Source organism: Malurus melanocephalus, unplaced genomic scaffold (assembly GCF_030028575.1).
Source record: "Malurus melanocephalus ecotype Western Australia unplaced genomic scaffold, MMel_1.1 scaffold_12, whole genome shotgun sequence".
Lineage (NCBI taxonomy): Eukaryota > Metazoa > Chordata > Aves > Passeriformes > Maluridae > Malurus > Malurus melanocephalus.
In genome coordinates, this window is record NW_026623244.1 from 4,402,025 (window position 1) to 4,474,113 (window position 72,089).

A 72,089-nucleotide genomic window follows, 5' to 3' on the forward strand; every position below is an offset into this window, starting at 1 on the left:
ACTATTTTATTTCTAAGAATTTCACTGTTCATATTTGTTCTTACAGTAATCGACCAAATTGTCCTGAAGACAATAGGAGAATGCATCCCTCAGAGGAATTTAATAGAGGAAAAAACAGATTTGCACCATACTCTTCACGAACAATGCACCCATCTTCATGCATGCGCCAAGAAGATGGCTCAATGGACTATGAAAGAAAGCCTTTTCAATGTGAAACTACCCAAAACATGGAACAAAGTAAACGATTACCAGTTGTAACAGTTGATTACAATTAYGGTCTGCCACTAGATTGTGGACCTGAAGAGGAMGAGAGATCACATTATGATTTACCACCAAGAGACCACTACAGCTGGAACTGAATAAAAAGGACAATGTTTGCTCAGCTTACAATTACTTTTGCCCATTTTATTTTGTATGTGGACCAATTTGTTTTTTAAGCAGATCAATTAAATGAAATGTTGGTACATAGTAGCACCAACAGCTCCAACTGTAGCTTTCAGTAGTAGAGAACAGGTCTCTRTTGTAAAATTAGCTTCTACTGATGTTTGGTTCTTGAAATTTATTAGGCTGTATTTGTTAAGTGTAGCTGGAGGCAATGTCTCTGTACACATGGAATTAAAGTAGTCCTTCCTTTTAGTGAAACTGGAACCCTGAACCTTAAAACAAACAAYTTTCCGAGTGATTGTGGTTGGTTTTTGTTTTACAGTTCTTTGAAATTTATGAGACTTCCAGATGTGTAATAAAACTGCACTATCAGGTAAACTAGCACTGAAATTATAGGGAAAATACTTAGAAATGAATGAAGCAAAATTATGTCCAGTTAACAGAAGTTTAAATTATTGCTAACAATCATTGCAGCATTGCAATTTACTTCCATATTATCTGTACCATCCACTGAACTGACTTAGTTTCATTCTTTTTCATAGCAGAATTTTTCCCAGATTGCTAAGAACATGTAAGCAAGTGGAGTKTGAATATTCTAAGTGTCAAAACTTGCTTTTCAGTAATTGGAATATCTCATTCTCATTGTATATTTTTTCCTGATCCTATAGGTTATCTATGTTTCACAATAGCCCACTGCAGGTAAATTTCATCAATTTCTCAGCAACAAATCCCAAGGAAGGTAGGTCATGTATGTCACCTCACCTGTCTCGACTGGCCAAGGGCACTGGTGCCTATATATTTGCACSTCCTTGTTTGTCAGTCATATCTGTCTTACTCCCCAATTCTGGTTTTTASCAGTTTTTTCTTACAGCAGAGCAATGTAATCAGAATAATAGCTTCTTCAGGTGAGCTCCTTTTAAGAGTCATGTGTTGAACAGTTTCCTCTGAATGGTCTGTGGCCTTCACAGAGGTTTTGCACAAACCAGCAGCTGCACAGTAGCACCAACAGCTCCTACTGAAGATAAAGAAATCATTTCATAGGATGGAAAACAGTATTACTATAATACTTGGGTAAATTAAAATACCTACAGTTTTTATTATTATTACATTTTGATAAAGTAATACTTTAAAAGGCATCACAATAAATAAGCATAAAGGTAGATCATTATATTAAAATAAACAATTGAATTTAAGACACTGTCTCAAAAGCAAAGCTGTAAAGCATCAAGCAAGAGAGCAACAGTGTATATGTATACACCAGAAAACTGGGGACAAAAAGTGTTCATAGCCAAAATCAACTAAGTTTTTTTGCCTTTTACTGGCAACATAAAACCCAGATTTCTGAATTCTTGGTTCTGTACTAAATAAGAAGTCGATTTGAAAAATTTGGAGAATCTTGTAACTCCTGTTATTTTGTAACACATGCAAACAGTTCCCCTAGTCAAAGGACTCTGGATATAAATTCATACTGCAAATGCTTCATTGCCTGTGTAACTGGTAGAACAACTTTGGCTTTGTTCATTGTACAGAGTAAATAGTTTTCTCATTTTCACAGCAGCTTTGTATTTCCCATTAAATTGTATTTGCCATTAAATCTGATGGTGAGCTCCATTCATGTGGTCTTAGGAATGAAGCTCTGTCTATATAAACTGGTTGTGGAACTGAMCGCTAAGTGTTAAGAAAAGGCATTTGTTCCCTCACTAACCTTTTTTTTTTAATGAGCTGTAAGATGAGAATCTTTATCTAGACTTCTTTATTTGAAAGCAAGAAAGATCTGCAACATGAACTATTGTAGTGCTAGATCCTTTTAAAAATCAACAAAAAAACACCCTTCCTGGTATTCTCCAGCAGACCTGGAGAATTACAGACTGATACTACAACTATTTGCTTTGAGTTTTTTTATACTATGTATGCAGTATTCATAAAGTGAATAAAGAGCAGCAAACATTCGCCCTTTGTATTTTTGTTTTGGGGTTTGTTTTTTAGGATTGCAGTGATCCTGCAGTCAATCCTTTGTTACTTCAGAGTGGAGAGCTGAAAAGCTGGKGCACTGGGAAGCTCAGTGAATAAAAAATGTGGCATAAGGTGTTAGGATCAGCAGTAGCTCTTACCAGCCCTTGTCGGTTCCTGCCGGACCCTTTGAGGATTCAGATGCAAACAATCAGGTGTGTAATTCCTGTTACGGAACAAAATAAACGTCACTTTACTACTTACGTTGAATTTCACTTTTCAGGGAATATTGTTAGACATGATGTTTCCACAAGTTTTAAAAGGAATATATTGAAATAGACATMATTTTGTTTGTATGTTTATTTATTTATTTATAATTTAGGATAAGGCTTTTCACCCTATTGTTTCTACTCAAATTAGGCAGAGCTAAGCTCACATAATACATTACAAGCTCCAGCTGACATTTATCTCAAATTCCACAGTTGACTCATCATTGTACATTCACATCTGTACTGTTTAATTGCTAATTAAATCCACATGGTGGAAAATGAAATTAATAAAATAAAATGTTTCTTGTTTTTTAATGGAATATTGTATTACAGCAGCACTCATAAATAAAACACAATACTATTCTGTATTTCACAGTTCTACAAAAAGGTCATAAAATCTTGCTGGTCTCTTTTGTGTGTGTTCTCAGCAAACCTAGAAACAGCTATTGTTGTATCACGGGTATAAAAAGCCAGTTAGTGCTGGTTTCCCACTGCTCTGGGTGTGAAGTATTGAAGAAAAATACAAGAATACAGAAAATCCAGATTTTGCACAAAATTATTTTACGAAATTGTAACAGTTCTAATATAAATAACATTGAACTCAACTCTSAGAAAATTTCTTTCTCTGTTGCTGTCCTGAATTCATATTTTCATTGGATTTTTACCAGATGGTGAAGTGTTGGTGCCAGCTTGCCCTGAGGTATGATCATCCTGAGTTAGGAARTGCTCAGGTGGTTCCTGGAAAACACTGAAAGTTCAGGTGAGCTGTGTGCAGAGGGCTGACACTAGGAAATGGATTGGKAAAAGGAGAGGTCAGCTTCAACAAAAAAACAGAACACAAGAATACAACTAAATCTATATGTAGAAATGTATGTACAGCCAATTTAGTTTTCTGTATGGAGAACAGTTATCTATCTAAAAAAAGGGCTAGAAAGGTTTGCATGTGACTATTTTTTCTCTCAGCTGAGGCAAAAGGTAAATGACCTACAAGGAGCCACAAGTATAATTTTCATCCTCTGTTTATTTGCCTACGAAGTAACTGCTAGCAAGCTGCAGGCTTGCTTTCTGCATGCGCAAATACAATCAGTGAAGTGTTCCACTTCAAATTTGGGGTGCACTGCTAAAACCAGTGTGCCAGGACCAGCAGTTCARTGCCCTGAGCAGTAGCTTCTGAAGATCAATTCTTTCTTAAAATGTCTTACGTGAAGCATCCAGAAATGCAGACACCCAAAGGTCATTTGTGGCTTAAGAACTTGCTCAGTGCTGGGGGAAGAAGAAAGGTGTCCCCATCTGGGGTTTAGCAAGGTGGTATGAATCTCTGGCCATTGTGAAGAGCAGTCAATTTAAAATGTGGATGCAAACAAAAAGCAACAGCTTCAATGCTGTCACCAACCACTGGAGCTTGTTTCCTCTCCAGGCTGACTCTTACTTGCTCCAGTTGTCAGCAGACCATCTCTTACTGGTTCCAGTGGACAGCAATTACCAGACCAGCAGTTCCCTTTCCTCTTCTCATGGGGAGCCAGAAAAACACATGACAAAAATTAACAAAAAGATGAGGAAGCAACTTGATTCTTTGTCCACCTGARGTGAGAAGACAAGGCAGGGGTTGTGGGGGAAGGACAGGAATAGAAATGTTTTAAAAATGAAGGAGGAGGGAAAGTGAATGTTTAAGTGTCAGGGGGAAAGAGTTATCAGTGTCAGGGAAGAAACATGCAAATGATGCATCTGTAAAAAGTTGGTGAAAAATTACTGGGTAAAATAAATAAAAAGAGGGCACATTCTGGAGAAGGAGTTCCTGGCAACTTCTTATCTGGGTCTTCTAAGCTGTGCCTGTGGCTGTGTGTGAGCTGATGTAAATAACAGTTATCAAAAAAATACAGGAGCACTCAGACCTCTAATCCTACAATGAACTCATGTGGGATCTTAAAACTAATTAATGCTTCCCTCTAAGCTTTAAATCTAGGCTATGTGTAGCATAATATCCTGAAGATACTCCCTGTAGAATCCAATGAGAATTTCAGACAATGAAGTAAGAAACTACTCCACAAACCTGTTCCACATTGAAAACAAGCTCAGTTTTTATTGGATATCAGGAATCCCATCAGTTGAGGAATCTGAGAATAAAATTCAATTTGTCATTTACAGGCACATACCTGTCTTATCTCACACTTTCAGGACAGCATCAAAACACACTGTAATGTTGCTATTACTGCACCCATCACACTAAACCTACAGTTATAAATTAGTTAAAGTGTAGCAAACATATCTGAAGAAACTGCCTCTATAAGTAGTACAAGAAGCAAGTCAATACAGTTACTCTGAAAGCAGTCATTTATTCCTTTATGAGGAACACTTAGGACTGAATGTTCCACAAAGGAAGATGAAAGAACCCTCAACATAGATAAACCTGATAAAGTTGTTACAGATGAGGATGTTCCCCATGTAGTTTTTCAAAGGGCCTCTTCTAACATAAACAGAAGTTTTTGTTTTCAGAGTTATGCTACCAAACAAAAGCCCATTAAAAATTAACTCTTTTAGGAGAAGGAAAGAGATTACAAACTATTGTTAATATCTGTTAATCACATCACAGGCCATCTTTGAGGTGCACAAATTAAATAAAAATATTAACTGGTATATCCAAATGCAAGAGCTGATTGATCCTCGCCTGCTCACTTCAGATGAAAAATGGGACCATCACATCCTGGTATCTACATCATGTAGATATTTAGTATATCGAATTTAGTAGTAATTCTGTATTACAGTGAAGGGTAAATTCTGATAGTCACATTACATGCTGAAAATCTTTCATAGGCCTAAAATATATTCTGAGAAACTGTATTTGCAAAATAAAAGAAAAACAGTAATTGCATTTTATCATTTAAATATAGGAGTTAAAATATATAGAAAGCAAAGGGTACGTTCACCAGACTTGTTTTTAAATCCAATTTAAACTCATTAACTGCTGCAGAACTTGTGATGATGGCCACAGATTAGCTTTCTTTTTTATCTTTGAAAAGCAACAGCTTTTGGAAAGAGCTGGACTGGATGTGAAACCTCTGGCCTTGTTTATTCAGCATTATAGTGTGTTTCTGAATCCTTATGTCCCTGATGACAGAGGTGCTTTTCTATTTATGCTCTTTGTATTCAGTTTGTGCACACTGGAATTATATGCGCTTTTTTTTTTTTTCAAACTGCACAGACTAATGTCCCTCTTGCATTAGCTCATGAAAAAATAAAGAACAATCAGACTACTGAAATTAAATAAAGAAAAAAAGCTCTTAAAACCACACAACTCTAGAAAATAAAGCAACTTAATACAAGGTCTCTAGTTGTTTCTCTTGTGTTATTTTCATATAGCATTTTTCCACAGGCCTACGTAGAAAGACCTGCACRTTTATAGGAAGAGTTTGACCTCATTATTTCCATTTCTCTTTGCCTCTAACTGGCTCCTTTGTGTCTGTTACCTTGATCCAAACAAGCCCAATTAGATACTTGACATGAGCTTTTCTCCCTTTCAGTTTTCTTTCTGGATATGAAATACTCAATTCATTTTTATGTATATATGTATATCTATGTATAAAAGTATGTATATGTGCATTTTAAACATAYATAGATATATAAATTTCTGTATATAAATGGACATCTCTGCTCTCCTAAATGTCAGTGAGAGAGCAGGTATAAGATGCAACTGTCTATGGGAGTTACTGCTGTCAATCCCTTAACACTTCAGAGTTAATTTACTGAATATAAATTTACTGAATGGAAATTTACATTAGTTAATTTCTTGACATAGAAAGTGGTATAGTTCCATGCACAGAGAGATCAAAAGAGGAAAGCTTTAAATGTAAACATAACAATTGGTTTGAAAAAAAGACCAACTGTATGAAATGGATAGATAATACCATTTCCTAAAAAACACGCCACAGGAACAATAAACTATCCAACCTATAAAATATTTATTTAACTTAAGATAGCATGGATAACCGGTAGACAAAACTAATAAACTTAGTTTTTATACATAAAAGATTTCCAAAGAATATCAGTAATTTAAGTCTTCATGTGTTATAAGATGGGGTGGAAAGTACAGCTGAGTTAAAAAATGGGAAGATCAGGACCATAGAACTAAATGCTAAAGAAATTTAAAGATCATRGCTAATAAAAACAAGGTGGTTGTACAAACTTGTTCAACAAGATTGATCAATTGTACAGAATATCTATTTAGAATGGAAATGGGGCAGAAGCAACACTTCTGAACAAGTCCATGCCATCTYGTGAGACAAAATCCCTGGGAGCAGAAAATCACAAAAGRGAATCACAAGTTTTCTCCCTCTATTTGTCATATCAGGAACCTCTCATTGAGGAAAATGGTCTCAAAATGAMAATGTTAAATATGATCAGAGGTAATGAAGTCTAATGAGATAATTACAGAGCCCTGGTGACATTGGGAATCTTTTAGATGTTGGTGATTTTCACTAATTAATGGTTATTGCGATCCTGTTTGGTGTTGAGAAATTGAAGCCCATCAAACTTTTTTCAGAAACGTTGCTGCTGTGTGTTGTGGGTGGCAATGCCTTTGCCCTGATTTGTCTCTCACAATCCATCATTTCATTGGTATCTCTGAGGTGTTTCTAAACTACGAGAGCCATCAGTCAGCACCCAGCCTCCACCACTTACTGTGAAGAACTTGAAAGGAAGGCCATGTACTAGTTGCTATTTTTAAGAGGCTTTCAAGAAAGTTGTACAGCTACAACCTCCTTGGGGTAAAAATAAGACAATAAATTAAAAGCCATGAAAGTTGGCATGGAAACTAGTGAAGCTTAGATGAAAAGAAAAAAAATACACCTTTAAATAAAAATTAAGCAGATTAGCAATAGGAAGTGTTATTTAGCAAGAAATAAGAGATTACTCAAGGAAAAAAATCCTTCAGCAATCATAACTCTGATTTTAATGACACTAGCAAAGAGGGGCCTAACCTACAGAGATAAAATGTCAAATAAAAACAAGGAAGATTAAATAATACTTGCAGAAGAATCAGTTAAATATACAAAAATAATTTTCAAGTTTAAATGTTAGAAATAATCTACAAGGTATCTAGTTAGTTTGCAGACCTCAGAACAGAAAGCATTAGGAAGTATGTTGCAAAGAACCTGCACAGTTTACCTGCCTAAGTTCATAATGTATAAACATATCTCAGAGAAATTTTTCTCCAGGTTATCAAAATAATGAAGTGATTAAGATACCAACAGAGAAGCTGTCTGAGCAAACTGCTAAGCAGGAGCATGCTTCTAAGACTAACTTATCTTCAGACAAGATTTCCAAGGGAATTTAGAAATCAAATAATGCAGACACTARAATACATGCAAACTTATTATGAAAATGTTATTTTTTTTTACCAGACTAGAAGGCATCAAATCTAATACCTACCACTACAGAGAGGCTGGTGTGATCCTGGGCAATACAAAATCTACAAATCTTAAAGACACAAAAACCTAACTGGAAGTAAGTCTTCTGAAAGACCAGAACATGTAAAAGATTATGTTATGTCAGGGCTAAGCAGGAGGGATTCCACCTGAAAAACTGTGCCTCTGTCATCTGCTATTTGCACAGCTGGAGCACTTGGAGGCTGCACTTTTTGCCTGGCAARAAGGCAGCCAAGAGGGGATTGGCAAGAGCTCTGGCAGCCAAGCTGCCGTTGCTGTCTATCTGCAGACCAAGCAATAAGAGTTCACAGGTGAACACAGCTGGCAGGAGGAAGAAAGCAAAATAAAATCAGTTGAGATGAATGCAGGAAGTACTGATTAAAACACACCAAATGGGTAAAACAACTCTGTTTTCCTTAATTTGTTGGAGAGAGTATACTGGAACTCAACAGATTTTCAGAGGGGATTCTTTTAAYAGAAGAAAAAGGAAGAAAATGGATCAAAAGAAAAAAAAATATGACTTACAGAGCAGCTGAACAGATGCATGGACAAAGAAGAATTGGTTTTCATAAAGTGTAGGGAAAGGACTGAGCAGAAGATACAGGTGAATAGTTAAGTAACTATGTGCTTTACATAAATGTCCCATCAAAATACAAAAATAAGTGAAAGTGTGAAACTTGAATGAGTTGTGTTTTGGTCCAGAATGCCTACTATAATAGATCATTCTTTCTGTGTTTTGCAGATTKTTTTGMTGGAAGGGCAGGTTATCATRATTTCAGCACGTACTCAGTGCATGCTCCCCCACCAATATTTTCCCTGAACTTATTTTTATCAGGTAGGAGCTGTTCAAGACAAGTTTTATTGCATGTTTGATGAGCCCTCTGCCTTGACTGCTATTAAAACAATGTACCAACTGTTTCTAAGGAACCTAGGAGGAAATAGGATGTTAGAATTGGAAATATCACCTGAGGATCATTTCAATAATGCCCACAGCAGRACAGGATGGCTGCTGATTCCTGGCTAAACAAACACGGAAACACTATCAGGGATGTTTGCTATACATCCATATCAACAGCATCAAACATACAAGAAAAATATCTCCACCCTCACTCTGCTCCTTGCTGCTCCCTACCCCAATTCCCTGCCATTCCTCCCCATCACATGGCTACGTGGAAGCATGTACACACATGACAGCATGTACACACATGACAGCATGTACACAGGCTGGGACCCAAGCTAGAGCACCTGCAACACAAGGGCATGGGATGACAGAGAGGAAGGTGTGTGTAGTTTTTGGAATACTTTAGTAAGAGGGTCTTGGCCTCTAACTAAACCCACTGCGCTTTTTATGTGTATTCTGCTCCAGAAGTTTTGAGCTATTGAAAGGAAGTTACTGCATCAGAGTCATGACAGGCAAAAGGCATTACCTGGGTCGTTTAGTGTAGCACTGTGACAAAAACCACCTCTACAGATGAAAAACAGGTCTATGGTTTGCTCTGGCCACACTCYGTGCTCAGAGACCTCAGGCTGACTCACATTGCCTGTGTTTGGGGTCACTTAAATGCCAGTTTCCAGTTGCCAGAGAGCTCCCACCAGAGGACAGGAAAAAAGACAGGAAAGYGGCAGCRAGGGCAAACTTTATGGAAGACTGTATAGGCTGGAACCTATAAGGATAAGGACAGATTGAAGCATTATATCCCAGTGTCTCGTTTATAGAACTGTCAAATGACAATGTTCATGTGAACAGCATTGGAATGTTTGYTTGGAATATGTGATAGTGGGGTAGAAATGAGTGAGCCCGTACACAGAGTTATCTCCCCAGGGAAAGGGAGATCAACTGTAAAGGCCGGGGCAAGCAGAAGTCCCTCKAAAAGGGTTGGGTATGAAACACACAATGGGCTTCAGAGGAAAACTTTTATCATACAGCGTTATGCAAATTAATGTGTTTACCCAAGTTTATGTCATCACAAGAAAAAAAAAATCCAGGTTTTTCTAACTTATCACATGAAAGATTACATACGTCAGCTAACTTTGTGTACCAGTCTGGGACCATTAATTTAAATTATTAGTCGAAGGCTAATTTCTTAATCTGGATCTGATGGAAGCTGATAGCGCGCACTTGGGAACCTGCTGTGCTTTCCCGGAACAAGGAGCACTGCCAGGCTGGATCCAAGGGATCTTTCGGCACCGCCCGGGGCCCGCCAGCGTAGGACGGGCGGCTGTCCCAGCCGGGGCCACAGCAGAGAGCGGGCAAAAACGCGACCCCTCACACAGACGCCGTCACCAGGCCGGAACAGGGGCACCCTAAATCCCCGGGGTGGCTGGTGATTGTTAATAAACCCTCCCTGTTACCACCCTCGTGTGTTAAAATCCGCCTTCGGTACCACTCCCGTGTGTTACACCCACCCCTCGCTSTGGGGGCTCCAGGGCTGCGCCCGCCCGCAAGGACGGTGGGCCCGCCCGAGACGGCCCGGCTGCGGCGCGAGGCACGCCGGGAGTTGTAGTCCCGCGGCCCGGCGCTTCGCGCCGCAGCACCGGGCATGGCCAATGGGCGGCGGACCTCGACAGGAGGGGGTTCCGCGAGGATCGGCCGCCCTCYCCCGCCGTGTTGGCGGGGCAGAAGTGCCATCACCCAGTGGACAMGCAAGGAAAGGCATTCACTCCCCGTTCTGGTGCCCCTCTTCTCCCCTCGGAGTGCGGGACTGGGGCGCTCTCCTACGAGTTCTCTCCCCCATCGGCGTGCAGATGGAATGCCCCAGCAGAGGCCGGCACCACCCCCAGCCGCCCCGGCGGGCTCCATGGCCGAACCTGCTCAGTGTGAGCGCTGCGTGCTCCCGCCCCCCTTGCTCTTAGAAGCGCTCCCGCCATTGGCTGCGGCTGGGCGCTCTTGCCAATCAGGAAGCGGCTCTCATGGAGGAAGGGAATAAATACAAGATGGCTGCTCATATAAAACCAGGCATTGGGCTTCGCCCCGGCGATGGGGGAATCGAGGCTTTAACCCGCGCTCCGAGGGTCCTTCGCCACTCCCGCCCGCGCCGCCGCCGCCCCGCCTGGGGGAGCGACACTCCGACCGCCGCCGGCCTCTGCCGCGCTCAGCCGCTGCCCGCGGATCGCCGGCGGGGCCGAGGCCGGGTGCGGCGCCCCAGGCCCGAGCGAGGCCCAGCGCCCTCCGCCCGGGCAGCACCCCGGCCCCCCCGTCCCGCCGCCCGCCGTCAGCCAGGCCCARCTCCGGGTGGCCATGGCCGTCTCCAGGTCGGTGGGAGCTGGGAGGAATGGGCGAAGGAGGGCCGGCAGCGGCCGCCGGGCGCTCCTGGCTCTCCGTGTGGCCTGGGTGCGGCGTGGGGGGAAGGAGGGGTGCTCGCTTTCCATCTCATTTTGCTCCAGGAGCCTGCAGAGGCCTCGCCGGGGCCGCCCCACTGGGGACTGGGGGTGGCTGTATGCTCCGGCGCCTGGGTTTGCTTCCTGGCCTGGGGTGACTCCCGAGCCCCCTCCCTTCTTCGGGCCGCAGGGGCTCTGCCTGGGGCGTCTCGGGCTTCTTCCTGAATTCGACACCTTCGTTTTCTTGGCCGGTCCTTCCCAGGGWGGTTAAACAGCTAGGGAGTAGGAAATTATGATACTGAGTCTCAAAAACTGGCGAGAAACCGTTTTTGCYTTTCAGAGCCCTTAGTTGTAAAGTAACCAAAATAAAACAGGCTTTAATGGAGAAAAGTGATCAGCGTATTCTGGCTCTGCCTCAAAATGTTGGGCAGTATCTGCTTGCACACATGTGCTCTGGGGTGTGCCAGTGTTTAAAGCATTCCCAGATAGAGAGGTGTGTCTTAACAGAGCTGTTTTCTAAAAAATGCTGAGCACGAATTTCTGCCTTTTTTCTTTTTTTTTTTTGTGTGTGTGTGTAATGGGTTACGTTAAGCTTCCTAACAGGATAGTTGAAAGGAAACTATAAATCCAAATTAAGCTTGTGATAGATTAGCTCGAAGTCACGTGTTAGTAGTATCTCTACTTCCAAAGGGCTATCACAAAAGTGAATTCTCTTTTCAGTAGCTGTAYGTGAATAAGTTTATAATTCTGTGTAAAAAAGTAAAGGTGTGCACGTTTATAATGGAAATCCATTCTTCATAAAATTTATGGCAGCAGTGCWCCTTTTAATACTTCCAGTAGCCGGTGTTTTATTTTAAGCTTTGTAATTTCTATAAAGTATCACTTTGTTTTGTTCTACTTTTTTTAAAAAAAACTTTTATAACCTTTAAGAAACTTTTAATATATTTTTTTGTATTTTTTTTCTTATCYCCAAATCTGTCCAGAAGAGTATGAAAATAGTAAAGATTGCTGTAACAAGATTACTGTGTACATTAAAATAAATCATCATGTAAAATAGAGGAGTCGTCTAATTACGTTAGGTCTGGTCAGTCTGCTTAACCAACTTTGCTAATGTATGTACGTCTGATATGGGGGCTAACTGGAATATCAAGATAAAGCTTTTCAGCTGTGTGCTGAGGCTGTGTCTGCTRTAGAGGSTGCTTTCCATTTCAATTACCAAGGTTGCTTTGGAAAGCAGCAATACAAAGATTTAGTTAACACCTTTTGGGAACTGAAGGGAAAACTAGATACGGTGCATTCTGTGATTCAGTGTGAAGGATTAAAAAAGTTGGTGTTAACAATGTTGTTATATATTATATATGCTTTGGGTTGTAATCTTAATATCCAAATGTTACACAACTGAGCATAAGGTATAGAACTTCACCAAAGGTGCTGTAATACTGRTGATTTGTTACAGAATTGTTTCAGGTTCACATGTAACTTAGGTAAAAGAATACACATTTCAGAGTGCTGTAACACATTGTCTATTCCTTGCAAACACCAACGTTACTGCAATTATAACAAGTGATAATGTGTAAATTTGCCTTTATGTGTTTTTGATAGAGCAAAGACTGTCTGTCCCTTTGAAGTTACACAGCAGCTCTTGACAAATGGATCTTTCTGCTTCTGAACCATAGGAGCCCTCATACAGTGTCAGTGCTGCTTTTGTAAATAAAGATATCTTGGCTTTACCTTTTACTTAAGAATATTGAACTTGAAAGGGCCRTTCCTTTAAGACATATTACAAATCATTGTTTGTGCACTTGGGTATGTAACCACATAACTGTCTTTTTGTAAACGTTTAGCTGGTCCAGCTTCTGTACTAATTCTGCTTTTCCTCTAGGTAGTTACTTTTTTTTTGATGGGCTAACATAATATTTCATTGTTGAATGCCTTTTACCCTTACAAGTTTGGAGAGTGAGGAAGAAGCTGATTCAAATCAATCTTTCTCCAAAGCCCGTGGTCCTTGTAGAGTACACAGCGTTAATATTAATAATTTAATTAGGGGTAGTTCTATATTGGAACCTTTATTTCATTATTCTTTTGGAAGTGAGATCTGGGGTAGTTTTACATTCTCAAAACAGCAAGTTATCAGGTGGTTGTTTTCCCAAGAAAGTTTCATTTCTGCTCTTTGGCTAGTTGAGAACATTTCTCAAAACCCTAGTCTGTTCAGGGAGATCCAAAAAAMCACAGGAAATGCTTTAAAATACCTTCAAATTCGACTGATAATTTGCAGCTTTGCTATTAAGAAGGTTATTTTAAAAATAATTGTGTAAGTAGTTGTAACTTAAATTCTTATTTCTGCTTTTTTTTGTGTATGTGCTTGTTTGACCAGATCCCGCAGTTGCATGGATTGAAGACCTACTTCTGTATAACACTGCTGTGTTGATGCTCTAGAAAACAGACATAAAGCACAGCAGTAGATACCTCATACCAAAGGATGTTGCAGAATATTTGCGTTGTATATGTTGACCTCTTTGGTAGTTTTATGCTGAAGAGACTAATGAATGCCATCCTCCAGAAGTAGGGATAGGTGGGTGGGAAGGTTGATATTCCTTCTGTGAATGTGCAAGATAGTTTGGTAGCCTTTAGCTTCTGTCACCAGTCTTAAAAGTATAGATGTAGTATGTTTGCATAGCTAATGAAAGAATCCCAAAATTCTTGATAGTGGGACTGAGATGGAAAAAAAAAAGTGAAAAGTTTTGCTTCAGCTTCATTTCTACAAAATGCATGGTCCAAGTRAGCAATCACAGCGGGTCACAAGTGATCTTTTGAGATACTTCAGGAGGAAAAGTAATACTTCCAAGAGAATGGGAACTCACAGATTACTCAGGATCGTAGAGTTTCAGTAGGTTATATTCTGATAATAGTCCTTCAACAATCTAATAAAACTTTTTTCCAGTCTCTTTAATGTGTTCAAAGGCATCTCATGTATTATTCCAACAAAGCTGTTAATGGCATTCTCCTGTTTTTGAGTGTCTTTGTAGTATGAAGGAGAACTAATGTACTTTTAAAATGTAAAAAAATTAAGCTGGTAAAGTTCATTAAGAGTAAACGGGTTGATTTTAGTTGGTATATGCTTTAAGTTTTCCCTGATGTACCTWAAAGACAACCTCTTCAGGATATGTTCAAGACACTTCCTTACAGAAATATAGGAGACCATAACTTGCTGCTTCTGCACCCATTCTCAGTTTGATCTGTGTAAGATTAATACTGTTTTCTAGAGTTTTCAGTGATTTTGATTACATGGATTTGTGTATGACTGGTAATAGGTAGATTAGGAACCTAGTTTTTATTTTGAAATAAATAATTATTTCAGAAGGCTGTGAGACTGAAGCTCCCGTGAGCTAAGCAGGCCTCATGTATTGCTCAGCTTTTGAAGTGTAAGGCTGTGACTTCACAAGAACAAATGGCTGCACTCGCTGGTGTCATTACTCATGTAATATTTCAAATTGAATACTGCATCAAAAAATCTCTTACATGCCTTGTATACCTTTTAGATATGCTTTTTGGGTCTTACCACAAACTTTCTTTATAAAGAATTCAGCTTCTAGCTTCTTTGGAAGCTGTTGGCTGCTCTTGCATGAAAAGCAGGAATTAACCTGAGCAAGTATGTGTTCACTGCTACTGAAAGGCCTATGTCCAAAGCATTAGAATAGGTCTCCTATAAGCAGTGTGATTATGGGAGTAGACTCAAAARGGGGGAAGAATAGTGTAACTTCTGTCTTCTTGGTGGAGATTAACTTGAAGACCGAAACAGTGGACTGCATTCTGTGCTGCTCTTTGTGGGAGAGAGGGCTGATATTGCCATAGGAAGAGGGAAAGCAGAAATAGCATGTGCACTGCTGCCCAAATGAGAGAGAGCTCTCTGTTTCTCGGGCACACTTTTCTAACCAACTGAAAGTCAGGATTGCATGCTGAAGGAATGCCAACCTACTCCAGCAGATGGAATTTGAATTGCACCAAGGTGTTCACTTTGTAACTTACCTATACATCTTATAATCATCTGTTGTGACAGCTGTTTCAACTGCCTTTTCTTAATCACCCTRATATTTTGGGGTGCATTGTTAGTTGTAGATACATATGTAATAATTTATAAGTAAAACTTGTACGGCATAAAGTTGTAGATTATGTATTAATAATGCAATTTGTATTGAATTAATTATATTAATTTTAGAATTTGGCTGGCTTCCATATGCTGTACATAATACTGTGACCCAGTGTGGTYATGGAGCTGTTGTTTCATTCCAAATGTTCTTCAGCTGCTGCATAGGAAACAGGATTTCTTCATTGTCCACTGTCCCACCTTCATAACTATTTACACACCTAGGAGAAGTAAAATTACAATCCATTCTTTGTGTATCATCACTCTTCTGGGTTTTGTTCTGAATTCTGTTGAAACTTTTTTTCTCTTACTGGCTGATTTTATATTTGAAAGTTGCTTATTTGATTATTTAACCATTCATGTCAACGAGTGTTTAGAGCTGTGATGCTGACCAAGCTCGGATTTGACCAAATGATAAAGTGACAGTATAGGACTGTCAGGTCAACAAGAAAAGTTCAGACTCCATTAGAACTTTGGTTGAATATCACCCTTGTCAAGTCTAAAGTTAATTTAGGGATGTTTTCAAGGTGTCTGGGCTATTTCTGTACTAAGAAATAGTGCCTGGGAGGAAGCTYCTGGATGTTGAAAATACCAACTCCTAAGAGTATTCCCTTGCCTTCTGATGGGTGCTAGCTAGCAGCTTTTCAAAGAGCTCTAGGCAGAGCTTGACATTACTGTTCCAGGTACTGTGCCACTAAGGGTGTTTTGTACAGTCACACAATTTTAATGGGCTGGAGGATATGCTAAGGTGCTAATACCAGATGGCCTTTACTATCAGAGATTGCTCTCTGGACAGTCTRATATGCTTGTGCACAGGGATGTTAAGTCCAAACAGGTCATTTCATGCGCAGCGTGAATGTTTTAAGCCTTCCAATTTGCTGCTTTCAATGAGAAGTTTCATCATCTGAAGTCCTGTGAGGACACAATACAGTCAGAATACTTACACTGGGACAGTTTCCATCTTTATACAATTCAGGTGCACATGTGTTCTTCTGCAAACATTTTGAAGACACTGTTGCTAACACCGTATCTTGACATTAATTATCCAGCTRCTAGCTTTSTAATGCCTCTGGAGGGGAAGAGCTTTCAAATCCACATCATCCAGKTTCCACAGGAGTGCCATAACGTTTGCTTTAAATAGTATGACAATTGTCCCGTCAAATGGAGATCAGCAATCACTTTGGGGCAGCAGCAAGGAACTGCAGATTAGCATGAAGRACAGAACAGGTCATTTGTTGCAGTGTTTGCCTCCTGTGGCTGGGTGAGGCCCATGTCTAACGTGTTGAATGTGCAAAACTGGTGACCAGAAGATGGAATCACTGTGGTACCTTGAGAGTGCCATCACTTAGTTCTGGTGGCTCCTCTGTAGGTGACGCAGTCTCAAATGCTGCTGGATGTCTGTTCTTGAGCCACCTGCAGAAGAGAAYTACTAGTGTGACCAGGACTACAGTTAGTCAGATGTTGTTGGCTGTGTTTGCTAGTCCTGTTTCCATGTATTTTGCTGCAGTTGAAAGCTGAAACCTTACTGTAGTGATGTCAGACAACTGAAAGATTTTTTTTGKTTGGTTTGCATTTATAAGTTAAGCATATTACAATTTTAAATCACAAATTATAAACAAAGGATATTGTAGGTTTAAAAATAGTCGAAACAAACCAAACTGTTTTGTTGGTAACACAGCTTCAAAAAGTTGTGGGTTTTAGGAGTGAAGATGTAGTGTTGGAACTAAGTCCGAAAATCAGGTCGAGTTTTTGAGAGTAGGCTGACAGTGGTTTCCTCCTGTTTTGACACATGAAGAGTTCTAGCTGAGGAAGTGGTCGAAGTTATTCACTGTGCTTGACTTAGAGATGAAAAAAGATAATTTGATAGTTAAAGGAGCATGTGGTACTAGATAGCAAACTTAAGTGTGGAACACTTGAGGTTTCACAGAGAGATAAAGAATGAAAGGGGTGAGAACGAGTAAGCTGGAGCAAACAGTGGTCCTTCTGAAAGCTACCATGTTTTATACTGAATAATACTGACTGCTGCAAATCAGGTTGGGTTATTACTGTCAAAAGTACTGAAGCAAAAATACTGGCAACTAATGAGATACCTAGTATGTTTCTCATGACTTRTCCACTATCAGTGATTCAGGAGAGTTGTGCCTTAAAGCTTTTATTCTCCTAGACTGTCTGCTCACACAAAACTGCTGGATTAGATATACCTGGGATTTAATTTTTATAACTTWAAAACAACTTAGTATTTACTAAATCATAGCAATTGAAACTCTAGTTTTACTTAGAGAAATTGAAATAAACTCACCTATTTTAGTAGTAAGAAGAGAGTTATTTCTAAGATAGCAAATATAAGAGTTGTGTCTAAAAAAAAATTTTTCAAAATTCTTTTAAGTTAGATTTTTTTTTTCATCTAATGAATATTTAATATTTCCAGTTTTGAGAGTATTTGGGTTTTGGTATTGCCTTGGTGCTGCACTGCAGTTCTTGTTGTGTTGTGACAGACTATGCAATATACTCAAAATTAAGTGCAGTTTAAGCATGCCAAAGAAAATACAAAATCCTCTGATGTTGGAAAGAGCTTTTGGTGATTTTTTTTCTTTTTAAGTTATTGGAACTAATGTGAAAGATAATTTATGTGCAATGTAATTAGTAGCAACAGACTAAGAGGGGCAAGGCATTTGTCCTTTCCTGTATGTGCTCAACCCAAGGGTATTTATGAAGATAGGTTGTTCAGGATAGCTAAGTGAGCTTCATGATGTGTAAGGTCTGGTTTTGTATTGTTGCAGTTCTTCGAGGAGTACTTTTATGRTAAGGCTGGAAGGGACAGTTTTGATTGCACTATGGACAGTTTCTAGATTCATATTCAGTAATAACCTCATACTGCCCTATAGCTAATGGATAAACTTGGCACTCWCTAGAGWGCTCTAATCAACCCATTGATAGTGGAGGGAATAATGTACACTTGTGTACCTCAATCATAGATTTGAGTATCTAGATAGTTATCGTGTAAAAACATGTAAAGACAGACTTTATTTTTCATTCAGTAACTCTAAACAAGAAATAATTGAACTATTCTACAGATTATTGGAGTCTTTCACTAAATACAGAGTTACTGTGGAAACAGATCTGCTGGTTAAATCCCGGTATTTTGTGGGAAGGGCAGAAGCATCAGATTATCTCCAACCTGTAAATACAAGAGGTTTCATTTTATATATTCCAGGTAATTAGGGGGAAAAGATGTGAAAAGTAAARATTTGTCATCCTGGAGAAGCAGGATTGGAGAAGAGTTTGGTGTTACCRATAACAGGCTATATTGTCAATGGAAGTGATAATACACAATAGGAGCAGCTGAGCCCTCTGTTTTTTCTGTCARACAGAATTTGATGATCACATACAGCATATTTATGTTTCAAGATTGAAAATGTTCTATCACAGAACAAAGGCAGGAATGATTTTTTTTTTCTTGTAACTGTGTATTTTTTAAATGAGCATTTCTTAAAATTACTCTGGGTTACTAGAGTTACTAGAAAAATAGTACATTATTCACCCTGCCAACTGGCAGTCTTCAGGCAGACATCTCTTCTTTGGGTTACATAAACTGAAAAATGTGGGGGAATATTTATAGAAATGGGCAACTTAACTATGAAAAGAGTAACATTTCAGTTTTTGTCAATCACATTTAGGCTCGATCGTCTCTTTATTTTACTGGACACCGGTACAACACCAGTAACAAGAAAAGCAGCTGCACAGCAACTTGGGGAAGTAGTGAAACTGCATCCTCATGAACTGAATAATCTCTTATCAAAAGTAAGCATTTTTTTCCCTAGTACTTTAATGGTGAAAATAAAACTAGTTTAAAGGAATGTGCTTCTGTGGGAAGAAGAAAAAGTGTAGTAGTCTGTATTCTTCAAAAATAGGAGACTGAAGAATATTAGGGGCTGCTTCTGTTAAAGGTGCTGTTCTGTCAGCTTCTGAAATGATTACATGAGRTTTCACTTTGCATTCAGTGTTGATACTCAGTATTTGCTGTAAGCTCAGATCTTCTCTAAAGAGAAGTTCTAATGCCTTATAAACGTTTCTGCTCACCTTTAAAGATTATTACTTGTGTGATAAAGGGTTAAAAATATGGTTGTGTGTCTTTAAAATGGCTGGGAAGTGGAAGAGTTTTCTGTTGGTCTGAGACTTCAATCTGGCCAAGTCTAGTAAAACCACTAAAAATAGTCTGTTTCTGACAGGTGAAGATGGCTCAGTGACCTCATTTCTGTTCTTATTGAGCAGGTGCTCTCACCACAATTGATGCTGTCAACAGAATGGCCAAGGCATCATGAATATCAGACTGCTTTCAGAGAAAGAAATAGTTTTTCTAGATGTGTGACAATAGTGATAAATCAGTTTCGAAGTGCATATATTGCTTCAAGTGACCYATGTTGTCTCCCTTCTTGGGTTAAATGACTTCAGGGTTTTAAGGTCTTTTAATCAATTTTGAACACTTCCTTTTAGAAAAAAAGCCAGCCAAACAAAAAAAAAACAAAACAAAACAAAAAAAACAAAACAAAAACATATTTCAAGTCTTGTTTAGTACCTGGCAGAACTCAAGCTTCAGTTTAACTGATTGGACTAAATATATCTTCTCTTAAGATCTGGCTCTGGCAATTTTTCTACTAAGCAGTGAGCAATATAGATGACTGCTGGCATTTTTTGGTTTGTTTTCTTGTCCTTTGGGGTTTTTTGTTTTGAATGTTGTATTAATCCATAGCATTAAAGTAATTTTGTTTTAATAGAGCATAACAGCTGATGGATTTTTTTAAAGTATATTTTAAGCAAATACTTACTTACCTATTAATCTCTCCTTAAAGGTGTTAGTGTATTTAAGAAGTACGAATTGGGATACTCGTATTGCCGCTGGCCAGGCTGTCGAAGCAATAGTGAAAAACGTACCTGAGTGGAATCCAACTCCAAGATCAAAGCAAGGTGCTCCTTAAATTAATTGTGTATAACTCATTGTTTATCTTAGGCAAACTGTCTGTGGARTGAGGCTCTTCAAGGCAACTGTGTCATTCTGGTTTTTTATGAGCAGRGACTTTGTGTATGCGTGTAAGTTGTTTGGAACAGAGTGCTAATAATGCTGAGGTCACGTGTTCAATCCCTGTATGTCCCATGCACTTTAGAACTGCACTTGATGGTTTCTCTGGGTCCCTTCCAGCTTAGACTGTTCTGTGGCTTTAGATGTTCTTGCTCAGTTGTACCTGATCTTTGTTTCTTCCAGAATTCCTGTRCTTGTGCTTTGTACTCTCATGAACCTTTTATAAATAAGAGGAATAACTAGTAAAATGGTAAAATGTTTAACCAATCAACTTTGTCGTGATAGTTTGCAGAAACTCTTTTCTTCACTGGTCCATTAATTGGGGCACCTTTTTGCGGGACCTGAAATGACAGCTTGCTCTTGTTTCTTTACATCATGTTAGGGATGTTAGTGTCCTTAACTGTTAAGTTATGGACTAAGTGATTTTGTCCAAACCCACTGGTACTATGTATCTTCACAACTTTGTGGAACAGGTTCCAGAAATTCACTGACTTGTTAAAAACCTACATACACACACACTGCTTAAAGCAGCAACAGTGAAACTCACATCTGTTTGAGATGATCTCATATTTGTTTCTCTTAGTGCTTCTCAGTTCTGTTGGTTTTGAATTTGACAAGCAAGTTCTGCATTTTCCTTGTCCATTGTCTTTATTTTTGTAATTCATRTTTGCTCTTCTCCAACAACTTCTCTTCATATTGAAGAGTTGCAGTCTCTTCAGTCTTTCCTCACAAGGCAGCTGCTTTGTCTTTTAAATAACCTCATCTTTCTCTGCTTTCTCTTACTCATGTCCTCCTTGAGATACACAGAACTCCGCACAGTTTACCTCTGTYTCTAGAGTACTGATATTTACTCATAATGACAAAATTATGTGCTTTATCCTGTCATCAGTGTCCTTCCTGATGATACCCAGTACTTTGCTGGCTGCACTGGCTTTCACTGCTCAGTAAAYAGACAAATGTAGAAAACTATCAGAAATGCCTGATAGATTTTTATTGAATGTTGACTGCCAGTTTGAATGCATTGTTGTGTAGGCATGGTCTAGTTTATTCATTTCACACCTTATGTAATTCTTTCCCCATTAGTCTGTTCTGAGAATCCTCCTTGGATTCCTTAGCACCAYTGTGACTTCAGGCTACCCAAAAGAGCTGAGTGTCACCTTTGTGTTTGGAGAAGAGTGCATCAGTGAATGTCTTCTCCATTGATTAGGATTGAGAATTGTTGCCAACACTGATCCCCAAAGGACTCCAGAGCTAACTTGTATCTTTCCATTTGTAAAAGGATGTTCTCTCCAGTTCTGTGCTAACCTGGTTCTTTTGATTTATTTTTTTTCATGTGAATCCTTGCCAAAAGCTTTTAAATATATTATGTTCACTGGATACCCTCTGTCCACTTGTTCCAGCTCTTTAAGGACATTGATAATCAGGTTATTGAAAGATGTTTTTTTTTCAGGGCAATTCTAACTCTTTCCCCGTAAATCATATTTATCCATATACTTAATAATTTAGTTATAGGATCATAGAATAGTTTGGATTGGAATGAACATTAAAGATGATCTAATTCAAACCCAGGCAGGGACTCTGAGATTGTGTACTCTATTTGCCAAGGACAGTTCATTTCACTTGTCTGGTTCCAGGGATTACTTCTAGCATGCCTTTTGTGTAGGGAAACTGGGCAGCCTGTTAGTCTGAGAGTACAGCACCTCTTTTAAATGCACTGTCCACTTCTTGTACATCTGCCTATGAGATTATTAATGAAATTGGAAAGGTAATTGTGTGTTTGAGAAAAGGCAGTCACTGTTTGAGAAGAGCTCACAGCCAGGCTTCAGCAGCCCTTGGTAGCTGATTTTCTTCCTTACCTGTTTGGACCACTCTCCAGCTTCCCTACTTTGGAAGCTTGGCTGRTAGGGATATGCAGCAGTGTTGGTGTGCTACTTGTGATACTCTTTGTGAGCCATATGCAGTTCAAAACTCTAAGCTGGCCATGTGTACAGAGAAGACCTAGTGGTAGGTCAGTGTCCAAGATTCAAAAAAGCTAAATTTATCAAGGAATAAACTTTTTTTTTCCTACTTAGATAAATTTAGTTACCTATTTCAGTCTGTCTTTGTGAAAGTGGAGCCTTTATACTTTGTGAATCAAAATGCTGTATTGATGTCTGGTGGCTCTTTGGAGGAGAGAAACAATTTCTTACTCTTCCTTAATCTTCTGCCAGAATTTTCAACAAAAATTTCATCATGTTGTCCYTAATATTATTTTTATTTCTTATCTAGAGCCAGGCTCAGAGAGTCCTAATGAAGATTCACCTTCAACAGATCGGTTGCGTTTTGACAGATTTGATATATGTCGGTTGTTAAAACATGGTGCATCTCTTCTTGGATCTGCTGGTGCAGAATTTGAAGTCCAAGATGATAAATCAGGTACCTATATTTTGCTTGCAGACAAGAAAACTTACTGATTCAAAAAAGTTTGTTGTGGCAGTATTATAAGCMGAGATATTCACAAATTCTCAGAATGCTAGGAAGTAATGACAGAAAATATTCCTCAACATAAGTGTTTTGTATTTTCTTTCTCAAGTTACAGTTTTTTAGGGGTGTGTGTGTGTATTGCTTGTTTGGGGTTTTGCCTTAACAGGATTGCTATATGTACAGTGGGGAAGAAGGGGTGGAAACCTGAATAGGCAGTATCAAAGATTTCTGTGGACTTGTGTCAGAGGGGCAGGCACTATCACCACTTGTTCTTCACTCAACAGTATTCCCACATACAGAAGTAGGATGTGGCTTATTTAAAAGCTTCAATGTTTCAATTATAAAAAGATTGCATGAAAAATACTCTGATAAGATTGCCAAAATTGGAAGGTCAAATACCAGAGCCTGTGTGATGATTTTTGTTTGACTTGAYTTGTCTAATATATTTCTGTAGTTTTTTAGCTGAGAGTTGGTTTATCAGTGTAATGGCACTGAATTATTTTAATCTAAGCTATTTTTTTKATGTTATGGTACTTCCCTACTCTTAATTCCAATCTACCAACTTCTGCACCAGATTAAGTGATGCTGTAGGTAAGAATCTGACTGCATAGCCCTGATTCCTTTGTTCCCTGTGATGTGTTGTTCCGTGCAGGGTACACAGAAGATCAAWAGCTCAGCAAGGAGCAGAACCTGTGGCTGCTGAAACTCGAGCAGTGTCCTGTCTCTTCAGCCTGGCTGCTAATTTATTGCTTGGCATCTTTTAAGCTAGATTAATAAAGTGGTGTACAAGTTTCACCTCATCAAATGAAACCCAACACTTTAGTTCATAGAAATCTGATATTTATCCCAGGATTTCACATAAAAAACATCTATGAATGAAAATAAGTAAGAAATACAGTATAAAAAATAAGAAAATGAGATAAAATGCTTTAGTTGCTGCTTTTTTTAACTCATGGGAAAATGTACAGTCTGCTTTCTCTTCTTTTTTATAGCACCTTCCTTTTTCAAGTGAGTTGACAATGTGAGTGGACATAATGCAACTTAAATAATTTCTAGAATTAGCAGTGTCTGACAATTTTTCCTGAGATGATGGTAGGAAAGGAAAGACAATTTATAAAGAATGGAAGTCGTTTCTATTTGCTTGTTAATTAAATGCAGTTGAAAATATTTACTAATATAGTAACTAGTAGTTAATAGTTATCTATGCAGCCCCAAAATCATGCCTGTATTGGTCATCTGCTTAAAAGTTTGAGCCAATAATTGAAAAAAAAAAACACAAAAGCCGAAACAACAAAACAGCTCTTCCTGATTGGTTTCTCTATTGTGCATGTAAAGAACGAAGTCTGACAGCCSTACCAGCTACAAGTTTTGGGTTGTTTGGAAGGTTTTTTTCTACTTGGGTGCTAAAGTCTTGTATTTTTTATGGAAATGTAGGTGCTCCTGAAGTGTAGGTGTTCTGTGTTTAGTGTTGAAACTTCACATAATCTTGTGGTGTCTTCTATTAATTTCCAAAATGAACCTTGCTTGATCACAGTTTACTTGTGTAGTTATAGTAGCAGAAAAGGTCTTGGGTGTCAATGTGATTTGTTTAAGAAGATTGTATTAACCAAGTACAATTTAGTTCTTAAATTTTGGCCTTGTTATGTACTTTGAGCAAGTCTTCAATGATATATCTGGCTGGAATTCTGACATACCTTTTAAAACCTTCTTTTAAGGTGAAATTGATCCTAAAGAGAGGATAGCCCGACAGAGGAAACTGCTACAGAAGAAACTTGGCTTAGATATGGGTGCTGCAATTGGAATGAATACTGAGGATCTGTTCAATGACGAAGATTTGGACTATTCTCCTTCTTCAGTTTTACTAGTAAACAAACAACCTGTAGGTAAAACCTTGAGCTATTTGRCTGCAAGGAATAATACAGTGGGTTCACTTTATTTGAGCTTCTGTAGTTATAATGTTTGTATTTTAAATAAGATGATTGGCATCTAATGTGGTATGCTTTGGCCTCCTGAGTTCTTATATCCCATAGTTGCTTGTTACTTTGATGTCAAACTGCTGTCAGAGTTTGAAATGGAGGGTTGGGGAAGTTGAGAGCATTGTGAGTTTGAGAATTTTTCAGGACTTTCATCGTAAGAAGAATTGACAATGAATGACTTTTCTTTCAGACTCTTCAGGCTGCTGAGTTAATTGACTCAGAATTTCGAGCTGGTATGAGCAGTAGACAAAAGAATAAAGCCAAAAGAATGGCTAAGCTATTTGCAAAGCAAAGATCCAGAGATGCAGTGGAAGCTAATGAGAAGAGGTATAATAGTGAACTGGTTTCCTTTTATTTCAGTTAAGCTGGGATTGTGATTTGATTTATCTGTTGAGAAACTTCCTACTGTCTTTGCATCTTGAATCTCTTATGTGCTAATTGTGCTGGTGAAAAGCTTGCGTGCAGTGCTTGTTCCCAGTAGAGCCTTGTTGAGGACCCAGCCTCAGAGGCATCTTGACATAATGGGATAATACAGCTGAAATATGTAGTTTGTCCCTCTTAAGTATGGCATGAGAATAATGCATGAAAATGGGGGATTTTAAGAAGAGGAACAACTTAAAATTTAGGATACCATTTTCTGATGTGTTCTGTGTTCTTCACTGTAATTTATAGTGGCATATTAATGTATCTATTGTGTTTATAATAAGCGGYGAACAAAATTCTTGATCTTATTCAGGAATTACTGGTTTTCTTGAAAAAATCTGAGATGTTGCACATTTGGGACAGCATTGTGCTGTTTTCTCATTGCATTTTTTGTTTTTACATGTAAACTTAGKTATCTTGCATGTTTCACAGTGTTAGACCTCTTTGTTTTGTATTCTTGCTGTACTTTATTGTATTGGAAGCCTACAGTTGTAGACATAATTACTTCCCTTAAAGCACACATCCAGTTCATAAACATATGCTTGCTCCTTCTCAGTAATGATAGCACTGATGGGGAACCAGAAGAAAAGAGAAGAAAAGTTGCAAATGTTGTCATCAACCAGCCTGCCACAGACTCAAAAACGTTGGTAGAAAATGCTCAGGAAGAGGTATGATATTTTGTTCTGCTGTTAGCAGGAATGCTAATTCAGTTTTTTAGCAGACTAATTTGAAACAAAATTCCTTCATGCTCCCAAGTTCTTTAGTTGTTTTAGCATTCAGGGAGATGGAATCAAGAATGTCATTGCCAGGTTACTTTTATGCACAAAGAAGCAAATGTGCTTCTGTGTTACAGCATTGAGGAAGAAAAACACACTTAATCCTTTGGTAGCAGTTTGTGACCCAAATGAACGTGAGTAGGTGGCTACAAGTGTCAGACCTGGGTATTAAACTGGAAAACTCTKCTAAACACTTACATGGTAGGATTACAGCAAATAATTTTATCTAAATGCTTATTTAATCTTTATTTAATCTTCGCCTTACTTTAATTAGGCTTAATTTAGAATTAAGTTCCATCTTTAATAGTTGAAGATTCAAACAATTATTTTAGTCTGGGAAAAATCTGCATTTGTTTCAATAGACTGAAAAGCTAAACGTTAGGAAATGTTAAACCAGAATACAAATGGTGCATAGAAGTTTGAGAAGACTTGATCTATGTAAGTCTGTATTCTGCAAAAATTGTTTTTTAGATGTAGATCAGTAATTAAATTTTTACTTGCATTAAAAGGATTGGAAAACTAATTTGAAATATCGATGATAACTACAGTCTTAATAGCTGATGGCTGCCATCTGCCTTTCAGTTGCTTTGTGTATGTSGTGATGTAAACTTACTAATACTAGTAAAATTTCCTTTCCAAAGCCATGTCAGTTTCCTTGTAAGAAGTTCTGGGATAGTGCTTTGGTTTTCAAGAAGTGGAATGTGTTTTGAAAAGGGTGCTGTTTATTACTGGTTTCATTGACCCAATTTCATTATGTACTGTTTTCAAACTGAGACTTGTCTATTATGTTCTTTAAAGGCAAAGTTCATCAGTTTAAAGGATCACTGAGTAGAATAAGAAACTTAGCTTGATTTTCTGCCTTAGCATGTTTCCTAAAGGAAAAGTAAATTCCAGAACATCAAAATTAATTCCCATAGAGAAGAGGGAATTAACAGAACAGGCCTTAATGCTTAACAGGCCTTAACCTTTCTGTTAACGCGCTGCTAACAGAAACTTCATAAACTTCTTAAGAGATCCAGTGCCAATCAGCAAAGTTTCTGAGCTGAGGAATAAGACCCTTTTTTCTGTCCTGTCCAGTAATGAAGAAAAGTACTAAAGTTTTTGGAGTTTTTTGTATGCCATTTAAATATGTGAAGACAACAGTATAAGAAGTGTTCATGATTCCTTTCTCTTTTATTCTCATACATAATTTTTTTATGGATTTAGGCAAATGAATGGCCTCTGGAAAGCTTTTGTGAAGAGGTGTGCAATGACCTCTTTAACCCTTCTTGGGAGGTAAKACATATGTTCAGTATTTATTGTGGAACTATAAATTTTTTAAAAAGGGCTTCAACAGAAGCAAATATCGTATGTGTTGAACTTAAGACAATTCTGCTGTATATCAAAACTTATACCAATTGTGCGTGCAGRTTACATAGCCAAGACAAACTTGCTTTTAGCAAACAAATGTTTTTTAAGGCTCATTTAAWGGGGAATGGAAAACAGATGTGTAATGTATACTTGTGGAGAGTGGGAAAGGTATGAAAAGCAGTCATTATATAAGTGAGAATTATGGGATTATTGAAATTCAAGCAAAATAAAATTACATCCATCTATGGTTAAAAGATCACRCAATTAAAACAAACTTGAATTCATCAAGACTTCGAGGAATATTATGTGAATCTGTTGCTGGCAACACTGGCATGTTTTGTCAGATGCTAAGCTAGTAGAAAAGGGAGAGGAATCAATCATWGAGTAACTACAAAAGCTGTGTTTGGTTGCTTAGAGTGCTTATTTTCAAGATTCAAAACTGTTCTACTCAGCCTTTTACTCAGTCCTTATRCAATTTTCCACAAACTTCAGTAGAAATTTCAGGTAAAGATATGAAGTAGCTGGTAAAGGTCTAACTTCCTTGTACAGAAGATAGAAATAACTGTTRTCAACTAACTTCATTTTCTTAATTTGATCTTTTGAAAGGTTAATTATTAATAGCAACTCTAACATCCTTATGTGTATCTGTAGCACAGTCTCGGTGATGTCAATATGGGCAGAGCCAACTTGCTCTCATACTTGGAAACACAGAGATAGATCATATGCAGCCAGCATAATTATTTTGGTCCCAGAAAAAGAATAATTATATTTGTGTGGCACATCACTGCATCTGAGCCAAAAAGCCTCACCTTATTTGAAAGCAGGCTGTTTGCAGTTGAAGGCCAGGTCCACTTTTCTGGTATGTAGACGTTCTCATAGCTTTCTTTAGCACATTTGATAAAAGACACATACATCTTAATAAGGGCAGTAGATCAATACAGAATCATTATTACATTGTGTTCTGAGGGAAAAACAGGTTAACCTGCCTCAAAATATATGCTTGAAATGKCTCTCTGGCAGCATCTTGCAATGTCTGGAGGTTGCCTCGGTGACTACTTCAGACTGCTTGCCAAGCTTACAGGCAGCTGAAGTCAGGCAGGATGAATTGTACTACTGGTATTTCCTTTACACATTTGTGTCCTGCTGGTTTGTGTTTGCAGAAGCTGAGATGTTAACTAGCAAAGTCTCTTTCTTTTGACTTACAACATCTAGCTCATCAGCCATCTTGGACCAAATAAATAGTTTGTGTATGAACAATTAGGAGTTGAAGATTAGACTCTTTGGCTGTATTTTATTGGCTTGCTTATAACTTTAACCAACAGCCACTGAGCTGTACATAGGGGACATATATGTTTGCATTTCATATAAGATATTTTGATGAAGGGAGGATCTATGAAATACTCAGTTCTAGTTATTACTACTGTGTTCAACTGTTCGTGTTTGGTGAGAACATGCCAGTGCCTATACTTTGCTTTACCGTGTCACCTGTTCACTTCTTTCTAAAATCCAGTCAAGCAAGGCAGGTTTTTAAGCTATGCAGAATAGTAATTTCCAGAAATTTGCCTTGCAAACTCCAAAATACTCAGTGAGGATCCATGCTCTGTTTACGAAATACCAAGAGTTATAAAGAAACTTTAAWCATTAAGTGCTTAAAACTGTAATAATGTTGATTTTTTTTTTAGCTTATAAACTTAATAAAACCAGTTCAAATTTTTATTCAAATTTTTCTTTGACAACTAGTTTCTTATAGCATAGTGAGGTAAATKTGAATGAGTGATGGCTGTATTACTGCAAATATGATAATGTGTTAGAAAATAGAAACAGTTCTTAATTGCTTCTGTTMATAAGCTGGCAAATACTTTGGGAAAGGAAGTTGATTTTTGAACCAGTGAATATTTTAGGTATGTGATGTGATCCTATAATTCCCACAAATCTAAGTGGTATTAACTGCAGTGCATGGAACATCTGTGATAAGAATACAGTCATGTTATTTCAGTTTCCCAACATGTGTTTTATCTTCTATTTCCTAGCATTTTAAAACTGACTTTTAATTTCACTTTCCTAGGTTCGACATGGTGCAGGTACTGGGCTGAGAGAGATACTTAAAGCTCATGGTAAAAGTGGTGGCAAAATGGGAGAYAGCTCTTTAGAGGAGGTAAGTTTCCAAATATGTTACTTAAATGAAGTTTAGAAAAGAGACTTAAAATACTTGGACTTTGCAGCAGGTGTGTGATGTGAGTGAATATAAAGATATTTCTGCTCAGAATTTCTGGATGACATCCCTGCATTCACTGACAAAACATTCCTTTTAAAAGGCTTCAGAACCCGGTACTACCATATAGGTAGCCATTAATATGTTGGCTGTGTATAAAGCTATTAAACATTAGCTTCCATATTAGCATATACTGTTTTCAAGTCCTCAATAAGGCTGTCCTGAAACAAAATTGACAAGTTGACTATGTAACTCTAGTAGTGTCTCCGACCTCTAATTCTATTGCTTAAGTCGTAAGAGGACTCTATCAAACTGCCTCTTTATTATGAGAAAATGAGTTTAAATAGTCTTTTAAAAAGGAGAACAGTTCTTTAAAAGATATCCTGACAGTATTAGCTTGTTTACTAATAGTGAATTTTATCCAGATTCTTGCTGACTTCTCTGCTGCAGAAGCGGCTGTAAGAGCTTGTGRCTTAGAGAGTGGAAGAATGAGATTTAAGTCAATGTGCTTCAGCAYACTTAGTAAATAGGAGAGGAAAAAACTTCGATCTCTCCTTGCTTCCCTGTGGAGTAGTATTTGTTCCATGGAGATGCTGGGTAATAAGAACACAATCTGTAATGATAAGATCCTTTAAACTATTTCTTAACTATTTGTGGAAAGTATGTGTACTCCAGCTAGCTTCAGAGTTTGCTGTGCATGCCCTAAACTGGGTAAAATTCTTTGGCATGTGTGGGAATATGAAATCTGCAATATGCTTTAAATTTTGTTCATTAAAAGGGTAGTTCTCAAGGGAAGTGGTGATCTAGTAGGCAAACAGTGGAGATCAGAAGGGTGATGCCTGAGCAGTTGCTTTTGTAAGACTTCTGCTCTGAGTTAGAAAATTACATAGTTACTGGCCTTTGATAGAGGCCAGAGCTTCAAGATAAGCTTTGTTAAATCTGGAGGAGATGGGGCTGAAAAGAGAGTTCCTTTCACTGATCTCCTACAGTGAGGCTTTATAGTTTGTTTACTTGTAAATATGCTTCAAACATTTTAATTGCCTAGCACATGTTGCTCTTTGTCAGTATAGATTATCTGAATKACTTCACCTTTGTGTGCTGTGTAGGAATAAAATTGTCTACCTTACAAGGTGCTCTCCTGCAGTTGTATTTCAACTCCAGCAGGCAGCTAAGCATCACACAGCCTCTTACTCAATCCCCCCTCTTGTGGGATGGGAAGGATCRGCTGGAAAGAAGTAAAATTCATGGGTTGAGAAAATAACAGTTTAATAATAGAAACAAAGTAAAATATTGTAATTGTAGTACTAATAGTAGTAACAGTAATAACAGTAATGAAAAGGAGAGAGAGAATTAAAACCCAAGAGAAACAAAATCTGTGTGGTATGATTGCCCGCCACCCACTGATGGATGCCAAGCCAATCACTGCTCAGCCCCTTCTGGGTACCTCCCCCWGTTTATAATACTGGGCGTGACATTCTGTGGTGTCCCATTGCCCACTTTGGGACACCTGTCCCAGCTGTGCTCCCTCCCTGCTTTTTGYACACTTGCTCACTGGCAGAGCATGAGACACTCAAGTTTTTGACTTAGGGTCAGCATGATGTAGTGACAACCAAAATATTGTTGCAGTATCTACATTATTTCTGTACTGAATCCAAAACAGCACTGTACCAGCTACTGAGGAAAAAACCTAACTCTGTCCCAGCTGAATGCAGGACGCTAACCTTATTAAAGGTGTTGTGTTTTTAGAGAAGAAAACAGTCAGGTTATTAGTGCTGACTACTTGGCCTTGACTGTCTGTACAAGAGGACTGTATTGAGACAATGTGAASATTTGTTGTCATGTCTTTTACAGATTTTAGCTAAAGTAAGCATATCAGAAATGCTTTATGAAAAAATATAATCAAGGTAATCAATTTATTTCTTCTTGCAGATGGTTCAGCAGCATCAGGAATGGCTAGAAGAYTTGGTTATTAGGCTTCTGTGTGTGTTTGCACTAGACAGATTTGGAGACTTTGTTTCAGATGAAGTAAGTTTAAGTTACCTTTGCGTGGACAGGTAGATCAGCAGGCTTCTGCAGGAGAGAACGCTGCAGTGGCTTGGCTGTGCTTTGCATAGTGCTACTGTGTGTGCCTGTTGTAACTGCTTATAGATGCTTTTTAAAAAGTAGCTGATACATAAACTTTACCTAGTGTGTATAGCAGTTTGGTCATCTGACTCTTTCTAAGTCAAATTTCATACAGAAGTATCTGTTCTATCATTTACTTTTTCCTAGGTAGTAGCACCAGTGCGTGAGACTTGTGCTCAGACTTTGGGAGTAGTATTGAAACACATGAATGAAACTGGTGTTCATAAAACTGTGGATGTTCTCCTGAAGCTGCTTACACAGGAACAATGGGAAGTGAGACATGGTGGTCTCCTAGGAATAAAGTATGCTTTGGCAGTACGTCAGGTAATAACCCTCATGACAAATTGTAGAGAACTTTGGATCAAAAATCCCTACTCAATGTAGAGGATGTAGGTAGGTAGCTGTGATAAAGCATGCTTGCTTGCGCTGTAGTCCCGTGGGTTATGAGATGTGTGATTAAATTTTATATCCATGCTGCAAGTATCTTGTGAATCTGTGCTATTGTAACTTGATAAGTTACTTGCAGAAAACATAAATAGAGGCTATACCTTCCTGCTTTTGGTGATACTCTCATATGTGAGGTAAGAGCRGTGTTGCAAGAAGTTTAGGCTATCTGTGGTGGTATTCTGCAGACACTGAGCTTTRGTAATACTGAAACCAGGCTGACTTACAGTTCATTAAATTTATAACCTGTAATTAATTTCATGAATGGTAACTTAATATTTAGGCTACTGTCTTGGACCTGTACTGTCCCTTTAAAGCAATCGGGTTCATTTACACACTTAGAGTACCTCTTAGTTGACTGGATCTTTTATATGCTTTTTAGGTTTAGAAATGTTTTTGATCTTTTTGGCAGGACATGATCAACACTTTATTGCCTAAAGTGTTGCCTGCAATAGTTGAAGGTCTGCAAGATCTGGATGATGATGTCCGAGCTGTTGCTGCAGCATCTTTAGTACCAGTAGTGGAAAGCCTGGTCCAACTTCAATCTCAGAAGGTGASTGACTGTTTAATTKCACTTTTGGTCTAAGTGAAGAAAAYWWTGTTTAGAGGCAKCACTGGTCTTGGTTTGGTTTCTTGTTTTAATGATAATCTCTTCTGCTTATTTGTGTAGGTGCCTTTTATTCTTAATACCTTGTGGGATGCACTTCTGGAGTTGGATGATTTGACAGCTTCCACAAACAGTATCATGATCCTTCTTTCATCCCTCCTGACTTATCCTCAGGTCCGCAAATGCAGGTAACTTTTTAATTAGTATTGCTTCAGTATTAAAAGCGTGAGTGTCTACTTACTTTCAGATTGGAATTATCAGTTTCTTTCAAATCACATATTGAGGAGATGAATAATTTAACTCAGTATTTTAGTTCTACTCTGGTTTTTCCTTAAAGCAAAGGTTAGGACAGTGCTTCTCTTTAGTGAAATGCATCCATCGAATTAAGGGGTGTTCTAGATATGGTTTATATGTGACTTTTTTTTCCATTCTCCATTCATCTTTGGTGTTTTAGTAAAGGATACTTGCTCCACTTACATGGGGGTCCTGCCTACAAACATCTTGTTTGTTAACAAGGAGCAGACAAACTCCAAACAAGACCAAACTGTACATTAAAACAAATGCTTAAACCTGTAGAACTTTGCTATTGAAACAGTTTTGAAGAAAGCTACAGACATAAATTTGCATCAATAGTACAACCAGTAATTCTGTGACTGTTTGAAGACACTGCCTAGTTCCTGTCTCTTTGGGACTCTGGCACATTAAAGGAACTTCATCTTAGTATGTTTAATTTTTCATAATACACATGGTAAATTCACAGAATCTGCACTTAAGGTAGATGTTGTAYGCATTCAATTTTTCTCATCCTACATGATTGGCACTGCTGAAGTTAGTGGTTGCCCAAATCCAAAATAAAGAATGAAGTTTTGTTACTAATGCAGTCTTTAATTCAGCATATACTGCTTGCATCAGTCAATATACCAGTTGCTTCAGTTGATGTGCCAGTTCATGCAAAAGAGATGCAAGCTTGTTTTTAATTATTTGTAAAGTTGTAACTCCCTAATAGCAACTTCAGCACAGAAACAGCCCCTCCTTTTTTCTAAATAGATGAGCAAAGATCAAAGTATAATMATGGTAAAAATACATGCTTAAATTGACCAGTTCTCTATACCAGCTTAAACCCCAAACCAGTATTTTCCTGAAAAAAGATACCTACTCAAACTATTTTAAATGTATAAACTGTAGTWACTTGATCCTTCACTTAAAATTACYAAGTATATGCAATAATACTTTACTTTCTTAAAGMTTTTTTTTGGATGAAATGAATATAAATGAAATGAACTTAGCTCTGTGTGTGTGGCTTTTTCCCTGTCACTGCCTCTTCATTTCCCTTTCCTGTAGTATTCAGCAGTCTCTGACAGTTTTGGTCCCACGTGTGTGGCCATTCTTGCATCACACGATATCTTCTGTGCGAAAAGCAGCACTGGAAACATTATTCACACTGTTGTCTACCCAAGACCAGGTAAGAATTAGAGTTATTAGTGTCTTACTGTGATGCATATTGGATGTGCTTGGTCATATGCTATCCTTGTTTCAGAGTTCTTCAACATGGCTGACTCCAATTCTGCAAGACATGTTGAGGCACATATTTCAGTTTTGTATCTTAGAAAGCAACCAAGAAATTCTGGATCTCATTCACAAGGTACTTGCACGACTTGTCACCTAGATGTAGTGTCTATCCTGCTCTTTCAAATCCTCTGTACTTGTGTTAAATATTTTGCAATTGGCCTGTGTGATCCTTAACTATRGTGTGAATGAGAAGTGGTTCCTACAGTTTCTCAGCATGTGTATGATATTATGTAGACCATGTACAAATTTGTCTTGATTTCTACTGTGGTTCTTTCCCAAGGTGTGGCTGGAACTGTTAAACAAGGCATCTGTACAGTACGTTGTTGCAGCTGCTTGTCCATGGATGGGAGCCTGGCTCTGCTTAATGATGCAGCCATCTCATTTGCCCATTGACTTAAACATGTTGCTGGAAGTAAAAACCAGGTCAAARGTAAGTGAAATGTAACCTCACTGTTCTGAGGAAAGTAGGAAATTGCWTAGCTGTATACAAAACATATTTGAAAGGTGCAGAATGGCAGTGCCTTTCTACAAATCTAAATGTAAATTGTCTTGCAAGTCTCAAGTCTGTAGAGTTAAAAAAGGGTTGTCAGGGTATCCATGAGAATTAAGTTCTGCTGTGTAGCATCCTCTATGTGGACTTTTTAAAGTCTTTATTTATATAGTCCAGCAAGCAGATGGCTTTGGAACCGAGTTAAATCCAAAAGCATTGTGTTATTTCTGAAAACATGCTGAGAGAGGTTTCCTTTTTATTTTGTGTATTTATCAGCTGTATATTGAGTATTAACCTTAATACTCTAATGAAGGAATAGCATATATTTAATTAGACTACAGATTTCTGTTAGTGGATTTACAAGTATTGACTACTTTCACAAGTCTGTTACCTGAAAAGTATTCTTAGTCCAACTATTGCATGGTGTGGTGGTTATTTGGAATGTTATGGAATATGAATTAATCTTTTTATTACAAACAAACTTTCAACCTCTCCTTTATTCCATAGGAAAAGGCAGGTGCTAAACTGCGTCAAGGTCAAACCCAGAACAAGGAAGTGATTCAGGAATACATTGCTGGGGCAGACAGCATTGCAGAAGATCCAGCAACCAGGGATTACGTTGTCATGCGTGCTCGGATGATGGCAGCAAAGTCAGTTTGCTGGAAATATGAAAAAAATACTTTAAAACAATGTATTTTTTCATTATATGTAGTGTTTTTGCCAAAGTCTAATTACTATTTTGGCATCCTYATTTTGAATCATTAATTGCAGAGTAATTGTAATATTGAAATGACTGTTGTTTTTCCTATTGTCAGGTTGCTGGGAGCACTTTGTTGCTGCATTTGTGACCCAGGTGTAAATACTGTTACTCAAGAAATAAAGCCAGCTGAATCATTAGCTCAGCTTCTGCTCTTCCACTTGAATTCTAAATCTGCCTTGCAGAGGATTAGTGTTGCGTTAGTAATCTGTGAGTGGGCAGCCTTGCAAAAGGTAGGATGTTTCTGCAGCAAAAATTAATTTTACTTACTATCTCAATTCACTGCTTGTTGTGTGGTACTTAGCTTGAAATAAGATCTCAGTAGGTAAGCTCAAATGGTGTTTATACATCTAAAAACCAAACTCTTGATTGTTAAAAGGTGAAGGAATACAGTATTTAGTAGCTAAATGCCACCTGTCAGAACTATGAATCAGTAAATAKGCTCACATTTTTTCTACAAATAAGTCTATTCTCAAAATGCCTTTTATCTAAGGTCAGTGATTCCTTTTAGGATGACTGTCTTTGCTCACTATCATTTCTAGTGGCAGATTTTTTGTTCCTAATCCTTTAATATTCTGTGTTATCAATATTAATAGTCACTCTGGAAACTGGGGTTTTTTTGTAGCTAGGTTGAGCTGCCTAAGACTGAACAAAGGAAATTGTGATTATTCAGAAATGCAAATTGTGTTTTTCTGTTACAGGAATATACAACTGTGGCTGTTTGTGTTCAACCTCGTTTACTTGGGGTCCTTTCTGAACATCTCTATTAYGATGAAATTGCTGTTCCTTTTACACGAATGCAAAATGAATGTAAACAGCTCATCTCATTGTTAGCTGATGCACACATTGACRTTGGAAACAGAGTAAACTGCAGTGTATTTACAATAGATCAAGCTAATGAGCTGGTAAGTAGAGGCTTGCCAGCCATTCCTTCAAATCTGTTCTTGTCTTGAAATGCACCTTCAGCATAATTATTACATAGACAGTAACTTGCAGAAATAATGTGGTGACCTTTACATATCTTATGAAAAACAATGTGTAGAGATGCTTACTGTTTCCCTTGAGGTGTGTTTACAGTCTGACAAAAATCAAGTGCCGTGCAAGGTACACACTTGGTAGGAGAATAAAACTGAGTCTTTTGTCCCAGGTGTGGAATCACTGTTGATATCTACACACAAAAAAACAAAGCAGGCTTCAAAACCATTGTCAAAAGACTTGTAAATACACTATGTAAATTCTGGACTTCTGCTTTGCCCATGACCTTTTAATCTGCTTTTAATCTTTTCTAGTGAAAAATTTAAGCAGCAATGGTCAACCAGTTGTGAGTGGGGAACGATATGGAAGGTCCTGCAAATACTTCATTGTGCTTTTTTCTTCTTATTTTTATCCCAGACTATTTCCTTAAAAGAAAATCAATGCAGAAACAACTGTGCACATCCTTTCTGGATTCTTGTATTCACATTCTGCTTTGYTAATCTGTCACATATTTACATATTTCCAGAATATCTGGGTAGAACTGACACGTGGGACAATCTAAATTTGTAGGGGTACATAAACTAAACTGCTCTTGTAGCTTTGGGATTCTTGACTTTAACTATCTACGATACGCCTGATTTCCTCTTTAATCTGCAGTTCAGGATTCCCAGAARCTATGTGTTGGACCATTTCCTGTTATTTACAGGGAAAATGGAGATGGTGATGTGTGGTCAAGTGACTCATGTGCCACAAGGATATCCTGTTTTACATAAATGAAACAGATTTATAATTCTTTTTTTCYTTTCTCTTAGGTTACTTCTGTTTTCAATGAGGTGACATCATCCTTTACTTTGAATCCAAAAGTTCTGCAGCAGTTGGACAGTAAACGGCAGCAAGTCCAAATGACTGTCACAGAAACAAACCAAGAATGGCAAGTGTTGCATCTGCGAGTCCATACCTTTGCTGCATGTGCAGTTGTGAACTTGCAGCAACTTCCAGAAAAACTAAATCCTGTTATAAAACCCTTAATGGAAGCTATCAAAAAAGAAGAGAATACACTCATACAAAACTACGTGGCTTCATGTATAGCAAAGTTACTTCAGCAGTGTACAACAAGGTCTCCTTGTCCCAACTCAAAGATTATAAAAAATCTCTGCAACTCCCTCTGTGTGGATCCACATCTTACGCCACTAGCAGCATGTCCTGCACAGCCTCAGAGTAGCCATGAAAACTCAAAAGGTATGACATCTAAGACTGCCAGGATTCTTAGTATGTCTGTGCTTATTTCTGAACTGTTGAAATGAGTATTTGGGTCTTGTTTTCAGTGATTTTTAAAATGCCAGYGAGTATTTATTTAATAATAATTATTTCATTTAGATATTTTAAAATCTGTGTGTAACTAATGTATATTGTTTTCAGAAAATACATGCGAAAAATACTTTCATTCCAGTTTTCCAGGTATTGACTCTTGATCAGTTATTATCCTTTTCTGATCACATTTTACTTACGGATGTTAAGCTTTTCTTCAAAATTGAGTAAAAATGGGAAATTAAAGTAGCCTGTCAAAAGTGTGTGAGTTGTGTTACATTTCATGGGCTCATAAGATATTATCATAAGATAAAAAGATGAGGACAGTGTTGAAAATGAATAAATAATCCTCTGCATGCCATGGTCATGGATTCTTTAAATGGCTTTTAAATTGAATAAATTTCAATTTCCATTATTGAAAATGTATGGATTATATGAACAACCCAGATTAACCCAATTAAGACTTTAATGCTCTCAAAGAGTCTGACTTGCTTTCAGGTTTGACTGTCATATGATTTACTCTTTCCTAATGTGTCATTCTTTAACTCACTGTAGAATAACATTCATATCTGATTGAAAAAGCAGCTCGTTAGTATAAGTAGAAACATCAGCAAATCCACAGATACTGATGGCATCTGTTATTGTATCATGACAAGTACTGAACTGTTTGGACACAACATAAGTTGGTTTAAACTTTAGAACATAATGTGCTTTTTAGGAAATAAAATTGTGCGAACATTTTRTATTTGATTGAAGTGTTACCTGTGCTTCTTGCTGAATAAGAATTTCTGTCAGTTTGCACACTTAACTTCTCATTCCAAGTCTGTAATGTGCTCCTAGCAGAGTAAGTYTTCTCTGTACTGAAGTGCCATCATCCTCAAGGATGGGAAAAATGATGGGTTTTTTAAAGCACAATCAGCAGATGACTTGTAGGTAGCTCTCACTTCCCCCTGTGTGTTAAACTGTGGTTTAAGTTGTCAGCTGTTCTCCCTTTTCTTTTAGGGCCCAACTCTGAAAAAGATGGGATGCAGCACACAGTTACTAAGCACAGGGGAATAATTACACTGTACAGACATCAGAAAGCTGCTTTTGCCATCACAAGTCGGCGAGGTCCTACTCCGAAAGCCCCAAAAGCCCCTATTGCAGATCTCCCCACAGGCAGCAGTGGAAGCATTCCCACAGAACTTGATGAGGTACGTTTCAAAAGCTTGAATTTGTAACTTCCCATCCATCTCTCCCTTCCATTGCTTTGAATTCGCTGGATTTGATAACCATTTTAGTAGGGATGCCCAAGGTTTTACATCATAAAATAGGAAGTTTTGTGATGAAAGCAGCTTATGTTTGATGATGTTTTAAATGTTTGTCATTAAGAACATTAATAATTCTTGTAATTTTGTATTTAGTGTTGAGTATGACTATCAATGTAATTCATACACATAGATTTCCACAAAACATGGAACGAACACAGCGGATACAAACTGTGTCCTGCCCATGTTAGTGTTGGTCATCTCAACTGCTAGATGCCTCTGAAGCATTAAAACCAGTAATTGAAATATGCAAATRCAAAATAGGATGTGTGTGTGACTTTCATATTTGATGTTCAAAATTTTTCTCTTGCATTAATTTAAAACTTCAGCATGTTTTAATAAGATCCTAGACAGGACTGTGATTCCTAAATGGTGTTGTGGATTTTGTTCTTAATTGTTAGTGCTTTTTGTAAATCCTTGCCATTGAGGGTGGCAGCAAGAGAGGGGGATAAATGACAAATAAAGTATTGTTTCTTAAAAGTTTTCGAGTGTGTTACTGTTCTTGGTGYCACTGTATTGGCAATATCTGAGATTCTGGAGCTGGAACCGTTTGGAAAATGTCTTGTTGAAATGGACCAGTATTAGCAAAGGCCAAATCTTAAATTTATAGACTTTTATTATTGGTCTATAAAAGCTGTTTGGTTTTTCACATGTWTATAGTAATTAACTTGGGAAAAAAGCTTGTTGTAGGTACATATAAACACAATCAGAATTGAATGCCTATGTAATGGGAGGTCACCCTTGACAATAATTGTTATTCTTAAATGTATCTGGCCTCAATAATTTGTTAACTTGTTTTATTCTAGGCTCAGAAACCTTACGTTGTACAGAGAAGAGGAGCTGAATTTGCCTTATCTACTATAGCTAAACATTTTGGTGCTGAAATGGCAACAGGATTGCCACATCTCTGGGATGCTATGGTTGGTTCGTTAAGGAACAACATTCACATAAATAATTTTGGTAATTACACTCCTGATTTATCTGGGAGGGGGTGGTAGGCAGGGGCCAGTCTGTCAGTCTTACACTGAACACCTTTTTTTTTACCAGACCGAAAGTCATTACTGGAAAAAGGAGATGCTCCTGCCCAGGAGCTGGTAAATTCCTTGCAGGTTTTTGAAACAACAGCAGCCTCGATGGATACTCAGCTACATCCTCTGGTAATCAGCTTTTGTATTAAACACTTCAGTCTGTTTATTGCTAGTGGTTTAAGTCTTTATTTTTYTTTTTTAGATATTTTTCTGMTTTTGCTCAAATGGTGTTTTAGTCACTCACTATCCTGTCTRTCTGTTCTCCATCCTAGTCTTGATCAACTGAAGGCATAGCCTTCCGCAGTTAAGCTGTGTAATTTTAAAGCTGTTTAGTCTCCTGTATTCCTTAAGGTGTTMAATTCTGAAAAAAAATTCTATAAAGTCAAAGAGGCTGAAGTAGCTTCATCAAAGCTAGTATTTAGGGACTTTCACAAAAGGAAAAACCTGACTATCAGTTTAAGGTATCCAATACAAAAGCATATTTGACCTGATTAAAAAGAAGACACACATRTGCACCAAAGACAGATATGTATACCTGACTGGGTGATGCAGATTTCTTTCTTGTGTYGTCCTTGTCAAACAGAATTATTGAGATATTAATTATTCCAGGCAGGAATAATTAATCTGCCTAAACACAAAGGGATGAGTCTAGGACAAATTTGCTAGCTGGAAGGAATTTTTTATGTATCTGTATTTAAGCTTATTTTTTTAATTTTTAATTCTGGGTGTTTAGTACTATATTTTCAGTGTGAAACACTTCCTTGCTAACTGAGGGCTTCAATGATTTTGAAGTTTGAGTTTGAATGAAATGCTAATTATTTATTACTCTGAAGTTTATCTGTATTGAGAAGGTTAATACTTGTTCAAAGTTCAATTGCGTGTTTTTTTCTGAAATTATTTTTTAGTTTTAAGCAATTAGATCTTGCAAAGGAGCCCTTTTAAGCATTCATAAATGACTTTAAAAGACTCTGTAGTTTAAAAAAAATACTAATTTGTTTATAATTTATRTTAACCTTTACTCCCCACACCTTTTTCTTTCATTCAGTTAATACAGCATTTGCCTCATCTTTACATGTGCCTTCAGCATCCCAGCACTGCTGTGAGACACATGGCTTCCCGTTGTGTGGGTGTTATGAGCAAAATAGCAACCATGGAAACAATGAATATCTTTCTAGAGAAAGTTCTACCATGGCTGGGAGCTATAGATGACAACACGAAACAGGAAGGTGCAATTGAAGCACTTGCRTGTATCCTTGCTTGAGTATTCAAAAATGCTGAGACTTTTTTGCTATTGCTTCATTTGGGTGAGCAAGAGCTGTTACCTGAACAAAATGGGAGGAGGAATGAAATAAAATACTAAGCTGTTTTTTTGTCCGGTGGAAGGAAACAGAAGAAACTTTCACTTCCATTGCCCTTATTTTATCTGAGTGATGTTTTGGTGGAGGCAATTCAGATTCTCAAACCATGTGCTTCACTAGYTAAATGTMATTGAATAGATCAGATTTCCCTGCYTCTGCATTGCTTTGTTACTAGAAATCTCACTCACCTGAGTGTAACAATTAATGACTCTTACAAGTGTGAAATCTCCTGGGTACATATTTTTCAGACAAACCTGAATTGGTAAAAACTATTTCCTTAATAATCACTCCAGGTGTAATGGAGCAGCTGGATGTTGGTATTGTTCCATATATTGTTCTTCTAGTGGTTCCAGTTCTGGGCAGAATGAGTGATCAGACAAACAGTGTACGTTTTATGGCTACYCAGTGCTTTGCCACACTGATTAGACTGATGCCTCTTGAGGTAAGCTCGARCTATAAGTATATGGAGTGTTTGAACTGTCCTGTATCCACTCTTTCACCAGCTATAAAGTCCAGGCTTCTGGCTTATTAAATGCTGAAYRATGGACTGATTTTATAGATGAGTYCATRGCAGATAATAGATGTGTCCTTTATARGTAAAATGAGAAAAATTGGATCCTGYGTTWGCAATTTTCTGATTTAATGTTAACATAARATCTCCTTTTATAAGAATCTTATTTCGCTGTGTACACAAAACTAAATGGTGGCTTTATTGTTGTATATAATGCTGCTTTTCCTAGTTCAGGCTTAAAAGTTTTAGGAGTTAAATGTGCACTCTCCTTAGGGTAATGCATGTTGCTKTGTATGTTGTCAAGAGAAATGCACAAAAGCAATACTGATTTAAAAGAAAAAACAAAACCAGTAATAGAAATAGTGTGGAGATAAGTAGAGTCACTTATTGCTAGTTTTTAAAATCAAAAAGCACCGGCCTATATATTTAGGTAAAATATTGTGTATTATAATGCAGTAGTGTTTAGTCAGTACAGATCTGATTTAGTCTTTCATTCCTACTATAGCTTGTATACCTCAGACATCTTCTAATGTTGTGATCAAGGACTACAACCCTTCTAAGTAACTTAATGTGACCACCAGATGGTAATAGAAGACAGTTAAGAATTTCCATGGCAATAATGAAGAATAATTGTCAGCCTAATGGGTTTTTTATTATCTCAGTTTTTAATTTAGCATAATAGAGCCTTAAAATCTCATAACTAGCAATCTGCCTTAACAGGAGCATTAACTTTCTGTATGCTTACACTGAGAYGTTGAACACATTGAAAGTGAGCAAAGAAGAAGCTAATTTCTAGCATGTTCATTGCAGTGCCTTTTGCACCAAAACACAGTTCTGTGGAATATATATATATATCTTAGGTTTTGGGGGGTTTTTAATAATGTTTAGTGAGCATCTCTTAAAAATGTACCATACTTGTTTTATTAACTGCATGCATATGCACAATCACCTTATATCTCTTTTCTGTAGTTATGCGTGGAGTGCCTTTATCTTCCTGGTTAAGAGAGTGCCACATCAGATATTGAACTATATTGAATATGCAAGCTTAGAGTGAAGCAGATAAATAATGAGAGGAAATACTAGYATTGCCATGGAACAGTATTTTGAATTTTATTTGATAATAAAATAATAGCATTAAGTGAGTTGGGAGAACATAGCTATGCTCTGTTTCCTGCTGCTACTGTATCTTATTGGCAAGCAAGAATGAGCATATTTGGCCCCCAAATGCCTTCTTTGGGTTTCTGRCCTGGTAAGGGGGGTACCTAGGAAGTAAAGGTCTGCTGCTGAAAACTTGGAGGGGTTCAGTTTTTTCTTTTTCCCAACAGTTTCCAGCTACTTGAATTCATCCTATGGATCTCAGTATCGCTTTAGATCAAATTCTACTAAGTAGGAGAAAAATCCATCAAACTTTCGATGGTAGCTTGTGGTTCAAGAGAAATGGGTCATAGGATTCTCTAGTCAGCCAGATAAACTTTCTGATTAGAGGCAGAATAGTTCAGGCTTTGTAGAATCGGAAGCATGACCAGAATTTTCCATCTTGTGTGATTTATATCAAGGTTTTCAGTGTGTTCTTTTGGGGCAGGATTTGTCTCTTGCACGTTACAATCCTATGTGTGTATTGACCTGCAAGTAATCAAAGAAGCATAGCTAAATATAGTATTTAAATCCTGAGTTTAGATTCATACAACTGAGAAGATTGCTGATCTATACTGTCTGTTTGTTTAAAATGTCTGAGTATGCAGTTTAATTTCTTCCTCTCCTCTGTGTCGCATGTAAGTCCCGTAGCCCTTACATGACTGCTTTAAAAATGTTAYCCTAGGCTGGTATACCCGATCCACCAAACATGTCCGAAGAATTAATCAGAATGAAGGCTAAAGAACGTCACTTTCTGGAACAGTTACTGGATGGAAAAAAACTGGAAAACTATGAAATTCCAGTACCAATCAAAGCAGAGCTCAGAAAATACCAGCAGGTAACAGCTTTGGCTTTTATTTTAAAACTTCCAGTCTGATATGATTTCATGGAATAGTAGGAGTTGTTGGGTACTGGCATTTTTCTTGTGAGGTTTTTGAGTTTTTTGTTCTCAGTTGTGCAGTGTGTTTTGGACTCTGGATAAGGAAGAACAAATGAAGTAATGCACACGTCTTCCACTGATCTAGTGATATTTCCCCCCTCTCTGGATTCTGCCTTTTTTTCTGGGAGTGGCCAATGGGTTCTGCCTTGCTAACAGTGACTGTGGCAGCCCTGCAAAGCCAGGCCTCACTGTTCCATTTGGGTGTTTGTTTTTCCCTTTATTCCCCCCTGCTTTTTGTGAATGGGCTGCAGTGGATGCATTTATGGTGGGAAACCAGCTCATGGTTTGGCAGTGCTGGGTCGTTGAACATACGGATGTTTGAACAGAAGCTGAACTAGCAAAAAGCCAGTTTTTACTTGAGACACTCTCCTTTTCTGATTTCAGGATGGAGTGAACTGGCTTGCATTTCTCAATAAATACAAACTTCACGGAATTCTTTGTGATGACATGGGCTTAGGAAAAACTTTACAATCCATTTGCATTCTTGCAGGTGATCATTGCCTCAGGTAAGCTTAAACAAATAATGCTATGTCTTAGACTTTAATKATAGGTCTTTATCTGTGGTAATGACTCTGGACATAGTCCTGGGCAACTGTGACTGTGGGTGTCTGTGCTTGAACAGGGGGATTGGACCAGTGGCCCCTAATCACCTCAACTCTTCCATGRCAAACAATTTTTAAAAAAAATTATTTTGTACTCTTAAAGGGCTCAGGAATATGCAAGAACAAAGCTGGTGGACAGTGTTCCTCTTCCCTCCTTGGTGGTGTGCCCTCCTACACTCACAGGACACTGGGTTGATGAAGTGGGCAAGTTTTGCTCGAAAGAATATCTTAATCCATTGCACTATACAGGACCTCCTACTGAGAGAGCAAGGTAACCCATCTTGCAGTTATAACCCATCTTGCATGTTTASAGTAAAATACTACACATGGAATTTTACTAGCACTTTACTACTGAAGCATAGTATGTGGGCATGGGATCACTTGTACCTTTAAAGGCTGAAGTAATAGCATATGTAAGGAGCATTTTAATTAAGTCCTCCATTTTTCCCTTAAGATTGCAACACCAGGTGAAAAGACACAACCTCATAGTGGCTTCATAYGACGTTGTAAGAAATGACATTGACTTCTTCAGGTAAGAATTGACTTCTTTTCTGGAGTTTTTAACAGCTTAGAATTTAAAATGCCACTTAAGCCTGTGTTGTTCTTTTCTAGAAATATTAAGTTTAATTACTGCATTCTTGATGAAGGCCATGTAATAAAAAATGGAAAGACAAAGCTGTCAAAAGCAGTGAAACAGCTGACTGCTAATTACAGGATAATTCTTTCTGGGACACCAATCCAGGTAACTGGTWTTCTATTTTGGGTGAACAGTAAAAAACAAGCAAGAAAGGTCTATCTTGCARTCTTTTTCATTGTATCTTTTATCAATCATCTTGTTCCGAGTATAYRTTGTAAAACAACCTTTTACTGCTAAATACTCAAAACAACATCTTTACCCTTTCCTGTTTATACCTGTTTATAGGGGAATGGGTGCAGGTTTTGTGTTACTTATGGGGCTCAAAAGTTGACAGCAAGACTTCCTCTACCACTTCCTCTAAATGTCAGGCAGGGAAGAGACAGTTTCCTTATTYCTCAAATAAAATTAGTAGGAAACTCAGTTGTGAGATCTCCAGATTTTGAGCTTTGTCCTATTGACTTGCCTGTGCAGTATCTGTCTCACCCAGGACTAAGACCTCTGATGTATCCTGGGTTTTGTTAACCAGAGGAACTYGGGGTGTAGCTTAAGGCATTGGACACAGTGGGAAGTCCATTTAAACATTCAATTGTGTAGAGGTACTCCTGTAACTCAGACAGATGAAAGAGTCACCAGGCTCCCACTGCTAGGGAGTGGGTTGTAGTGTGAGGTTTGTAGGGTTTTAAATATGTATGAATTCTTTTTCTGATACCTTGCAACAATATATACTTTTGAAAGTAATTTATCAAATGTTTCTTTTATGTTCAGAATAACGTCTTAGAGTTGTGGTCRTTGTTTGACTTCCTAATGCCAGGATTCTTGGGCACTGAACGCCAATTTGCCGCTCGTTATGGCAAACCAATCCTGGCAAGCAGAGATGCCCGAAGCTCCAGTCGAGAACAAGAGGCTGGTAAGGATAAAATGTTCAGTCTTTGGGGTTTTGTTTTAGCCTTTTAAATGAGAGCTGCTAATAAAAAGTRTGATCAGTTCTAACATTAGAGATTGAAGGGGAGCTGAATGTTTTGGAAAAATGTTTTTCTTTTAAAACACTGCTGCTGTTGCCCTCACTAGGGGTGCTTGCAATGGAAGCACTGCACCGCCAAGTCCTGCCATTCCTGCTAAGAAGAATGAAAGAGGATGTGCTACAAGACCTTCCACCCAAAATTATTCAAGATTACTACTGTATTCTCAGTCCTCTACAGGTATGCTTGAAAAGTAGCTGAAATTTTTGTTTCTTTCAGCACATTCAAGACCACAAAGGCATGAATTCTTGTATTCCTGTGTCWGTCTGATATCAGCTGTGACATTCTCTGGATGTACTAAACTGGGTTTTCTAGTATGTGTTTAAAAAACAAATTCCAGTCCTTTTGTAATAGAGTATTTATGGAGGTTAATTTCAGGCATTGCTCAGGAACAATATCTTAGCATCTGCAGATTGTTTTTGAAATTTACAGGTTGAAAGAAAATAAATGACAAGTGATTTTTTTGTTAATGTTTGTCTCATGTTACACATGAAAAATAGCTTTCTTGGTGTAGGATAATTCAGAATTTTAACTTGAAGCTAAACTCTGTATAGGACTGTCCATCTTTTATCAGGAAAAAATATTCTCATTCTCTTGTCTGGTCTGCAGGTTCAGCTTTATGAAGATTTTGCCAAGTCTCGTGCCAAATGTGATATTGATGAAACAGTTTCTTCAATTTCACTGAATGAAGAAACTGAAAAACCAAAGCTTAAAGCTACAGGTCATGTATTTCAGGTACAGATTCTTTCAGTAATTCTAATTACTTAGTACATTCATTTTTAGTAACTGTATTTATAGGTTTCATAAAAAAWTAAAATGAAAATAGTAAACTCACGCATTTGTGGCCGTCTAAGGAGAATATTTATGCCTGGAATGTGATATATGGCTATTACATTTACATTATGGATTTGTGTTTTAAGGAGCATAACGTCTTGTGTTTTTAATACAAGTGATCTGCTCAACTGGTGTTGAGCTGTATTGTGGATCTTGTGAAAACGTATTACTGAAAGAGCAAAACTGAATGAGGGAAGTAATTCTCATTTTATCAGCTGTTACACTCCAACATTAAGATTCTAAAACATGGACTTTAAGGTTAGATCTGAATTTWTGAAGGTTCATGATCTTACAGAATTGCAGATTAAGTCTTGGGTAATTGGAAGCAATTATTCTCAAAGGCTCTGCACTGTTACCAAACCCATTTCCGCTATTGCAGACTCAGGTTAAAGTGTGGGAAATAGTCATTGCCCTTTTCCTGAAACAGGGACCAAGATCACTGTGAGTGTAACAGTGTTTGGATACAATTTGAAATAACAAGTTTTAAATGTGCAACTTTGAAAATACACCACAAAATCCAGACTGTGGCTGAGTCACCCCTGTACTTACAATCAATTTTTTCTGTGAGTGTGTGTGTTCTTGCTGATTGTTTCTTAAACAATTAAAGGCATTGCAGTACTTACGGAAGCTCTGCAACCATCCAGCATTAGTGCTAACAACCCAACATCCAGAATATAAGAGAATTACAGAGCAACTTGCAGCTCAGAGTTCATCCCTTCGAGACATCCAACATGCACCTAAGCTGTCTGCTTTAAAACAAGTAAGTGGATTTATTTTGTGCCTTGAATTTCCTAAATGTCTCTGCTGATGTTACATTTTAGGATGTCCTATTTAAGTTTTCATCAATATGAAAACCATTCTTCGTAAAAATAAGTAGCAAATGAAAAAGAATGCAAGGGGTGTTTCAGGGATATGCCTCTTTTTCCTTGGTAATTCAAAAGGGTAATTCAAAGCACTGTCTTCGTGATGTTTATATATGTTATTTTTGTTTTCATATGAAAAACCTTACTTCTATTTTGTTGCTGTCCCTCTTGTTGCAGAATTTTTTTTCATATTAATTATGGAGGAGACTGTTTCCTTTATAAAGTTAGATTAGATTACATAGCTTTACTTAAATTCTAAGTAAAGTGAAGAAAATGGCTTTCTGATGACTCTTAAGATTTTTGTAGTTTGACAGTGAAGCCAAACTTTGCCTTCTTGTCATTTAAGTGACTGTCATTTACGTACTTTTTTCTGTAGTTTGTTTCTCTCATTTCTGCTTTTGATAGTCCATGAATGTCAATATTTACATGAGATCTACAGTCATGTTGATAATGCACTTTAATGTTTTACTTAAAGCTGCTGCTAGACTGTGGTTTGGGGAATGGAGGATCTTCAGAAAGTGGTACAGARGCTGTTGTGGCCCAGCACAGAGTGCTTATCTTCTGTCAGCTTAAGAGTATGCTGGATATAGTGGAGCATGACCTTCTCAGACCTCAGYTACCTTCAGTTACTTATTTACGACTGGATGGCAGCATCCCTGCTGGGCAGAGACATTCCATTGTTTCCCGGTATGCATTATCCCCTCATAACCAGTATGAGGCCAACTCTGATGAACTATGTTATTTATATGGTGCAAAGTTGGGGGTTTTGTGTGCCTCAGAGCAGATGAGGTTCATRAATTCTTTATTTAAATGATGCTTACCATACTTAACTTTTTCTTGTGTGCAGGTTTAATAATGACCCATCTATCGATGTTCTTTTGCTCACCACTCATGTTGGTGGAYTGGGACTTAATTTGACTGGGGCTGACACAGTCGTATTTGTGGAACATGACTGGAACCCAATGAGAGACCTGCAAGCCATGGATCGGGCACATCGCATTGGGCAGGTGAAAACCTCTTMATGTCCCATAACTGTGGCTTTTTTCTTGCTAAACCTGCTTGAGAGATACTGTAATGTAGAACAAAGTGACATCTGTGGGTTTCCACCAAGCTTCCATTCATWCTGATTTCTTGCAATTATGCCAGCTGCTGAAGTGTGAACATTCTTATTCTCTCTCCAACTTGCTAAGCCTTTTCTTCTGTACTTYCTGAGCTGCTGGGGAGAGGCCAGGGAAGAATCACCCTTCAGTGGGGGAAGAGATGACTGAGGGCTGAGACAAGGAACTTKAAGGGACAGCCCACAGGGTTGTCCTTGTCTGATGCTTGGACAGGATGAGAGTGACTGCTGTTAGTCTTCCCCTAGAGCTGTTTAGAGCAGTGAATTCTTCTGTAGTACAGAGGCAACAGAACCTGCCTGTGCTGTGAAGTGGCACAGTCTCATGCTTTCTATCTAACATCTGTGAGACTGAGTACAATTACTGAAGGGTAGCTCCAAGCCAAACTTGCTTCCAGACTGTCCATGATAAACACTAAAACTTTGTGCTTTCTGAATACCTGGGATGGTACTTTTTAGCTAAGTGTGCTTTTTTTTCTTTCAGAAACGTGTTGTTAATGTATATCGCCTGATAACCAGRGGAACTCTGGAAGAGAAGATCATGGGTCTTCAAAAGTTCAAAATGAATATTGCAAATACMGTGATCAGCCAAGAAAATGCAAGCCTGCAGAGCATGGGAACAGAGCAGCTTCTTGATCTGTTCACTCTTGATAAGGTAAAGAAACGTTTTTACAAATACCTACCAAAAATAGAGTCAGCTTAGGGAAAAGCTTTGCTTTGAAATGTAAAATTTAATCACACGAATGCTAAAGTTGGACTGATGAATAGTAGACAGCTCTCTGAACAACAGGAGGCAGTGATATTTCCCCAGAAGAATTATCAGACTTGAATTTGTTAGATTCCTGAAAACATTATTCTGTATATTAACAGGAATATTTTTCTTTTGCAAAGGATGGAAAAACTGAAAAAGCAGATACCTCTACCTCTTCGGGGAAAGCATCAATGAAATCAGTACTCGAAAACCTTGGAGAACTATGGGATCAAGAGCAGTATGACACTGAATACAGTCTTGAAAACTTTATGCATTCATTAAAGTAACCATCACACATTTGTAATACAACTGCTGCTAGTTCACATATTTTTCTGCTGATATTCAGCAAACTTCAAAGCATATAGAGTGAACCTTTAGCTTAATGTGTAAATAGACTTACTGAAAGACGAATCTTCAAAAGACTGGCACAAAGTAGTGTCAGCTGTTTCACTGGGAAGTTATTCTGTCTTAAACGTTTGCACTGTATAAAAACTTTAAATGTAAACATTGTGAGGTGGTTTGAATTTTACTTGTTCTGAACAGCTGCAAATTCTTACTTGGTAGAAGAATTAAAACAAAGCAGGTTTTTACATTTGTTAACAAGTGTTACTTGTGTTTGCAATTAAGTCCACCATTATTTCTTTCTGTATCTATAATAGTTTTGTACAGTTGTTTCAGTGAGTACTTCAGGTTGTTCAGTGTACATTTTTCTTTTAAACACAACTTGCTTTTATGGTGTATTAAAGCAATTTTCAACTTAAGCTTTYATTCAGATCATTTCAGGACTGATTATCACCAGAGGCAAAGCCTAGAAGCTTTTAAAGTATTGACTAATGGAATGGCACTAGGTCTGTGCACCCACCTTTGTATATTGACTATAAATACATCACGCTCTTCAGTCTTTTGACACCATCTTGTGAGAACAGCTGACTTGAACTTTTTAATGTAAGGAGCTCTATTAAATACAGGTAATGGCCTATTTCAGGCTATGTTTGCATCCTGTTAGCAGGGGTGTACTTTTTAAATTTATCTATAAGGCTAGAATATAGCCACTTTAAAAGATGCATGTATTCAGTATGTTTCAATCCTATATATTTTTTGTAACTAAAAGAAATTAAATATACAGACAGACATTTTCCAGAAGTAGGTTTTACACTGTCTAGGATTCTAAAATCCTTGCTAAAGTGACTGTGTACTAAACTGATGCATGATTTAAAACTTCTTAAAGGAATAGGGAGGATGTTTTTTCTTTAGGAGAAAATAYACATAGAAATACCTACATTCAGTTTGAGGTAATTGAATAGTTAAAATTGTGTATCAAAGGTAGTAAGAGAYTTTAATAGCAGTGAGTGAGAGTAATATGGCTGTATGTTATGCAGCTTTTTATAAAAGGGAGGCAGTAGTAAAAGTGTGTTTCTAGATGTGCATATGTACCAGTATATGCACTTTTTATAAATATTAAATTATAGATAACTTCCAGCAGTTGTCTGAATACATAGAATATATGTATAAATATAAAACCTAAGGTTTGTAGCTTACTGTGTGCTTAAGCATCAGAGCTTAAAAACCACCAGAGACCTCAACTATTGTAAAATAAGATTGTTTTAAAACTATATAAATCAAGACAGTTCTACAGCATTGGAGACARATTAATGTCACATTTCAGTAGTTATGAACTGCCAGATTGTAACTAAATTAGCATTCCATGAAAATAAAACAAACTGGGAATATGTAAGTTGTATGTTGAGTTTGTCCATGTTTAGTTTTGTTTCTGTAGAGAAGACTCATCTGGCTACATARAAAACCCAATGCTTTGGAAATTACAGCTGGATTATGAGTTTTACATTGGTTCATTTCTACCTTCAGGCTATTTCTGTTGTGCTTTCAGCTGATGATCCAAGCAGGAAAGACAAGATGGGGCTTGGTGCTGTTTGCAGAGAAGTTAACAGTGCTGGAATAAAGCATTCTTGAAGATAACTTTGTGCAGTAATTTGGTGATAATGCCTAGAAAAAACAAGGTGTTTGAATAAAGGAACTTCTTAGTCATAAAAACTGCATATGTTTTTCTTCAAGAGTTTTATTAGGTGCAGTGGTAAGAAACTGTTGGGGTACTGTTGGAAGTGTACGGCATAGGGCTGTTTTAAACCAGTTATTTATCACATTGAGGTTGCTATGCAACCATAATAATTTTAGTGATGGCTCTCAGATATGACATCAGAAAGATTCCTGCACCACAAAACAGGGGAAGGCAGAACTAGAATAATTTCAAGGTTATTATATGTACTGATTTGATCCTAAGTGTTCTGTGAATTAATGCTTTGAAATGTAAACCAACAGGAGCACTGCACCAAGTATATAAAAAATGGGGTTTAATTACCTTAATACTTAACACGGAGCTCTTCTGTGCTTTTCAAACTAGCAGAGCATTTGCTGTGATCTGATYTGTCTGCACAGTGTTCTCAGTGCACAAACTGGATTCACTTACAGCATTTGACCTCTTTAATAGGTGTTCAGCKGGACCAGACCAGGGTCTGGGCTGGAATAGAAAAATTTATTTCTAGGCTGAAATGAATCCAGCCATTTTTTTGCTCTCCAGATCTGCCCCTGGTGCAGATGCTAATGAGGATATAGCCTAAGCCTGGACTGACTGCACGTGGAGTYAGTGGAGGCCCAAAGAAACATGAAGTGAGTAGAACCATGCATAGACTCAGAACACTTTGGGTTGGAAGGGATCTAAAGATCATCCAGCTCCAAGGCTCTTCCATGGGCAGAGACACTTTCCACTACAACAGAATTACTCCCAAGAGCTGGCCTTGAACCATTCCAGGGATGGGGCATCTGTAATTTCTACTGATCTAGTACCTCATACTCAAGGCTTGATGTATTGTATGTAATTTGAACTGATCTCTCATCATTTAACAGCATCAAAAAGCCACTAATAGTCACCAAAGCCAGACCTCCAAATCTGTGTAGTTCCTGATTCAGAGCTTGCTAACCTGTGAAAACGAAGTGCCTCTCACTGATGACCACATTCTGAGCTGGAAGGAAYGACTTTGAAACAGCTGTACACACAATGCTTCTTTTCAACCAGATTTAAGGACTGCTTGAAGTTCTACTTAAAACAAAATGGAGAACTACCTTCAGCAAATATGCACCAGGTCTGCATAAGCACACCTTCTGCTGTGCCTGTTGTACTTAGTTTAACTAAGACAGACTTGACAGATTGAATTCTTTCTCCATGTGTGTTATCTTTGGAAGTCGTATAGGAAGGAAGCTGCTTGCTTTCTGCAAATTTACTTAAGGCTTTTGCAGGTTTTTTTATCCTTTTCCCTAATGCTTTTGGAAGTTTCTTCTCAAGCTYGCTGGAAGCAAAATTACACTGACTGTCTATGGTATATATAGTCAATCATTTAGTTTRCCTCAAATTACTTCAAGTTCAGTCTTTTGATTTAGTTCATGATCTTTACAAATCTTGTATTTTACTTTAAGATTRCCAGATTTAGACAAATGCTTACATTTGCCATTAGTGGTATTCCCAGCTTTCCTACCATCTCATGGTTCTGCAGGTTGTAAGGTGGAGGGCATTTATTTCTAATTAAACCTTAATTCAAGCAGAAGTAGTGTAACTTCTAAGCCATGTTATAAACTGGAAAACTTCAAAGATTAAAACATTCACATACCAAAGCTTTTATTAACTTCCTTGCAAATGATAAATAATATGTTATATCTAGCTTAGTGTGCAGTGTTAAATCAAGCTTTGGTATAAGGCGAACTTTGAAATTTTTAAGGACTACAGCAATAATTGACCTGTGATAATTTGCTTTGTAAATAAAAGTTTGGAACCAGGCAGAGAGATGCTTTAGAGTAAAAATTATTTCACTTTTAATATCTCATTTAAGTGAATTACTTTCAAGGACAGTTCTCTGAATTATAAGYACTTTATTGAGATGATAATTCATCTATATTCTCTCAGTGGCCTATTAAAAGAAACGACCTTTGAATTTGTGTCAAAAACCCTTTCAGCTGGCTCCTTATGTTCTAGTGGCTTCACTAGTTCTCCAGTATTCCCCTCTACAGCAGGCTTGGAGGTGTCTGTTCRGTTACACTGTTTCTAAGGCCAGCTCCCTGTTCAGGGGTCACGATTTAGTTGGTATTGACATCGGAACCAGACTCAGGGATTCTGCCCAAAAAGTGGAAGCTTCCTTTGGTGTGAGATGGACAGCACCACCCTCTCCAGTACAGGAATGCCACTCCCCTCCTGGGAGGACCGTGCAGCAGCAGGGTAGCAGAGCTCTAACTTCACACTGACGTAATTCAGTGATCTTGGGAGTCTCTCAAACAGGAGATGCTCTTCATCTGCTCTGTGTGTGCAAAAATAGGGCTCTGCTGCTGTGAACCMTGAGAAAAGCTTTGTTGGTTGGAGCATTGGTGCTCCTAATGCCAAGTCCTCTCTGTTATGCAGCAGCTATACAAATTTMATTTTCTTCTAACACTGAGGTACTTTTAACATAAAGAGTAGAAGGTCTGTGCTGAACTCCTCTGTATCTATTTTTCTTGGGCAACAGCTAMATAGGCTATGCTTATACTGTGTAAATACTGAAGTAGATATGTKAGAAGACAAGAAAGAAACTCTAAAAGATATCCTTTGCCAAGGTTGTAATTTTTATTAACTTCTTGTAGATACTRGGATCCAAACTTGCAACTTTACATCTCAAATGGTACCCAGCCAGATTTGCATCTGCACAAACTCACACACGTGGGTTTAGGAAATTTGTTAGGTTATCTATCCTTCCTTAAGGCTATCAAACCTTTAAAAAGTCCCATGTTCAAGACTTGTTCTGTTTTCTCAGCTCAGTCATGGATAGCTAACTTGAAAGTTGGGTGTCTGACAATTTACCAAGTGATCAACAAAAAAACTCTTACAGTTTTATACAGAAAATACCTTCAGTATTTTCTTTAATATTCAGACCAGGGTTGGTTTCCTCTAAGTTGTATGAGGAAAATTCCACATACTAAAGAAAAACATTTACTGCTTAATTTCCTTTTTCAGATGAGGGAAGGAAGTCAATCCAGAGAGCAGAAACTTCAAACCCATAAATTCAGCTTCAGGTGTAAAAGCTGCAGGAATGGGGAGAAAGGAAGGATACACTGCCTCCTGCCAAATGGCTGTTCCTGGGCTGCAGCAAATTGAGCTACTCTGCAGTTCCGTCAGAGGCTCAGAAATAGCTGAGCTATTGGAGCATGCTGGCCATGTCTCCAATACACTCCAGTTCCAGGGGCCTTTGCAGGGCTATGCTCTGCTATCCATGCCAAGGCTGTGCCTGCCAGAGATTTCCCATATGTCAGGGTAATTACATTTCACAGTTTATGCAGGCTGGGTGCTTACATACTCCATTGAGAAAATGGGGATACTGTCAGTGTAGCGGCCCAAGCGGATTGTGTGGTTAACTCGTGTGCTTTTTGCTGCTGTTTCTGTGTTAGCTCTTTTCCAGTAAATACTGCACGCTCCAGATACACATTTTTGTATTCTGACCCTGTTCCTTGTGACTCATACTGCACTTTCAGAGATTTAATTATCAATCACAGCCCAGCATCTGAGAAATAAAGCCTTCAAGTAGAAATCTGTAATGGTAAGCCAAGTGAAGAGCTAACGCAGATGTTAAAATCTAACTGCATTTGCAAGAACAGAGCTTGAAAAGTCAGTTGAATTTGTCATGATCTCTGCTGTGCCCCTCTGATGAGCTGGCGAGGGAAGACATTAAGAATACATCAACTCCCAGAAACTGACACATTCCAGTTTCTGCCTTTCTTCTAAATTAGAGCTGCCTCACTTTACAGCAAAATTGGTTTTTGACCCTGCATTACCAAAACAAGTGTGCCTTTAGGAAAAGGTTGCACTGTAGTCTGATCTATTTCTCCACACTGCCCATGCCTCCACACAGTCCAAATTATAAAATACTTCTGGGATACTTGCAACTGTTCATTCTTGGTGCAAGTATCATCACTCACAAACCACAACAATCTTGTCAACAAAACTTTAGGTATTCAAGTGCTATTTCATGTTCATTTGGACACATTTGGATACCTATATAAACACAGACAAAGTTMATTTCTGGGCATTAAGTCAAAATGCGGCCCATGCTCATATTCAAGAGAAAGTGTTTCTAAGAGAAGGCAGAGGAAGGAATCATGCACAATAACAAAACCAGCAGTCAGTGCCAAACCACCAGTGTCTGTCTTTGTTTATGGCTAATTTAAAGCTCACCCATTTAGGCATCATATCAGTTAAATTATCAGTTCATTTGCAAGCTGGAAAGGACAACGTGGCAGAATTCAAAGTTGATACTTSTGCTTTCTTTGCTGCCCTGGTGAGAGCTGCAAGATGTGATCAGCATTTCAGGCTTCTCACGGCCAGCACAGTCAGCAGTAGTTAATTATTGTTTATAAAATGCAGAACTATGTGTTCTCACAGTTACAAGTTGCATCACTCGTTGGCTGTGCCTGTTATTTATCAGCTGAAGAGCAAGGCAGCAAACAAAGCAAGGAAAGTGAAAAAACACCAAAATCCATGACAGTTTACATGGGCTGTGTAGAGGCAGGGAAAKCAAAGGAGGAGGAAGGGACATGGGATGCACTTGCTGTCAGCCTATTTTCCCTGGCTCTGTTTGGTTTATTTCTCCCTGTTTCCCACTGTGCAGTATTTTTGCCTCCAATRTAGATGTGGTCACAGCTGGCAAAGCCACCGCAGTACTGCTGTGGAAGAGATTAGAATGCCTTGCCCCTGGGAGCCTGGTGTGTGCTGCTTCATCCCCTTCCCACTTAAACAGGAAAAGTAGCTCCAACCACCACCACAGGAGCTTGCTGTGCCACCCCACAGGAGAAAACAAACCAGCCAGTCTCCAAGTTCAAATAAGTTTAAGTGGCAGATGGCTCTGAACGCCCCACAGCTTCTTGCACCTGCACAGAAACCTAGAGAGAAGCTGCAACCCTTCCACACGAGCTCTGGGGCCCAAAGCCACCCGTGAGGATGCAGCAGCCAGCGCTGCCTTCATAGAATCGTGAAACCAYGGAATATCCTGMACTGGAAAGGACYCACAAGGATCATTGAGTCCAACKGCTGGCCCTGTGCAGGAAGGCCCCAAGAGGCACAAAATGTGCCTGAGGGCATTGTCCAAATAGCTCKTGAACTCTGTCAGGTCAGTGCTGTGATGACTGCTTCCCGGGGAGATTGTTCAGTGTCCAACCACTCTCGAGGTGAAGAACCTCTTCCTAATATCCAGCCTAAACCTTCCCTGCCTTCATGCCCTCACTGCTCCTGCACTCAAAATACCGTAATGGAAGAAAAGGCCTCAGAACCACGAGTCCCTCCCTACTCCTCCGGCTCCTGTCACCACACTCTCAGGGAGCATGGACGGACCCTCAGGGCCTGGAAGGCCGCGCTGTGGGGCTGGGCACGGTGTGGGATCCCCCACCCTCAGAGGGGGTCCCACTGATCACAGCTGCCCAGTGCAAGCCACCCTGAATTCCCCCTTTTCCCATTTCACCCCCAGGTTTGCCATTGTGTTCCCCAAACACCAAACCTTGCCTCAGAGCCCGGAGCAAGGCGGGCAAGGCTGGGGCAGCACAGGCCCCGGTGAGGAGGGGGCTTCGTGCACTTGGAGTGTTTGCAGAGCAGCAAAACCCACGGCTTCACCTGGGTTTCTTGGATTCCTGACAGGTGAGGATCAGCCCGGATTTGGGGCTGAGTTGCACACCTTGTGGATTTTCTAGTAACCCATTCAATATCTCTAAAGGCAAGGAGGGCTCCTCTCCGTTTTGTTAGTCCGATCTGTCACAGAGTAAGACTTGCATCCGTGGCAGTGATGTATTCAAGGCACTAAATGGCTTTTGCAATTATTAGATGCCTTTATCAGCTTTGCTTTGGYACTTAATCAGCTGCAAAAGCTATTTATTGCCTCATAAACTCCTCTGCAGAAAACATTATCCTTTAATTAATCCCTGAAAATTACAAAGGCTGATGAAGTAACCCCTTTTTCACACCGCCCAATTAAGCTGAGGAGCATTTGTTGCTGTTTTCCCCTTTCATTTTGTTTTTAGACGTTTGTCAGCTGTCTCAGTCAGAGGGCTTGTTAGGACAGGTAGYAGCAATTTAGCAGCATGTCCCAGGTAACAAATACCAGCCAAATCACTGAGCTGTGAGGATTATTCACAGCTGAGAAAGTTAGGAGATGRGTAAAAGTTAAACCCTAATTTAACTCACATTAAAATAGGAAAGGCAATCTKAACAGCATGTGGCTGCAGAGTTAAATGATGTTACAGACTCATTAAAAGATTGGACCAGTTGCTAATTAGGATTTTTTGAAGCTAAGGACACAAGAGCAGAAGTAGATCTCTTGCATACTGAGAGACTTCAGATGTATACTTGCTTTATATATCATTCAATTTTGTATATCAGCACTCAGAGGAGTTCAAAGTAACTGAAAACCATCAAGGTCAGTCTGTGTCTACAACAATACCTTAAGATTTCCCCTAGAATAGTGTTTTGTAATTTAGATAAAAGTTTTCTTTACAGCACAGACATAGCATTTTGCTCTTTCCACACACCCCAACCCATACCTCCACCAGATTCAGACAGTTTTAAAGTAAAGCAGTTCACAAAATAACAAAAATGTTAAGCATCACTATTTCAAATTTTCATCTGGCCTTAGGAGGACTAGAATTATAGCTGGAAATTCAATGCTCTTGTGTAAACTTGTCAATTCTACTTCACAGGGGGTGAGAGGAGCAAGAAACATTCCCCTCTTCACTTCCCATGGATGACTGATAATTCTTATGGAATTACCAGTGGTTGCTTGGAAACATGATGTCAAGAAAGAAGGTATTTTCATCCAGGTAAGTTGCTGAGTTGTCAAAGGGTGTTGGGACCATTATAATTAGCCAGTTCTCTGCAGATCTGCAMAAAAGGTTTCATGGACTGTAAACTGTATTTTAGGAAGTAGCTAGTGATACAGGTAGTTAAGTATAATAAATTTGGTAGGACAGATGAATACAAAAAGGGAGGTTGCTCTAAAAATTATTGCAATGAATTTCCCCATCAGTGTTTAAAGTTTCAAAGCAAATTCTGAAAGGGGAAAAAAATTCTCTTGTGTTTGAGAAATGGAAGAAGAGAAAAAGTGGAAAAAGAAACTTGCCTTCCATGTCTCTTAAAGCTCTTTATTTTTCCTCATCCCTGGGAGAATAAAAACAACCCAAACGCACAAAAACCTCAACCTTGTTCTAATCCTAGCTCACAGCTGCCAGRGAATTTACATCTCCTGTGGCAGGTGTTAATCACGGTGAGACTAAAGAGCAGTTCCACTTCGGTGAGTCTTTCTGTGTATTAGTAGGTGGTAGCGTAGTCAGGACTCAAATTATAAGAGATTATGTTTTCAGAGATGTATTGAAAACCCCAACCCAGCAATTATGTTTTCCAAAGTAGTCCATTTGTTACTGCTGGAGACATCCTGCATTGCGTAAGTGGTGTGTWCTTGCTGCCTGAGTTTCTGAAACAAGTAGGGGAAAAAAAGATGAGTAGRTGGATACTGTTAAAGCAAAACTTGGGCAGTTAGAAAGTCTGAGGCTTTATGTCCCAGGAGGAGGTGAGGTGAGCTGCAGTTTATGCAGTTTTTTGCAGTGTTGTATGGCTGAGGAATGGAGGACAGGTCTCTGCAGTGGTGCAGCAACAGTCCAKTTACCCACTCTAGCCCAGGAGCAATCCCAGGCAGTGGGGACACACCCCACGGTGCAGGAGCACCCCACGGTACCTGGAGTCCAGAGCTGCTTGAAATTAACGGAACCACAGTCAAAAAACTTGAGTTCATTGGGAGTTAAAGCTGAGTTACGCAGTTCTAGGTCAAGATAGTTCTCAATAAAGTGTGGTAGAGAGAACACATCCTCAGACACAGTGACATTCAAGACTCCCAGGTCTGTATCTTGCCCCTTGACTAGAGCCGAGGCCAAAGGTCCAAACCTATGTRTCCTCAGCTGAGGAAATGCCAGCAGAGGTCCCTTGCTATGACAAGTTTGCTGTTTCTATACATCTAATTTCAGCTTTCTCATATGCTGTAACTTCCTTTCTGAGCAGTTTGGTATTTTTGTCATGCCTAAACCAAAGCTGGATTCAGAAATAATGTTCCTCATCCTGGTTGCATAACAGARCACAAATACCAGCTGCTGTCCTTTTCTTTTGAGCACAGCTGGAACACCAGGGGGAAATGGCAGTGCCAGTCCTATTTCCATTTTTATGGACTAGTGTGATTGTTCAGTGATGTTAGTGTAAAGGTCTGCAACCCACTAGGATGTRAATGTATTTGTGTGGGATTCCTTTCACCCTGAAACTCTTCCACAATGCAACACAAGCTGAAGTATCACAGGGAGTAAGGAATGTGAGTGTGTAAGGGTATCAGGCTGCTCTCTGTAGTCTGGATTTTATGTGCTTGCCTATGGAGAGATACCATAGTTGTGTCTTTGCATCACAGGCTGCTCATTTTAAGCACATTAAAGCAAAACTTCCTTTGGCTAAAGTGCAAAAAAAGTCCTGATAATGTAATGGCTATTTACCTACAGCTACTTGAAAAACATTCTCTTGACACTGTAGGGGACACAGAAAAGAAAACAAAGAGAAGGCATTTTGTTTCCCCAAATGACGTCACATCACATCACATCACATCACATCACACAATTTTCTACTGATCTTCTTTTCAATGTAAATTAAGAATATCCCTGTTGTTTCAAAAACATTATAGCACCCTGCTCAGTGGGCCAGAGGAATGATAATGCACTCTTAGAGCTTGAGGAAATCAGCCTTGTTAGCTCTTCTTCCAAGAAAGAAGCYGAGCAACAACATTAATGCAAGGGTCAGAGCTGAATCCTTTAGCATGCAATTAATCAGATGTGCTAATGAGAGCACCACTTTGTTATCAATTCTAAAAAAGAGTGGCTGGATCAGGACAACTTGAAGAGTAGAAACAATCTCACTGTATTGACTCCAGGACTTGGCAAGATAAAAAGACTCAGAGCTGCCTGAAGAGGCTCCTGCATCACTGAGCCAGTCCTTGCCCCACCAGAAAATCTACGAGCAGGAAGCTGAAGGTGAATTTCTGTGAATGTCAGGGGTGGGGGAATTGTCTCCTACATCTCCAGCAGCAGTGAGGTGCAAGAGGCAGACAAAGGCAGTGCTGTTATTCATGCCTTATTTGGTACAAACAATGCATTTTGACCTGCCTATCAGAAACTTAGCCAGACTGAGTCATAACTGTTGTGAACTTGGATGCCTGAGTTGTTCCTAATGTCTGAACTAACCTTTTCTTCCAGCTTTTGCCAATCTCATTWGCAGTCCAAAGGGGTTTGTGGAGTTAACCTAGGCACACTGAATAGGTTTTGACTAATTGTCTCACTTGAAATTGAGTGTGCRTGTAATGGGATATTTCTGAGAAGAAGCCTCTTGTATTTGCGCTCTTCTGAGTACAAGGTTTGTTTGAATGCTGCTGTGGTCCTTATGGACATCACAGGCATGTCTTTGAAACATTGACCTAATAAAATCCAGTGCTGGAGATAGAGAGCCAGTTAAATGTAAATTTAACCTCTCTACCCAACACAGTCCTTTTAAACAGGGATCAGACTTGCAACCTCAATTCTTTACACAGAGAGAAAGAACCAGCAATTAAAGCTCCTTATATCCTTGTAGTTGTCAAGTATAGAAGTTATTTTCGTTTTTATACTTAGACTGAAAGTWCTTCAGGACAGAATCTCTCTGCCTTATGTAAAGGCCTAAGGAAGCTCTACTTTTCTTTGAGCCTGTTAGACACTGATTAAACAAATATTTTCAAAGATAATGAACAAAAGGAGCTTTGAATGGGAAGTTATAATCTGGCCTGAGAAAGAGGAATCTTTTCTGCTCTTCCCTTTCTGCTGATCTCTATTCTCTTGGAAGGGAGGAACCTGGAATTTTTTGCAAACATTCTAAATGTTCAAGATGTTTGCAGAGTTGTGGCTGACTCTGAARGAGTTGGAGTGAGTGGTTAAATTGTGTTTGGCTGAAAATCAAATTAGCTTTATTGGTACCTACATGTGTCACTAGCAGCTAAAGCCTAGAAGAGGTTTAGTAAAAATTAAAGAATTCCCTGTCCTATGCACTTACAGAACTTAACCATYAAGTGCCTTGAGGGAGACAAGCTTGACAGTGTGTCAATATGTAGGTTGTAAAACAAACAAACAAATTAAAACAGGCTTTCCTTTCAAGAGTTATATAAATTTTCCATTCCTTCTTTTATTATTTTTTAAATTATTTTTATCACAAGAGCACCCGAGAGTCCAGTCAGCATAAAGAGCAAGGCAACATACAAATCCTGGCRTAAAAATGTTGCTCTTCCTCCCAAGCCCAGTTGGTTTTGGGGCACTGCAAGAAGGGAAAATTAAGTTGTTTAACAGATGCTTAATTACATTTTATAACCTTTTTTCTCCAAAAGTTCTTGTCAGTTGAGCTACTTTATTAATTTTTTTCCAACTTGACTTTTTTATAGAGTCAGAATGCATTCTGTGGTAATTAGATAGATAAGAGCTGAGATGGGTGGAACTCTGGCAGAGACATAGGATTAAGTGTCCAGGGAGTGGAAACTTCTTAACCATGATCAGCAACAGAAGACACAGCAAATGAACATGCACTGATTAGATTAAGTCAGCCCTGGTGGCACAAGGTGTGGAAAATAAGTGCAGTCAGAAATTCCTTCTCACTGATTTGGTGCCAGGCTGTGACAAGGAGCACCTGCAAAGACAGTCACTGTTGCAATTACTCTGGCCTTTAATTTCTTTGTTTTAAAAGCTAAAGGAAGTCCCCCCCCCAAAATATTTTAATAAACAAAGTGATTGCTGTAATTACAGGAGGGCACAATTAAGTAGAGGTTGAGTACATACAGTTTGCTTCACCCCACTTCTCCTGTTAAGGCACTTTAAACAGAAGTAGTGTCACTAATTATTCCACAGATGCAACAGAAAAATTGTTGTCTGTGTGTTTTCCCTCAGAAGATTTATGACTGCCAGAATGTCCTCTGTAATCAGAGAAAATATTTCTGTCATGGGAGTGGTCCAGGTTTCGATACCCTGCTGATATCATCATGGTAGAGTATTCTAATTTGCCTACTAGTTCACTAACAAGCATTCCTAGTAGTTTCAAGTTTTTGAGAAATAACACCAGGTCACTAGGCCTGCTGACCCTCAAGGCAGGCTCATCATTCATTTGCCTATAGTACATATAGTAACATCTCATAAACCCAGACAGGTRCATCTTTATGGCTGTTGGATACTTGTTGGGTGGTTGGGGAATTCTGAACCTGCCCAGTGTCAAGGGCAGTCAGTGTTTTCATACTTGGCAATGTAATTTCACCAGGACTAGCTAAGAGGAAGTGGTGTGGAGAGCCGCACATCTGAGATCTTGCCCTTCTTTAGCACGTGGGAATGTCACGAGGAATTCACACCTGTGTGTCCTTGCAGTCATCCAATATTTTTTTCCTTCTTCTTTAATATGTCATTGTAACTGAAGCTCTTACGAATCGTGAGAAAAGGTGGGGGTTTRGTAGAGGGAAATGAAAGTGTGCAATGCAGGTCAACAAAAATGCTCTTTGGATATGGTACTCTTCAAGCAGCTTCTGTATATGACCTACTCTGCTTTGYCAGGACAGGTAGTTCTGGGTCTGTGCAGGGACACCTTTAGGCAACTTAGTCAGCCAGAGAGTTAAGAAAGCTTCAAGGTTATGCAGCAGCTGAGTAGGAGTTTTCTGGAACAGTTTTGGAGTTTAATTTTTAATTACATCCTTTTTTATTTTTTTCAGTATGGCCCTACAGTGAGATTTGATTAAGACAGTACTAAAGGGTTTTCCACACCAACAATTTCACCTTCAAAGGCATTTGAGCTGTGACCTCAGATATTGGTTCTGTTTCCTGTATTTCTCCTCTACTGACAGAAGGAGGAATTCATGTTCACTGTTCATAAATAGGATCATGCCAGAGAACATCCTGACTCTGTGTGCAATCTCTCTGCCTGCAGTCTGTTTGCTTGATCTGCCAACCCTGAATTTTCAGCTACCACCTGATTTGAAAAGGGGCAGATATTACATTTTTCTCTGAAATGAACTCCTGAATTAACAASTCTCTCATCTAAGGGCCACAAATGGAAATGAAGGGCTAATTCCCTTTGCYGTGGCACTCAGCTCTGAATTATGTGGCAGGCACTCTGAGCGATGCATGTGATATTSTTAGAAACCATTTTGATGAGGTGTTGTTACATCAGCCAGGAGCAAATGCAAATGAAAGGCTCAACAGATAACAAACCAGAGGAGTTTCCTTCAGTGCGACATTCGTGTCCTCATTCAGAAGCTGGATTTGGAATCTGCTTGTCCTGGGTGTCATCAGAGTGTGTTTTGATAGCACGCACACAGCTGTCCAGAAAATCTGAGAGGATTGCTGGTCAGCTCRTTTGTCTTTGCAGGTTACATCTGGCTTTGATGTGCCATGCACGCATATGATCTTTGTCCATGTGGACAAATGTCTAGTTTAATGTTTAGCACTTGGTCCTTCATASCCTTTCAGTCAAGGGCTTCAGTTACATATTAATGGCAAGGTCTTTGTGCAGGTTCAAGAGCAGGAACATTGGTACATACTGGTGTAGGGAATGTTTTGGCTCACCATGTCAGATAKAGCTGTTGGCCCCATTTTGGCAATTACTTCAGTGTCCATGAAATTTTAAGCACATAAGTATTTCCAGTCAGTCAGGCTTGTGTGCAYTGCTGACTGGGGAATTTCCTGCTGCTATAGCTGTTCAAATCTTGGCTCCCAGGAGTCTTTCTCTGAATTTAACAACTTTTCTACTTTACTCTCTCATGGTAGAATACTGGTAGCCAGCTTTGCTCTGTCAGCACAGACAGCAAATCTGCTTTAGCTTGCATCCTCTGAGCATCTGTCATTTATGAATTGGGCAGATACCTTGATGGGAATAAACATGGGATGGTTTATTTGACAGGCCATGCAATGTGGATTGCTAAAGCTGAGTCTTGTCATTTAGGTTTCATGAAAGTGCAACCCAGTCAACTGACAAAAATTTTACACACACTTTTACAAAGTTGGATGCTTGTTCCACAAAGTTTAGAAGTTTTGCAGAGCCTAAGTAGGGYAGTGCAGAATAAGAGCCAGGAGACATATTAGAAATGGAATTGCTTTTGCACYAAGACTGGGAGAGAAATGTGTAAGCTCCTTTGGACTAGAACATGAAGCTACATCAGCTTCATGATGTACATGAGATAAACATTGTTCAGGGCAGTGTGGAGAAGATATAGCAGCTTAACTCTTACCTCTGTCAGCTGTGCTGACAGAACTACTGCCTTCTCTGTCAGAAAATCCACAGCTGTTTTCAGGTGCACACCCCAAATATCTCCAAGSAAAGSAGCAAGAAGAGGGGTTCAGTTTATGACACATTTTCCTGGCTTCTGTGAACAGGAGCATGTAGCTCAGTGGACTGCATCAGTGAGRTATTGCTCTGTCCCTTCCTCAGCTRTGCAGTGAAGGTTTCTGTTGGTACTTGAGAGTAAGGATGATCTGAGGAGAGGCATGTGTAGGGGTCTAGAGCATGTCTGGAACTGTGCTTGTGGGGAGAGGCGGAACTGACASAGTGGTGATATCAGCACCTTCTAAAGCCTCAGAAKGGATATCGTGTTCTTCAGACCCAGAGAGAACAAGATTGCCTTGTCCCACTGCCAGGGCGAGGCTATTACGAGTAAATGGCTCGGTAATAGGAGGAGCTGCAGAAGGGCCCCAGGAGCCCAGGCAGGTGGTACAGCCAGTGATGACAGGCTCAGTCTGTGGGAACAGTATGTGTGCTGGAGATAGCCAGGGAGAACCCATTTTAGCAAGAGCTGGGCAGAGTCACTGTCACATGGCTCTGGCTCAGCTGTGCAGCCTGAGCTCTAGGAAGATGAGAGWACCAAGTTTTCARAATTTGCATGCTGCAGCTGAATGACTCCACTGACTCCATTTCCTGGGRCCAGTGAGTTGTTCTTACAGTCCTGTTTCTGCAAGAACCATCACACAAATGACAAAACTCCCCAAAATTTCTAATCCGACAGTGCATTTGGAATTGGTTTGGTAATAGGGCAAAGATTCAGCTTGAGTATTTGATATGAAGTGTTCACTTCTGGCCATTGCTATTTCTGTTACATCCCTCCTTCAGAGCATGATTTAAGAGGACTGTCTGAGAGAAGGGCACCGCGACTTGCTGACTTTGCGTTACCTTCTGCAGAATTTTGAATGCAGCTTAATTCCCCCGTGAAAAGAACTGATACAACCAATCCCCATGAACTCTTCACACTTGACAGAAACACAAGTGATGAGGGTGATCCATAATAAYTAGGAAATTGGGATCAAAAGCGGGCAGGCTTAGCCCAAACTGTTTTGCTCAGGGGCAATACTGCAGCTTATAATACACAACTTAATTACTAGAGAACATCCTTTCTGCAAGCGAAGGCAGTTTCCAGAGTGGAAAAGCTGCTATAAATATAGTTCTAAATTCTACTCAAACTAGGTTAGGAGAGCATGAGTTTGAGTAGCATTTRAAAGAGCAAAAGGAGAATGTCATGTAGTGTTGTCCTATTTCTGGCACCACTCCTCAGTGGAAAGGCCATTGTCACCTGTCTGCCCTCATATGTCATTCAGAAACAAGAAATCGAACACAAGACAGAAATGATGGTCCTTAAGATCCTTTTTCAAACAAAAGTGGTTGTTCTACTTTAGGGCAGTGGCAGGCACCTTCAGCTAAGGGCTGCAGTTGCTCTGTCAAAGGCAGACTGAGCTATGTTTGTGTGAACAGTCCTTTTGTGTGTCACAGATACTGGGTCAATAGAAGTCTAAACTGCAGAAGAGAGGTTCATCYTCCCCTGCACTTTGCTGCTTTTCCTCTTACTTTATACATGTACTCTACACTCTGTAGGCTCTGTTCACTGGAGCTCAGACTCATAGGATGGAGGTAAATTTATGATTTAAGGGTTTTTTTTAAAAAAATATGTTGTGTAAGAATAGCCTGACAAGCAGAGAATATCACAAATCCTAGCATTTATTTTCCTTTGTCTCATGCAGCCCCTAGTTTCACTGAGGATTAGATGTCAACAGCTATTACACAGCAGGGAGTTAATTACAGAAGTTACTGGGTTATATAATGGTGTAAAGATTTCCAGACTCAGTAAGTCATATCTCCTCATGACCAAGTGCTTTTCTGGCCTTCTGGCTATATAGTCTATACTMAACTTTTTTCAGGGCAGTGATTGAAGTAGTTTTACTGAAGGAATTTTATCACTGGAGTTTCCTGGTATCTAATGGATTTTTCCAGAACAAAACATTAGAAAGAGGCCATTACAGTTTGTCATGTTTATATCTTATCCTGCTCTGAGCATAGTGCTTCCATTACATGACCATAAAGTAATAGTACTTCACTGCCTCTAAACACTCTTGACAGAAAAGTGCTAAAACATTCTATTTTTGGATTTGCTTTTCTGTCCTTTGTAGGATTGGGGTGAGGGGTATGGAGGGGTGCAAGAGGGTGTGATTGAATTATCAATTGTTTTGTATTTTGCCTCATAGAATGCAGGTTCTTCAGCACTTCAAGACTTTGGAGCAATTTTCCTCTGTGTGGCAGGTCTTCTTTTTTCAGTGCTTGTTGCAGTATACATTTTCTGCTGTTGCCTAGCACTGATATTTAGGATCTTTGAATAGAAAAACCTAAGCACCTAATGTACACATTGAAAAAAAATCTGAGCTAAGAAAAGGAAAAAGAAGTCTAAGTCTCGAAGCTAAGTCTATGAAGTTATGCTGGTGATGTTGAATTTGAGCATCACTGTGTCTAATGGTTTAGCTTGTGGTGGCCAGAGAATAATCCTGGTTCTTGAGTTAGCCACCTGCAAGTAAATGTAATGCAGAGATACTCCAGGTGCTCTAGCATGGGCCAATTTAGCTGCTTCTCAGGGTGGTTTATCATCACACCGAGTGTTCATACTCACAGCAGTAGCGTTCATTTGCATTAGGCTGCCTGTGACTGGTGTAAGGCTCTTTGCTTTCTGCTGTTTCACTTCTATAAAAAACAAATCAAAATTCTCTGGATAAAGAGGGTAGAGCATAGGAATTGACTTACTAACGTGGACACCCACTTGGGAGGGAGGAGTTTTTGGTTCTGGTTTCTGCCCTGTTTCTGAATCTGAGTTCAATGTAATAATCACCTACTCCTGTTTATTTCTGATTTCAGAGTGACTGAAATTTGCCTATTTACAAATAGGCAAATTCAGGTGCAGTCAGGAGTAAGAAAGGTAGAGACAGAATGCTCAGCAGGACATTTCTGGCACATGTGTCTGTGCTGAGATTGTGTGATGTGGGCCTTGRCCACAATATGCACAAGGCACAGCTGGAGGTATTAGGTACACTGTGAACAAGACTTTCCCCATCTCATAGAATTTCATGTTTGTTATTTGACTCTGACCATGTTCTGTAGTCTGACAATGAGATTAGAGGCTTTTTGTAACTCTGAAAAGCAAAGATTTTGGAGGACAGATGAGATGACATCACGTATCCTTGCCATGACTTTTGGCAGTATTTTGCAGAATTCTTTTACATATGAATTGTACCAACTSTCTCTCTCTTTCAGAGTTTCATTCCCACGGGTACATGTTGAAGCTGGCAAAGAAGTCAAAGTGTATCGGAGGGCACAATCTTGTTATATTAAATTTTATGAACAACTATTTTGATTATTTACCTTAATGGTGATGCTTATGCTATTCCAGAGACCATTCTTCACTTGATAGAGACCAAAATATGTATCACAAAAAAGTGAAGAGTAGCTGCTATGAGAGCAAATAGGTTTAGCTCTTGGTCCATAGTGCAGGAAATTTTGAAAAAGCAAATAGTAAAAAATAAAGATATCCCCAAGTGTTTTGACCACTCAGGCTATGGGATAGAGAAGGAGAAATGCATCTCTGCCTTCCAGTATGTAAAACATGGGCTGATAAATACAGTCGTAAATTCTTTCTGTATTTAGGCCTGCAGGTGAAAAAAAATACAGGGGAATACCCTGAGAATAGAAGATCTTGGGTTATCAAACCATTGGGAATTATGATGACACAAGCAGTTTTATATATTCCTGTTCACAAAAACATAGGCCCAAGCATTGCTAAGGCAGCAGCTCAAAGGGGATTTTAGGAAGTTGGTAGCAAATAAACATMACTCAGGTTCCTCAGCTGATGCCTGGTTTTGCTGATTTAGCCCCAGGTGCCTCCTGTGGTACTCAAATAATGGAGGGCACAGACACCTTGGGAAGCCACTGTGCTCCGGATAGRACAGCACGAATTCTGTCCCAACTATTGCCAAGGGACTGTCATATGACTTTATACTTGCTGATAGTTTATTTCCCCTTCAAAAACAGGAAGAGGGAGATTTCTGGACMTTATCATGTTTCCTTCTCTAGCTGCTGTATGTGCAGTCTGTGACCCCAACATAAACTGCAACAACTTTCTTGCCCCAGGGAAGAGAGAGGATTCATTTGAACAGGCATCGTCTGTGTGTGCAGCTGGTGCATGMAACTTTGTCCTGTGTTCACAACAGAATTGTGTACTATAAAGGTTTTGCAACCGGCTTGTAACATTTTTATGAAAACAGGTTACATTGGTTTCTTGTTTTAAAATGCATTTCCCAGTTCATCCCTGGGAGGGAATGCAGCAATTCTCCCCCTGTGCTCACGCTGTTTATCTTTTGCTAAACAGAGGAAAGCAGATTATGGCTTTTAAGAGCTAAGCTTYGGCTTTTCTGCAGGTCTGTGTGAGGGGGGACACGTTGCTTTGGTGCTTGAGTGCAAAAATGTTTATTAGAAGCATATCTAAATAGGCTTAATATACAATCTTCAATAGTCACAGGTAGCTWTTTTAGTTCCGTTTAAATTTGCAAAAATAACACACACCAACTGGAAGCAAAAGAGGCCATGCAGCCTTTTGTATTTAAGTGCACTGATTTAAATTATGTTACTGCAACCTTTTTTTTTCATGCAGGCACAGGCTGAGGTAAATGCTGTTATCAGCTGGAGAAGGGAGTTGTCAGTATCAGTGTACCTTGCCAAGAGCATGGCTGACTTTATCAGGAAAGGCAGGATTGGGAATTAGAAGGTCCAGAGGGGCTGCACATCTTTCCACAACTGTTCTCTTTAATTGAGGAGGGAATAAACTCAGGCTGATTTTTGTCCAGATGAACTTGGAACTTTGTACAGAGAGAGGCTACACAAAGCAATTAATTGGAAGGCGTTTTTAAAACTCCCCTCTCAAATTTAGCTCTGAAATAAGGAGAAGACTACAGCTTCTCATACATTCATTCACTCCTAGAATGCRTATTACAGATCACTGCCTTGTAAAAGCACTTCTCCTGGAAGAGCAGGCAATAGATCATTCTCCTGAAAGTTCTGGTTATTCACTATTGTTTGAAAACAAGTAAGCCTGTAATTTCTAGTGCTGATACTTCCATCAGGGTCCTTCAGCTGCATTTATGTAGACACTGAAAGAAGGCAGTGACTGACCATGCACTGTGCTTAAGGTCTTCACTTGCCCTGGTAGAGAAGAGTTCACATTTTTTCTAGGAATGTTCTGTTTTTTAAACAGCTCTATTGCTGAGCTTTAATTGTCTCCTATTCTTAAAAAATAAACGTTTACAAATTGCTGTTGCAGTCTTTGTATCTTTTTAACTGATAAGTCTAACCTGCCTGCAACCATTGTTAAACTGCTAATCAAAGTGCAGTATGTTAGCCAACAACTTTTCTTTAGCTCAGAGAAAATAATTCAACTGTTCCTTTTCTCAAAGCACTTGATTCTACATTMCCAGAAATATTTCCATCCTCTGTGTTTTTGTATTGACCTTCAGTTTAGAATAATAAATACCTCTTTAATGTGGCTTTTCCATTTTAGAAAGAGTGGGCCATATACTTGCATTATAAAATAACTAGAGAAGACAGTTTGTGTGCATGTAAGGTGTGTTTTTTCTTAACCTTATCTAGTGTAAACAGTTTTCCAGTACAAGATTTGGGGGGTTTGTTTCTACTTTACATTCCCATAATGCATATCCCARAATTTCCTTAGCATGTGCAAAGGATGACAAATATCAGTACTTCATACAACTATATTTAATAAGTTATTACAGAAAAAAATAAAGTCCAAACTACAAAGTTTAAGCAGTTGTAAGCAATAGCAGCATTGAGCTCCATGTTTAGTCACAGTACTGCAGTTCCATACAAGCGTTAGTCCAAGCCAAAAAGGAAGAAGCCTTGTTAGAATTACTAGCAAAAACAATCTAAGAGAACATGTAATAAAAGATACAGTACATTTAAAATTAGTTGAAAAACAAGTACAGAGATCTTAGCTGTGAATGCTCTAAAAGTTATGTCCATTAGTTTGACAGTAAAATTACAAATATCTAATACTTTATACCCCAACAGAACTACATCCAGGAAAGAAAAAAGAGCAAAAATTATCTCTTGTTAGCACCCTGGTTTTCTACTTACTGATGAACTTTATTTCATGTAAATTTGAGTGTGTCAGAATTATGTGACCAATGTGATTTCTGACCAGCTACCCATTTGGGGTATAGAGTAGTCACTAACATGAATATAAAATACTTTGTGGTATGATAGAACACTATAGCAGCAGAGATTAAGAAGTTTGTCTGTTTAAAAAAARAAAGGAAGGAAAAGAAAAAGGGTTTAGCTGACATCATACAAACTAGCATAAAAGCAACTACATACAAGCCAGATTAAACAAAAGAGACATTTCTACAAATCTGTGACTAATCTTTCACTCATACCTTGCAAGTAGAGATGTCACAATACTGAAATATTAACATGGGAGCTGTTCCCAGT

General features: G+C 38.7%; 2 protein-coding genes across 2 annotated transcripts in view; both read left to right on the plus strand.

Moving 5' to 3' along the window:
• The window catches only part of LOC130582385 (uncharacterized), an 8,097-nt gene extending 4,967 nt beyond the window's left edge, over nt 1–3,130 (plus strand). The window contains exon 6 of the mRNA XM_057381050.1: nt 47–3,130. Coding sequence (XP_057237033.1) covers nt 47–359 — 313 coding nt within the window. The 3' untranslated portion in view covers nt 360–3,130. The remainder of the gene's footprint in view (nt 1–46) is intronic.
• A 7,833-nt stretch (nt 3,131–10,963) lies between these two features.
• Nucleotides 10,964–52,395, plus strand: BTAF1 (B-TFIID TATA-box binding protein associated factor 1). Its single transcript, XM_057381075.1, has 38 exons — nt 10,964–11,275; nt 19,163–19,286; nt 20,336–20,450; nt 22,831–22,977; nt 24,741–24,904; nt 25,192–25,328; nt 25,981–26,092; nt 27,407–27,475; nt 29,616–29,705; nt 31,692–31,787; nt 32,034–32,210; nt 32,743–32,883; nt 33,001–33,125; nt 34,279–34,399; nt 34,475–34,579; nt 34,787–34,936; nt 35,504–35,646; nt 35,812–35,986; nt 36,455–36,658; nt 37,541–37,967; nt 39,039–39,229; nt 40,150–40,303; nt 40,391–40,500; nt 41,417–41,618; nt 42,023–42,171; nt 44,060–44,212; nt 44,699–44,820; nt 45,020–45,187; nt 45,371–45,448; nt 45,529–45,658; nt 46,319–46,460; nt 46,622–46,752; nt 47,182–47,307; nt 48,014–48,166; nt 48,745–48,956; nt 49,117–49,276; nt 49,868–50,038; nt 50,275–52,395. Exons 1-38 carry the CDS (start codon nt 11,262–11,264, stop codon nt 50,419–50,421), a joined length of 5,535 nt encoding a protein of 1,844 aa, XP_057237058.1. The 5' UTR covers nt 10,964–11,261; the 3' UTR covers nt 50,422–52,395.
• The last annotated feature ends 19,694 nt before the right edge of the window (nt 52,396–72,089 follow it).